The sequence below is a fragment of the Haemorhous mexicanus genome, chromosome 27 (genome assembly GCF_027477595.1).
Source record: "Haemorhous mexicanus isolate bHaeMex1 chromosome 27, bHaeMex1.pri, whole genome shotgun sequence".
Lineage (NCBI taxonomy): Eukaryota > Metazoa > Chordata > Aves > Passeriformes > Fringillidae > Haemorhous > Haemorhous mexicanus.
Window position 1 is genome coordinate 2,403,454 of NC_082367.1, and position 69,205 is coordinate 2,472,658.

General features: G+C 44.4%; 4 protein-coding genes across 11 annotated transcripts; 2 read left to right on the forward strand and 2 right to left on the reverse strand.

The window, feature by feature from the left end:
* Window positions 1–289: 289 nt before the first annotated feature.
* On the reverse strand, window positions 290–11,456 carry PTAFR (platelet activating factor receptor). 4 transcript variants are annotated; one of them, XM_059868446.1, is made up of 3 exons: window positions 11,071–11,448; window positions 6,657–6,844; window positions 290–3,732 (listed from the first exon to the last, which is right to left on the reverse strand). In XM_059868446.1, the coding sequence occupies exon 3, from the start codon at window positions 3,676–3,678 to the stop codon at window positions 2,611–2,613; it is 1,068 nt and encodes a 355-aa protein (XP_059724429.1). In that variant the 5' UTR covers window positions 3,679–3,732; window positions 6,657–6,844; window positions 11,071–11,448; the 3' UTR covers window positions 290–2,610. The 4 variants fall into 4 exon arrangements, with proteins under 4 accessions (XP_059724429.1, XP_059724430.1, XP_059724431.1 ...); XM_059868447.1 differs by lacking the exon at window positions 6,657–6,844 and having other exon boundaries at window positions 11,071–11,456; XM_059868448.1 differs by lacking the exons at window positions 6,657–6,844; window positions 11,071–11,448 and adding an exon at window positions 4,735–4,859.
* Window positions 11,457–12,463: 1,007 nt separating this feature from the next.
* On the reverse strand, window positions 12,464–22,902 carry DNAJC8 (DnaJ heat shock protein family (Hsp40) member C8). Its single transcript, XM_059868449.1, has 9 exons — window positions 22,775–22,902; window positions 21,800–21,901; window positions 19,931–19,987; window positions 18,303–18,369; window positions 17,585–17,679; window positions 16,663–16,734; window positions 15,423–15,514; window positions 14,402–14,477; window positions 12,464–13,233 (listed from the first exon to the last, which is right to left on the reverse strand). Exons 1-9 carry the CDS (start codon window positions 22,835–22,837, stop codon window positions 13,111–13,113), a joined length of 747 nt encoding a protein of 248 aa, XP_059724432.1. The 5' UTR covers window positions 22,838–22,902; the 3' UTR covers window positions 12,464–13,110.
* Window positions 22,903–23,007: 105 nt separating this feature from the next.
* ATP5IF1 (ATP synthase inhibitory factor subunit 1) lies at window positions 23,008–23,830 on the forward strand. Its single transcript, XM_059868450.1, has 3 exons — window positions 23,008–23,164; window positions 23,327–23,439; window positions 23,554–23,830. Exons 1-3 carry the CDS (start codon window positions 23,069–23,071, stop codon window positions 23,690–23,692), a joined length of 348 nt encoding a protein of 115 aa, XP_059724433.1. The 5' UTR covers window positions 23,008–23,068; the 3' UTR covers window positions 23,693–23,830.
* Window positions 23,831–28,443: 4,613 nt separating this feature from the next.
* HNRNPR (heterogeneous nuclear ribonucleoprotein R) lies at window positions 28,444–48,327 on the forward strand. 5 transcript variants are annotated; one of them, XM_059868441.1, is made up of 11 exons: window positions 28,542–28,558; window positions 35,421–35,589; window positions 37,872–37,990; window positions 38,413–38,520; window positions 39,073–39,186; window positions 41,279–41,455; window positions 42,408–42,543; window positions 43,597–43,802; window positions 44,501–44,650; window positions 46,721–46,842; window positions 47,039–48,327. In XM_059868441.1, the coding sequence occupies exons 2-11, from the start codon at window positions 35,433–35,435 to the stop codon at window positions 47,649–47,651; spliced, it is 1,902 nt and encodes a 633-aa protein (XP_059724424.1). In that variant the 5' UTR covers window positions 28,542–28,558; window positions 35,421–35,432; the 3' UTR covers window positions 47,652–48,327. The 5 variants fall into 5 exon arrangements, with proteins under 5 accessions (XP_059724425.1, XP_059724424.1, XP_059724426.1 ...); XM_059868440.1 differs by lacking the exon at window positions 28,542–28,558 and adding an exon at window positions 29,164–29,307 and having other exon boundaries at window positions 35,424–35,589; XM_059868439.1 differs by lacking the exon at window positions 28,542–28,558 and adding an exon at window positions 29,171–29,307.
* The last annotated feature ends 20,878 nt before the right edge of the window (window positions 48,328–69,205 follow it).

Here is a 69,205-nt window from a genome sequence, read left to right on the forward strand (position 1 = left end):
CCACACAATCGGTCTGTCTAAATTTCCCATATGCAGGCCAGAGAGTTCAGGGGCTTTTGTCTGTTTGGTTTTTGGAGAGCTAAAGCAGATTTTTCAGAAGTTGCTTCCTATCTGAAATTATTTCTTTCCCTTTCCTTTTAACAGATATAAGTTTGCTGAGCCTTTAATTTCAGCCCTCCCAGGAGTTCATGTGATGGCTTAAAAAAAAAGGAGACATTGAAGCTGTTTCAGTGTGGTACCAAGACTTTCCATCAAGTATAAACACAGAAAGATGAGAAGGTGGGAAAAGTTAAAGGGCAAAACACTTGGAGAACACACTTTATTTAAAAGAACTTTTGAGGATCCATTTCATTGCAAGGTAAAGCAGAGTAATGCAACATTGCAGTAAGAACAACAAAGTATTTCCAGGAACAGAAGCAGCAGCTTAGCCTGTATTTTAGAAATGCATTTTTACTGACTAATTAGCATAACATCTCCTGAAGTGGCCTTGGGGCTTTTCTCTCTGTTTATCCTTTTCCTCAGATGCAAGTTTATGTTTGTTCCCTGTTCCCACAGTGCTTGCTGTGGAATAAAGCCTGTTACGTACCCGTGGTAAAGAGCTGAACTGTAAACTATTGCAAGCTTTCCAAGAATCAGTGGAAGATCATGCCAGCTTTCCATGTAAAAATCTTTTCAATTTCCTCCAAAAGTTGCCAAACTCCATCTCTCAGGGCTTTAGGGTATGTGAAATGAGAGCTCCACTATTGCTGGGAGCCAAGGGGGGAAAGCAGGTCCCTCCCTCTGCCAGCTGAGAGCTCCTCATCCAGAACGTGCTCACAGAACAGTGCAGAAACAGAGGCAGATTCTGGGTTTTGAATTACAGAAATTGCTCCCTTCCTGTGTGCTGTGGCTCTGCAGATTCAGGGTGCATCTTTGAAGGTGTCTGAGGAGCATGAGGCGCTGGCAAGTGTTTGTTTTGGGTGGCTATTACTAGAGCAGAGCCCAGGACTAGGAGGAAGATGCACTCTTATTGTGATCAGACTCTTTCCTCTGGCACTGGGCCTGGAGTGCAGGGCTGGCCCTGAAATGGCCTTAGAAAAATAAACATCCTAGTTCTTTTTCTTACTGGAACAAATAAGTACAAAATCTGCCTGAGGAGTTCCAGAGGATACATCTGAAGGACCTGTATCTCCACTGGCAAAGCAGTACAAATATTGGTCCTGTCTTTAAAAAGGCTTGAGCTTCTCTCTCCTGTTCTTGGGCAGGTGTGGGAGGGCTGCTGTCCTGCACATGAGTAATTGGTGTCACAGGTCAGATACACTGTTCCTGTCATCAACAGACTAGAACATTTAGGGAACCAACAACTCTTGTGAAAACTAGTAAGTTCCCTGCCCAATTTCCTGTGCTAGATTGAGCAATTTGGGTCAGAAAAGGAACCCCAAGTGTCTCATGACTGGTAACAGAACTCAGCACCCATGGAAAACCACTCGGCCCTGGGCCCCAGTGGACTGCAGCCAGCCCTGGGCAAGGAGTGTGTGAATTATTTCTCTGTCAAGTGTCCTGACCTAACACTTCACTTGCTATGGATCAAGAACTGGTCAGCTTCAACAGGATGGAGGAAAAAATAATGTAATGGCTATAATCCTAAATTAAATAAATAAGTACAAATATACAGAAGCATTTTAGGTTTATTTTCCTTATCATAATGCCCATGCTGACAGTAGCCCTCTGTTATCTGGAGCCTCCTGAGCAAGACTGGGTGTCTGCAGTCAGTCAGAAATTACTAAACTGAGTGCATGAGGCCACTGGCTGGCCGGTTCTGCTTTCATACAGGAAGCCAGGGCAGACCATAGTGCCTTTTGGCAATAATGCTGATCTAGTGGAGGGAGGGGGGAGGTGGAGATGTGCTGAGGGACTGCCAATTTCTCTTCCCTTCCTTCCCTACTTTGCTGACCCAAGATCTGGAAGCAAAGATTCATAATACCTGCTCCCAGACATCTGTCAAGTTTGGATCCCAGCAGACCGTGTGAGCTGCTAAGAAGGGATGAAGGGATCAGAGGTGCAGATCTCTGACAGGACTTGAGGAATTCCATGGACTGTGTCTCTTATGGCCTCTCAAGAGCTTTGTTAGCTCAGACTCTCTTCACCAGACCGTGTAAGCTGCTTAGAAGAGCCACCTGATGATACTCAGAGCTCCATCTGTTCTTCTCGGTCTTTTAGAAGTCCTTTACAGCTCTGATACTGGATCCATTGAGAGCTGGGCAGGCAGAGGAGCAAGGATGGTGCTATCTGGACTCACACAATGGGTAATTTTGGTACACTCAGCTTCTAGCTGCTCACTGCAGAGGCTCAGTGACACACTTCTTTCATGTTAAAGCAGTCATCTGAGCGGTTCTCAGTGCCCATGAGAACACCAGCCTGGACAGAATGAGCTTTGCTGCCAGACTGCTGCAGGTTCCAGTTCTGCCCTTTGCAAGTGACAGAAGAAAAGAGCATCCATTCTTCTGTCTAATGGCAAAAAGAAAATGTAAAATCCTGGTCCTCTGTTGTGTCCCTCAGTGCCTCTTCTTGAGAAAAGATGAGTGAATAATTCCCACCTCTCCATGTGCAATCAGAAAACACCAAGTGGCCCTAACAGATCCCAACAGCATCCTCTTGGTGAACGGTGCCCTCAATCATTGTATCAGTTGTTTGCCTGGAGCATTTGCGACTCCCTTTCATGCTTTTCAGTTTTTCTGAAACGTGCTTCTGAAACTTCTTGGTGAGGAAGCAGTAGATGATCGGGTCCAACACACAGTTCATGCTCAAGAGGCACAAAGTCACCTGGTGAGCATCGTTGAGCTGTTGGCGCAGCTGACAGTTCTCCTTCTTCCACTGCTCCAGAACAGTCAGAGTCCAGGGCAGGTGCACGATGTGGTGGGGCACAAAGCTGATGATGAACACAGCCAGAACTGTGCACACCATCCACAGGGCCCTTTGCTTGACGTGAGCGCTCTTCCGTGGGTGCTCAGACTTGGAGAACAGGGTCCTGATAATGACAATGTTCCAACCCAGTATTAGAAGGAAAATGACATAGAAGAGGATGCAGATGAGGACGTGAATGGCGAGAACAGCTGAAACACTGTCCGTGGTGTCGTAGCCCTCAAAGCACCGCGTGAAATTCCTGGAGTCCACCTCCTCCTGATTGGTATTATTGTCAAAAAGGTAATACAAAGAGCTGCCCACTATTATGATCCAGATAGCTGCTGATAGGTAGATACCTCTTCTCTGGGTGGTCAGCTGAGCAGCTTTAATAGGATTAGTCACAGCTTGGTAACGGTTGTATGTGATGACCGTCAGAAAGGCAACAGAAGTGTAGGTATTAACAAAAAAAAAACAGCCAGCCACGTTACAGAGGAACTTAGGCATGATCCAGTCTCCATGGTGGTGGTAGTAAACAATCCACATTGGCATCGTAATTAAGAAGAGCAAGTCAGCTACTGTCAGGTTCACCATGAATATCTTGATTTCATTGAGTTTCTTGGTGGGGTAAATACGGCTGAAAATCCAGAGAACATAGCAGTTGGCCACAAAGCCTAGAATGAAAATAATGCTGTAGAAAACAGTGAAGAGGCTGTAGCGAAACTCAGAGTCTATGTGGCATGAAATGTAGAAATCAGCACTGCCTTCTGCACCTCCTTTGCCTTTTCCAGACATCATGGTGTTGAGTGGCCACGTCTGAAGCTCAGTTTCCTGACACAGTTTTCTTCTTACCTAAAAATAGACAGCAGAAATCAAGCTCATTGGTTTGGCACCACTGCTAAACCAAACCCCACCTTTCTTTATCAGTTGTCTATGACCATAGGAGTTCTGCTGATGCCTTGGTTCCAGCCAGACACTTGCCCTGTCTCCTAGGTCTTCTCTTTGATCCCATTTCCACAGCATACAAACCTCTGTGTCTTCATCCAGCATTGCTTGCTGCAGTGAGGTCTCAGATTACTCATCTCTAATCTTAAAATACTTTCCTGCATGAAAGTTCTCTGATAAAAGTAATCTGTTACACTTCCCTGTCTCAAGCTTCTTAATCTTTTACTAGAATCAGACGTGTTTTCTATGACTAATCCTCTCCCTGCATGTGGTTCTTCTTTCTTCCCCTGCCACCTCCCCCATGCCCCTATCACCCACCATAGTTCTTGATACTTTTTAACTTCTTTACAGTTATTTTAAAGAATTCCAGATGTGAGACAATATGTGGTAATAATCTCTCCCAGAACCCCAGAAGAGTTGGGGTTGGAAAAGACCTCAGGAGATCACCTGGCCCAGCCCCTGCTGAGGCAGATTATCCTGAGCAGGTTGTGCAGGAGGGCATCCAGGCAGGGTTTGAATAACTCCAGGGAAGGAGAATCCAGAGCTCCTGTGGGCAGCCTGTTCCAGGGCTCTGTCACCTTCACAGATAAGAAGTTTTTCTCATATTCAGTTGGGACTTCCTGTGTTTCAGTTTATGCCTGGTGCCCACGTCCTGCTGCTGGGCACCACTGAAAAGAGTCTGGCCCTGTCCCCCTGACCCCTCCCTGCAGACACAGGGATGAGGTCCCCTCTCAGATGTCTCTTCTCAAGGCTGAACAGCCCCAGCACCCTCAGCCTTTCCTCACCAGAGAGATGCTGCAGTCCCTTCATCATCTTTGCAGCCTCTACTGGACCCACTCCAGGAGCTCCATGTCTAATTATAGACTGAGGAGCCCAGAAGTGGCCACTGCACTCCAGATGTGGCCTCACCTGGGCTGAGTAGAGGGGCAGGATCACTTTCCTCACTTGCTGCTCCTGAGCAGGTGCCCTCCTGCCTCAAAACGTTCTGGATCCTCCCCAGCAGCAGGCAGTGCCAGGAACCCCCATCCCATCCTCTGTGGGCTGGGTCCCCCCCGGGGTGCCCTTGGGCTGTTCCTCATTTACACATTCACACGTTTGCAATTTTCCTCTGCAAATGGGGAAGTCAGCTGGAGCTGGAGCTTGCTCTCCCTTTTTCTGCAGAATTGCAACCCTCCGTGCTGCTCTCCAGCCGTTAGGAGAGGAAGGCAGCACTCATCCTCAACTTCCTGAGGGTGCTGTCCTTCCTCACCCCTCCCAGATCCCCTAAGGACACAACAATGACAAGATTTTGGACCTTCCCAGGCAGCTGCATGCTGGGCACTGCTGAGTTCCAAGGGTCCTCCAGCTCAGTCTGCCAGGCAGAGTCTGAGCAGAACGGACACGCAGCCTGGCAGAGCTGGGAGCTGGCCCCAGGTGACACGTGTATTTCTCCTCATTCACCTTGATCTCTGCCACCCTCCTGAGAGCCCCCTGACCTCCAAAGAGCAGTAGATTATTCAGGTGGGCTTCGTCACAGGGAGTGTAATGTTTGGTACACTAGTCTGACATTGGAATAAGGAATAAAAACCCAAGAAGTCCTAATTACCTAAGATCATTAGAGAACTCCTTTTTTTTTTTTCTTATTTTTCAAATATGTGCCATAAATTCACACTGCTGTGACTATCTGCAACACAGCAAATAGTTCTGGTGCTTAGGGCTGGGATCTTTGCAATGAAAGGTGATCTATTCCTGTAGCACCAGACCTGAGTGTACCAAGAGTTGGGGGGATAAAAAACAGGTAATGCATCTCTCTAGCAGGATTCATGAGGAGAAGTTCTTACATCAATACATGGGCACAGCTCTTGTTCACAAAATCCCTTCAGACAGTTCCCCAGGGCACTGTCCACCCACACCTCCATTTCTGGTTCTGCACAATGGCAGGGTGGCCACCAAACCTTGCCCAGGAACTCTGGTGAACTTTACTGACTGCAGACTGCACAGCAGATTTAGCAGATGGGGTGGAAGGGAGAGTGACCATGCATGTCCCACAGAAGCTTGAGGCACAAGGCTGTGCTCTGAAATGGAGAGTGAGTGTGAGAACATGCTCTGTGACTGCTCCCAGTCTGCTGAAATCTCTGGCAAAGGTGGTCTGTGGGAGATGGCAGTGCCTTCTCCTGGCCCCAGCACCACCTGGTAGAGCTCAGCTATCTCTGCATTAGAGGCTGTGCTGTGCCAGCCTGGAATCTCAGGAGAGGTGTCCTTTCCTCCTCATGAGCCAGGTGAGATGTTCTACAGAGCACAGTAAAGGGACCACAGCACCATTCCCCACAGAATTTATACAAAGCCCAATTCCCTCCTAGTCTGAGGAGCCCAGGCTGATGTCTCTGTACATTTGTGACTGCCCTGAGCTCTGGAGTGCTCTGTGGGGGCTCTCCTCAGCCTGTCCTGCTGAGGCAGTTCCCCTTTCTCTGAAGCCTGTTTGTGCTGCCTGTGCCAGCAGAGGCGAGCAGGGCAGGGTCCGGGGGCTGTGGGTGCTGTTCTCTGCTGCAGCAGCAGCCTGTGCTGCCTGGCCAAACCCCCTGAGACCCCAGCCCAAGGCAGTGCCTTGTCCACAGTCCCCCAGCCAGTAATTCCAGGTGGTTTGTACCATCAGCTGCACTGGATGCAGGGCTGAAGGTGGAATTAAGCAGCAGGGTCAGGGCACCTGCCAGTCCTGCTCCTGATCTGTAGATCCTGCCATGGGCTGTGCCCTCCCAGTCAGGATTTGCTGGCTTACAGATGCAAGCAAGCTTTGCCATCAGCAAAAATAGATTCCAAGAGGAATAGTACTAATAAGTATATTTTCTGCTTACCAGAGTTGAAAAAAATTCAGCACAATACGTCCATCTTCAGCCTTAGCAGCAGTGAGGGTTTCACTGAGGATGCTTGGTTGTCTCCCAGATGTTATTTTCCCTGCCCTGGGGCTGGACAGTCTCTGCACTGGCAGCTCTTTAGAACAGGGCACCAGAATGGGAGAAACTGTAACATGACTGCAGAGTCACTAGAGGAGAGGAAATGTGTGACATCAGCTAAAGGAAATGAGAAATAAAATAAGCTGTAGAGGAAAGGCAATTAGCCACAGCAGAAGTCTGGAAAGTCCTTAAGGCTTTCTCCTTAGAGTATCTCTGCTTCTGATGATCCTGAAAGAGGGCAAAAGTGGGATTTTCCTCTAAAGGCAGAATAGGAATCCACTCTGTGTCCCCAGTTAGATTTGGAATAAACAAGGTTTTGAGCATCTTTCTCCCAAACAGATGAGTGGCAGAAGAGCTTCCACTTAATAATTTCCAAGAAAGGGACAGGAAACTCAAATATGGACAGGTTCATTTCCTAACTCTTTCCTTCACACTTGTGTTGGAACTAATTCAGGAATTCCACCATCCCAAGCCCCCCTTTATCTCAGGGATATTCACCAGAGACACCAGAGCAGGGCAGATTGTTACCTGCCCCATACACCATCACATGATGGCCACTGTTACCTGTGGCAGCCTGAAGCTCTCTCAGCATGGTAATGGTGATGGTGGGGTGCTCAGAGACACCAGTGATGAGCAAAGCTGCCCACAGGTCCCAGCCAAGCTGTAAATCCCAGGCTGTAGCTCCCATGGTGGTGATTAACCTGCCCTCCATGCCTGCCTCTGCTCTTACACCTGCATGCAGCACAGATGTGAGCTTAGAGGAAAAACCTCTCACCTGACACCTACAGGAACCAGAGCCCTGAGTCTGGTGCTTGGGGTCACTGTGAAAAACACTGGAACAGAGCCACAGAGTCCCTCACCAGGACAAAGGGGTGTCTGAGCCTGCCACAAGGCTGCTGAGCAGTGGCAGGGCCCAGGCAGCAGCAGAAGAGGCCAGTCTGCACTGGAGATCCTCTGGGAAAAGCTCTCCTGGCTCTTCTGAGGAAATGTCCCCTGTGGCAAACATTCCATAGAAGGTCCTGGCTGTGCCCATGCTGTGGGGGCACCTCAGACCCCCATGGTGTGGCTTCATGTCCTGGGAGCCACAGGGACAGGCTGAGGGCTGTGTGCCCTGGGCCCCACCACTGAGGACACCAGCCAAACTTCTGGCACAGACTCTGGGACACTTTCAAGTCACACTTTTGTTGTTGGGCTGGTGAGCCCTGGCTCTGAGCTGGGCTATGGCCATCTCCCCATCAGTGAGGGAGATGGGGTACTGACAGAGGGGCCAAGGGGGACAGCAGCACTGCTGCTCTGTGCTGGCTTTTGGCTCACCTGGCCTCAGGAGTCACAAGGTTTTGGGCAGCCATCACCATTCCAGAACCCACTCACTGTCTGTGCCAATGCCTGGATGTCTCCAGACAGGAGCAGGCAAAGCCTGGACTGCCTGGCTCTTCTCCAGAGGGTGCAGGTGGCCTTTGCCAGGGCCACTACACAGGGAAACACCTGGCATGCACTTCAGCACAGCTCTGAAGGTGTGCACCCAGGTGCCAGGCAGGGCCCAGGATCCCCAGGGGAGCTCCAGCCAGGCTGGAGATGTGCAAGGGCTCTGCACACTGCAGGACAATCCATGTCCTGCTCTCTGAACCCCTCTCACGGGGAGCTCCAAGACAACCAGAAGTCCATGGACACCACAGCTGGTACCACAGCTCAGGGTGGCCAAGGTGTTTGGAAGCTCCCTGGGCAGAGTGGAACCCCTGCAATGTGAGGGAGCCCCGGATCTCCTGCAGCACATGGGATGGGAGCCTTGGCAGGGTGGGCTGCACAGGGGGCTGGCATGTGGAGCAAGGGACAGCCAAGCTCTGTCTGTCAGGCCACATGAGGATGAGCTGAGGCTCCTGCAGTGATGCCCCAAGGCTGTGCTGGGATGGAAGCTGCAGCCATCTCCTTCCCTCTGCCACCAGACATCCTCCCTCCTTTCCCCTTCCCATCAGCTGTTGTAAGGATGAAGGAACCTGACCTCCATGGATGAGACAGAGCCCCAGCTCTGCCCTTTAGGCTGCTCCTGGGGGTTTAAACTTAAAACCAAAGATCCTGCCACAGAGGTTGGCTGACAGCCAGCCCAAGTCTCCGGGAAGAGCAGCCAGCAATGTCAGGGGCAAGGGTAGTGCTCCCAGGGGATGTAGCAACACTTGACAAATCTTGGTTCACTGTCCTGCCACAACCCAGCTCTTAGAGGAAATGAAAGCCCTGGGGGTTTTGGGCTGGGGAGGAACCTTCAAAAGTCTCCATCCTTCCTCTGCTCAGCCCTGCAGCATGGCCATTCTGCATCAGCAGGTCCCTTTGCCCCCACACAGTGCCCACAGCCAGCTCCTCCCTTTTACTCCCTTCCCACCTGGGGACCCTCTTTCCCTGCTCTCCTGGCCCTGCTGCCAATTGCTGAGCACTCCAGTATTAAGATGCATTTTGCCAGTGGAGGCTGGGCTCGTTCAGCACTCCTGGCAGTCTGGCTGCCCTGTGCTTGACAATATTTCCTGTTCTTCCTGCCCAGGGAATGCACACACCAGCTGACAGCTCTGACAGCTATGCAAGGCTGAGTTGAGAAAAAAAAACAATCTTGAAAATGCCTTTACTTTCATCAAGCCAACTTGCAACCCAATAAAAAATAAATAAACTTCTCTTACTCTGATTCCCATAGATGCTGCTAAGGAGCACTGGTAGTCCTTCAGATTGTTGTATGTGCTGGATCCCAGAGCAGCTGTCCCAAATTCCACTCTCTGGGGAAAACCCCACACAGGCTGACTGGTGAGCAGTGGCTGTTCCCCAGGGGTCTGGCACCCAGCAGCATTCATGCTGCCATGGCAGTGCCCAGAGCCTCCTGTAATCCCCACCTGCCTCTGGCACATGCCCTTGAGGTCATTTCCTTCTTAGATGTAGCCTGGTAGCAACATACTCCCTTTGGATAACCACATGTAAATTTCAGAGGGATCAGAAACCCTTGGTTTTATAAGCAAATATCCAGAGATTTCTTCCCAAGAGCAAGCTACACTGCGTAGGCAGAGAAGAGCTCTCCAAGGAGTGCAAATGGAGGAGCAGCATTTCAGCTGATGGGTCTGTGACTGCCTGTCAGTAACAAGCAGCAAACAAGGACAAGATGAAACTCCAACATGCAGCTTGTGACAGCACCAGCCACTGGCACACAGGTGAGCTTGATCCCTGCTGGTTCCAGTCCCCAGGACACATTCTTGAGTACCAGGATGGGTCTTTGAAAAAGCAAAAAATTCTTTTGGAGCTGCAGCACACGCTCAGCTGGTGCTGAGTGTTACTTTCTGCAAGTTCCCACTACTCACTGAACATTGCAGAATTCTCTTTTGCTTGTTGCAGGCTGAGCACAGCCTGTCCCCACCTCCTTACCAACCCTGCAGGAATGTGCCCTGGAGCTGGGCTTGCTCAGCAGGAAAACACACCAACCCACGGGCCAAAGACACTCCTGGGGCAGTGGCAGGGGCACTCCCTGGGTCCCCTCTGACAGCTAAGGCAGGGCATGGCTTCTGCAGCTGGCTGTGCCACAGGGATTGCCCAGACTGGCAGAGAAATGTCCCTGCTGGTAGCTGGGCAGCCTCCCCAGCAGTGGGTGAGGCAGGGAGCAGGGCAGCCTCCAGCTGTTTGTGGTTCCTGAGCCCAGCCCTGCTGCACGGGGCAGAGGGGTGAGCTCATGGGCCACCGTGTCAGCATCTGTGTGCTACAGCCCAGGGTGGCACAGCTCTGCTCAAGGCAAAAGCCACATCTTGCCTGAGCTGCCACAGCTGGGTCAGTGATCCTGCCACAGCTGCTGCCCTCTGCCCCATCTGCCTGCCCAGCCTGGGCAGGGACTGTGCACACGTGGGATGAGGGGCCTGCCCTCCTTGAGAGGCTCCAAGCACTGCCTCCTCTTCCTCACAGGAGTAAGGTCCAGGCAGGGCTCCTCACCTTGCTTCACAGCATCCAAGCAAAGCCAGGGTAGTTGTCACTCGGGGGTGGAATGGGACCTGGGTGAGAGCAGCCCCCTCCCACAGCCCCAAGGCAGCAGCAGCAGTTCCCTGACTCACGCTGTCACAGTGCACCTCATCACCCCAGCCCTGCTTGCTGGGCACACAGAACAAGGAGTGTCTCTGTCTCCCCACACCCTGCCGGGAGGATGAAGATGTCTCGGAAGCCCTTGGCACTGTCTGAGGTGCCATGGCTCAGAGATCCACAGGGGATGCTGAGCCAGCCCATGTCCTGAGCTACCCAGGCACAGAAGGAGCTCGTGGAGGGAGGCCTGGGAGAGCAAGCAAAAGGGAAAGGAGCATCTTACCTTGGGGTCACAGAGCACCTGCTCCAGCTCAGTCACAGACCCCAGCCCACCAGGTCTGTGCTGCAAGGGGAGAGACCAGCAGGGCTGAACCGTGTGTGTGCTCCTGCCTGGGAAGAGGCTCTGACAGGAAAGAGGGCGTGGTGCTGGCTCCCAGGTGAGTGACTCACTTCCCTCTTGGCACTTGTGACCTGCTTAGCCGTGCCCTGGCTGCACCCTGGAGCTTGACACCAGTTCCTGTGATCCTTCCTTGGGCAGGCAGTAGATGTGACACAGCTGAGGCTCCACTGCTGGTGAGGGGCTTGTGACACTCCTGTGGCACCTGGTGCCTCACAGGCCAGAGATGGAGTAGCCCAGCCCTGAGCAGCTCCAGGTCAGGGGCACTCCCTGCTTGGGCCAGGGGTGCAGAGGTGGTCCCAGAACCCTCAGCAGATCCGTCCTCTGGGCTCCTCATTTCCTTCCAGGTCCTGGGGTCAGGAGGCAGCACAGTGAGTACTTGTTCCAGGGCTTCCATGGTGGGTGGAGATTCATCAGGCAAAGTACCAGGAAGGGCACTGCTCTGCTCTGGGAATCTCCAAATCAGAAAACATCAGCCAGAAAACACTTCAGGCAGGGGCAGCTCATTCCTGTACCCCTTTTGCAGTACTATAAGCTCCCCTTGGTCCTTGTGCTCCTTCAACCCGAGAAGGGTGGTCAGGGACAGGGGGGACCCACTCCTTCCTGCAGCCACTGGCACTGCTGTGCCCAGATTTCACATGGGGGTTCCCCCAACACATTCTGTGGCACTGCCATTGCTCAGGTCATGGGCACAACATCCACCTGAGTCACTTACAACAAGAAATCACATGTTTTTCTGTCTGCTCCCTTTACACCCCATGGATTATTTAACAAAGAAATGCTGTTGGGGTTTCCTTGCTGGTAAGAATTGGCTCTTATTTTGGCAGGAAAGGAACCGTGAGGCTTTTAAGAGTCACAACCCATTGGTGCTCAAAGCACTGCTGCCAGAAGGAACTGGCTGGCTGCATGCCCTGGAGCTCCCCAGGCACCCAACTGCAGAGCTGCAGCAAACATCCCAACTTCCCAGCCCAACAGCCAAGCTGAACTACAGCCTTTCCCATCCAGGTTGGGGATTAAGGGAGTCAGGATCTGGAAGAAGCACAGCCAGAGAATGAGGACAGTTAATGTCCCCTCTGCCTCCAGGCTGGTGACACTGCACTTGGAACAGCTTGGGCAGCTTGAAAGGGATGTGGAGAACTGGAAAGGCAGAGAGCTGGCACCACAGTCTGAGCCTGGAGAACAGGTTCATGCTGAAGAGCAGCAGCATCTCAGCACCAACAGCACTCCACTCACACTCTTGCTATTGCATTTTTTAATAATTCCAAGAAAAAAACGGTAATTTGGGTAAAAATTTATTTTACATACAGACCATTGCAGCTTAGCTATTAATCAAGAGAAGTTATTTTCCTTTATAGGAAGTGACCAGCTGGTCTGAGATTAACAGAAGTCTAAGCCTGAGAGCTGGGATTTTAGTCTGGAAATCAGATTTTGTGAGCAGGTTCCTTCCAATGCAGTGAGGAGCTGCAGGACTTAACTGCAGGCCAGCTGCACTGCACAGTGCTGGAAGCATATTCCCAGAGTCAGTCCAGATCTTTCCCCAGCTGAACTTGCTGAGAAAGATGGTGCCTGGAAAGGGTTTGGATGCATCTCCAATATTTTGTTCAGCTCTCAAACTAGAAACAGAAGTGGTGAAACAGCACAGTCTGTGTGAAGTACAAAACACTGAGTTACAGGGCAGCAGACACACGGGACAGCAGGAATGGCAGGGACTCTCCTAAGCCAAGAGTTCTACGTGGAGCGGGGCCCTGGCCGGGGTCATTCTCTGGCCCTATTTCAAACAGACAGAGTACAAAAAATACTTCGACTGATAATTAATTGTACTGGAAACAAACAGTCTACTAAAAAGCAAATCTTACTCTAGGTGCCAATGAGTCCTTAAAAGCAGAGAAGGGACTGAGGAGCTGCACTTGGGCAGTGCTGCCAGGATCATTCACGCTGCTCCATTTTTACTTTGGGAGGTCTCAGGAAGGTCCTGTTTTTCTTTTCTTTCTTCCCTTTTGTATTTGCCTGGAAATTTCTCCAGCTGTCCACACGACCATCCCGACTTTCCTGGGAATAACAGGGAGGAAGTGGTGAGTTAACAAGGGCAATAGCCAAAGCACAGGTACTACACAGCAGTTTCAGATCAGTGGCACTTTCCCCTTATCCAGCATGCAGCCCCTGGCAGCCAGGACACAAAGACACTGGAAGAGCCAGAGCAGCACAGTGCACTGGAACTACAAGTGAGCTTACACACACCAGTAGAAGCACTGTGCTGGACTCTGGTTTCAGAAGCCACCAGATTGGGCTGGGCAGTCCTTACTCTCTAGAGAATCCTCAAAGGAAACAAGAAACCTCTCAAATGGATGTTCCTAATCTGTCAGCCCAGAATGTGCCATGTCCTTTCTGTGCCTCAACTCCTCCCTCTCCTGGTGCTGCAGGAAGAACAGAGGAAGGAAGTGTACAGCTGCCTTCTCTCATGCTTCTTGCTCAAAGTCTCATCACATTGACACAATGAGACAAAAAGGCCTCTGGTGCACTTCTCTCCTCTCCCTGCCCTACCTGCTGAGCAGCAGAAACCTCTCCTGAGGAGAAAAAAACCAAAACAGAAACCAAATCAAAAAAACAAAACCCACAAAAAAAGTACCCTAAACCCCCAAATCTCCCCACAAAGCCAACCTATGATCTCTACAGGCTGAAGGTATCACAGCAGGACAGAACAGTCCAGGAATGATCCACTTCACAGCATGTGATCCATCCACCCCAGGCCCATCTCTGCAATACCAGGGCTGCAGATGAGCAGCTGTCTGCTTCCCTGCCTCCTTTCCCCTGGCAGGATGGGAGAGGGCCCAGCACTAGCAGGGATCTGGATGCTGGGGTAACCAGACTGGAAAGTAACACAACAGTCCACACAAACACTTTCCAGATTAGGGTTTCATGGTCACCAGTGACCTGGGCAAAGCAGCAATTCTATTTTACAACTAAAGATAAGAATGAACTGTGACAGAGATGAAAAATTAGTATACCTCAATTTACCAGACCTGTTTCTGCATAGGTGATACCAAAGCCCTGCTGATGGGCTCTTCTCCACACCCAGGAACAAACCCCAGGCTGGTGCAGATCTATTAAATTATCTTACAGACTTGCATACAAAAGGTCTCTCATTTCTCTAGAGGCATTCCCTGCAACATGGACAAGAATTGCTGAGGCCTACTCTGTAAGTTCAAGTGCTGAATACCTCAAAGTTCTTCTGCCATTCTCGTTCTCGTTTGGCTTTCTCTTGTGCTTCAATTTCCTCTTCCCTCTGCCGCTTCCTAGAAGGGAAGCCACAAAAGTTATGAACCCACAACCCACAAGCATCCACTTTAGAAAGCAAGGTAATACTTTCAAATCATCTTGGAAAGCTCTTCTAATTTTCTGGCAGATTACAGAAGAGATAAATATGCACACCTAAGACAGCACAGCAAATACAGCTTGGTTTCAAATTTGGAAGAGCAGTGAGCACAGAAGATGGTTTGGCCCCACTGATAGCAAGCTGACAATTGACAATTAAGGGGTTGGCTTCTCTTGTTCAGCAAAACAAGCTGGACTTCTTCATCCAAGAAGCTGGACACCACTCTAGTGCTAAGTCTCTAAAACTGTTGAGGGTACACATTCTGAGAAGTTAATAAGCACTTCAGCACGCAAAATACAAATTAAATTTTTAACCCCCTACTTTCCACCTGTCATCAAAAGCAATGTCCTGCAGCCATCTCCTCACTGACCAGCACAGAACCCTGCTGCAGGAAGTGTACTCCCAGTGAGCACGTGAGCAAATCACCTAAAACAGTTCAGGATCACACATACCACAGGGTATTTCTGGCATTTAAATAAAATTAAAAATCAATCCTCTGCAAGCTAATTGCATGGAGAATTGTGTCACCATTTCACTGTTGTGGCTGACCTCCATGTGTACACGTAAGGTAATACATTCATATAAAATATATTGACATCTTCAGCACAGGAGGGCAAATTTCCTGTGTGCTTTTCTCAAGCATAGGGCTCTACAAATCCACAGGCTACCAGAGATGTGGCAGAATCCAGGACCCTTGCTAATCTAATCCCAGACCCTGCTTTTAGCAGGAGGTCAGACCAGATGATCTCTAGAGGTTCATTCCAATTTAGACTATTCTAAGACTCTCTGATGCCATATCTTATGCTCTGAGGAAGCATGAGGTGGAAGAAGAGCCTGAACTGCACAAGTGGAATGTCATTTATACCTTTCATGCATTTCTTTTGCTTCTCTTTCTTTCCTTTTAATTTCCAGTTCAGCAAAGAGCTTCATTGTCTGTTTGTATACAGCTTGTTTGAACTGTAAAACACAAATCCAGTCTTAAAATAATGCCTGTGAACACAGTTAAAGTCTGTTTTACATACAAATGTATGAAGCTAAAAAGAAAGCAAACCACAGGTGTGCCCACATAACCCCTATCCTGCCCTGACAATAGCAGCAGCACACAGAAAGGTACAAACCACTGCTGATTAAATTCTGGCCCTGCCACCAGGAAGCAGCTGCATATTAACCTCATATTAGTCTCATTTTAATTTGTATTCATGAAGCTGTGCCTAAACAGAACTGTTCACTTCAAACGCTCTTATTCTTGGGTTAAGTCTTGCATTGTTACATTTGACAAAAGAAGGCAAAATGGTCACTGTTTTAGAGAGTAATTTTCCAGCAGATCTTCTTGATGTGTTGTAAAAATCTAGCATTGGCTTCCCAGTAGGAAATCAGTATGCTTAAACCAATCTTCATTACTAAAGAGCAACAGACTTCTGAAAAATGAAAAGTAGGATGGTTATGGGGCTACTGTGGTGATATCAACAGGAAGAAATCCCTTGCCAGGAAAAAACAGGGTGATGAGACCAAAGAAGTCAATGTTTGGTGATCACCTATCCTTGTTACAGCCTCTCATGGCTGGACTTGTCCAGACTAGAACCCAGGTAAGAAGAACTAAGTTATGCCATGCCCTTTTTAATCCAGTGGTTTGCTGCAGAACAGCACATCTGTCCCTCAGTACTACATGAATGAAAGAGACAAAACTGCTCTGATTAAAAGGTCACAAGCTCATTTTAGTCACTCTGCAGTGAGTGCTACACGTGCCTCTGCCAGCAGCAGGAATGCCATGGTTCCAGCAGTCAGAAGACAACAAGAAATTCAAAAAAGACTGCATGATGCACAAGCAATGAAAACTTGTTTTGAGAAAAGAACAGGGTGTTTTGATCTATATAATCTCACAAAATATTTACTCTTTACACTACAGTGAAGGTATTTTCCACAATACACAGGTATCACCTGACACATGATACTCTACAGTGCCTAAGCAGAATTTGTTTTTTTCTGTAAATGTGAGGGTTTACAGCATTAGCAAGTCTAATAAACACTTCTGTACTTGCTTTCATTCTTAATTCCTCAAAACACATTTTATACTCTCCAGTTTCTCTGAATATAGTATGACTTACAACTTCAGGATCATCCTCCTCTACAGTGGGAGGTTTTCCATCCTTCTTCAGCTGCTTCTTTTTTTCTTTCACCTAATGATTAAGAACAAAAAATAAGAGCCTTAAAAATTTTATAGGGCTTACATATTTTATCCAAGTGGTTCTGCATTTCTATTCCAATGTATAGATAGTACTCTGTTCTTGACTGATGTTTTGTTTTACCAAACCCTCCTAGGCCCAAACACACACAAGATTACTATCACATGAACTGCAGTAATTAAAAATACTGTGTTGGATACTATTCCTCCAACACAATCCCTTTTAGTTTCTTGATATATATATATATATATATATATAGAATATATTCTTATTCAACATAAACTTCCTGCTGGTTTGGATGGTGTATTTTGCTTCATGATATTCAAGTGACTAACAACAAACAGAACATCAAGTGTTCCTTGTGTTAAGAGTATTGAGCTCTCCCATATCATCTGCTTCCTCAAGCTTTCTGTGTTTCAATCTACCCACATCACTCTAACTTCTTGGCCAAAGCAATCCAAGCTCCTTTTCTTATCTTATAGGTCAATATCCCCCAAACTTCCCAGTCTCCTGCTGTCACCACCTATTCTCTTCCACCTACACATATCTGAACTGCATCATTCATTCACAGACTTGGAAAAAAATATTTAGGTCAGATCACGTGGTCTGACCTGATTATTTCAAGTACTGAATTTCACTGAATTATCTTGCACTGAGCTCAAGAGCAGTCCTGGACACAGCAGGTGTGTTCTGCAGTGAAGAGCTTGGAGCCCACCTGCACAGTGCCATTACAAGGTTTGCTCAGCTTAGTGACCTAAGCACGAAGCAAGTGTAGCAAAAAGCTAAAGATGAATGATTGATTACCACTCACCCCCAACTCTGGATGTTCCCATAGAATACTCACAGTGTGTTCCACATATTCTTTTCCTGCCTGTATCACATCCAAGGCTCTCTTCTTTTGCTCCTGATCTAGCAGCAGCTTGTAAGCTTTATCTACAGCTAAACAAAAAGCACCAATATTAATAGCACCAGTAGTCATGTTCACAAGGCATCACAAGATGCCTTGCTACTTGTTGGCATTACTAATTTGCTTCTAGAATTTGTGGAGGTCATTTGTTTGGCAGTCTGTTTTGGGATTTTTAATTTTTTTAAATTAAATACATCTGGGAAAGTGATACCATGATTAGTTGAATGAGTTTTGGGGTACAGTAATGGCAGGAACTGTCTGATACCTTCTGGAGGGAGCAGGTGAAAGCATCATTGCCCCCAGCTGTAGTTATGGGCATGAACACCTTACTGTGATTACCTGCCTGCACAGCACACACCTAAAACCATCACTCTACTTCTGGCCTATGGTCTTTGAGTAAAACCTAATGCACAGATTAAACAGTTTTTCTTGAACAACCCCACACCCCCATGAAGATGTCTGTCCCTGTGGTGACATGACAATGCCATTGTTGCCACCTAGTGCCACCTGCTGAAATGCCACCACCTCACACAGCTGCTGCTGCCACAGCTAAAGCACCTCTGCAGCAACCCTTCTGTCCCCTCCACCCTAATGAATTTTCAGCACCAGAAAAGCTGACACTACTAACCCAGAGCAGGCAGAGAAAGAGTGTTACCTTCAAATGCTTTCTGGGCTCTATCTGCATCATCCTGGTTTTTGTCTGGGTGCACCAATATTGAGAGCTGCAAGAAAAGGGATATTGCTATCAAGAGCATGGTAAAAGATGAAGAGTATTTCATAGATTTTTTTGAGAGAAGGGAAACAGAAAGAATCCAAAGAGATCACATTCATTTGTACATGGACAAACCAGCTGACACCATGCAGAAGTGTGTGCCAGTACCAGCTGACAGAACAAACAATCCTTGTAACAAACAGGCTGTCCAAGAAAAACTGCAGCTTGTGATGAGAGGAACAATTTAACACCCCTCAGCTGATATAAACCCCTTGGTCATCAAAGATTTGTATCCTTGGTCTTGACAAGAAACAAACATAAAAAGATCATCCTCAACCAAAGTCTCTCAAGAAGTTCTCCAGCATGCCCAAGGCTGTCCAAATACCAAACTGTTTAAGAGGGGTCATTTTTCCTTAGGCTGCTTTACAGAAAGTTAAGAAAAGTCCTGCCTGTGCTCTACCTGGCAGACAGGAGATAGATCACACCATCCTGAGGGGAACTTTAACTGGGCTGGAAACCACATCCTCCACATTCCTCTTTCAGAAAGCTATTTAAAACTTTCCATACGGCTTCTTTTTTTTTTTTTTTTTATATAGACCCTTTTTTTTTTTGCCATTGCTGTACAAAGCAGCAACTGAAACTGCTTTAGTGTTGAAGAATACAAAATAACTACTTTTGGAACTGTACAGCTGCCAGTTTGTAGCTCCCAGGAAAAGGTTTGCCTTCAGATCTGAACAGATTTACTTCAGCCAGTGCCTTGTTTCCCCTTTGTTGACTGTTCCACATTCTGCACTTGGGTGTTTGATTTCTTCAATACACAATTCCATGCACATTTTTCATTTCATTACCCTGAACTCAAAACATGTCCCTGTACTGTTTTGCCAGCCCAAAGCTGAGAATGTCATACTTTAGTGCAGAAGTGAGAAGCCAACAACAGACCAAAAAGTCACCACTGTCACTTCCCACACACAGGAGGAGCCCACAGCCTGTTCCTCTGCCCCCCAGCATCTCCCTATCTAAAGACACTCACACCATCAATGCAGGTGGAGGCTGCAGCCCTCCCAACACTGTTTCTTTGCTGTAGGCACTGATTAAACTGAAAACTTTCCTGCAGCTCTGTCAGCAGAGGCAGGCTGGGGTGATGTTTCCTGTGTTGCAGACCTCCAGTAAGCAGGGCTGCCTCTTTCCCAGGTAACCAAGCCACTAAAAATGACCATGGAAATTCTTAAAGAAACCTTAGAGAAAATCTGGATCCAAGTCCATATATTTGATAAAAATACCTTTTGATCTTCCTTTTGACCTCAAGCTCAAGAGGCTGATCATACATGGCTACATTAGCTGGCAATCACACATGGCACAGGCAAAGCAGCCTACCATGCTTGGACCAGGGACACTGCTGCAGCTCTCCTCGTGTTGATACAAGCACTGCTTTATGCATTTCTGCCAAAAATAGACACCCCTCTACCCAGATACAGCTTTACTACCATTTTTCTTGTGCCCATACCCAGCTGCACAATCTCTACAGCACTTCTACTTCCCCTCCATGAACTCTGAGTGCAAAAGCTGAGTACCTGTCGGAATCTTTTCTTTATCTCTTCATCTGTGGCTTCAGGATCCATCTGCAGCACCTAAAAGAGATCATGAAAGCAGAGCAAGTTTGATGCTGCTCTCCATGTTCCAGGTTCCTGTCAGCAAGCTCTAACACTCTGATGAGGAGTGGCTGAAGTCACTTGGTTTGTTCAGCCTGAGGAAAGAACTCATTACACCCAAACATCCTTCCAAAGGGCAGCTCTTCACTCTCATGGCCAGGGACAGGACATGAGGAAACTGCATGAAACTGAGTCAGGGGAGGTTGAAGTTGGAGATCAGGGCAAGGTTCTTCCCCCAGAGGGTGCTGGCACTGCCCAGGCTCCCCAGGGAATGGGCACTGCCCCGAGGCTGCCAGAGCTCCAGGAGTGTTTGAACACCACTCCCAGGGATGCCCAGGGTGGGGTTGTTGGGGGGTCTGGGCAGGGACAGGGGTTGGACTGGATGATCCTGTGGGTCCTTCCAGCCCCGGGTGGGGTTGTTGGGGTGTCTGGGCAGGGACAGGGGTTGAACCCAATGATCCTGATGGGTGTCTTTCAACCCAGCACATTCTATGGTTCTGTACCACTTGGTTAACTGGCACTCACACACACACACCAGAAAGCTCAGCCCACAACGACATGAATATTCACCCAGTAAAAGATAAATATTTCACAATCTTTTTGACATTTGTGACACTGCTTTTAGCAGTGCTAGATTCCTCTGGCTATGCCAAGGTCTTGTGTAGACAGCTATGATCTATAAACTGGTATGAGCCTTCAACCAGTCCTGCAGCAATGCTCAGTCTGACAGAAACAAAAGCATGTGGTGGCTTGGGGACAATGCCAGGCCACTCAGAATGTTGGACAGGAAACACATTTATTTATAAAAAATTATTAATTTTATCATTTTGAAAAAGACAATAGAGTTTTACTGTTTGGTTTCTATGAGTGACACCACTTGTTTACTGATCTTTACAGGTGTGGCAGAGTTGAGAAACTTTTGTGAGCATTTTACTGAACATAAGATTTAAGCAATTTACTGAATTCAATTTACTGAACATAAGATTTAAGCAACAAGTGAGCAGATGCTGTTCTGATTCTAAGAATCTGTAAATAAAAACCACTCTCCCTCAGGAAAGCTACAGTCTGCTCTGAAACAGCTTTCTTACTTTACTCTTTAAGTACTAAGACCTATACACAACTGAACATTGTCAAAGTGAATCTGCTGACTCATCTGGCTGGCTAGCCCTGAACTGGGACCACAAAAGCACCTGAGGCTTGAAAAAGGCAGTGAAGATGACACCAGGAAGGAACACACCCAGGGAAAGCCAACTCCAGATGAATACAATATTGTTTATTTACTGCCTTCCTCAGGTTTCCTACTTATTAAGACTTAATAACTGACTGCAACTAGAATTAAACCCTATAAAGTGCAAGGGGATTATCCATTACCCCATGGTTCCTCAGAGACTACTCACTGGTGTGACCACTGAGGGACCTTTTCTTACTCTATCCAAGTTCAGTGGGATGAACACCCAAAATAAAACACACAACTACAAATGCTGAATTCAGAGAGCTATGACCAGAACCTGCCAAGCTGCCACCTCCAGCTACTACCTTCCTGTTCAGAAAGTACCCAGCCAAATCTTCCAGTGCTTTGTATGAGGGAAATGTGACAACATGCAGTTTGTCCTGCCATCAATCACTGAGAAAGACAATAAGCACATAAACACCATCCTGTTGTCCTCTGCAAACCTTCTGCACACTAATCTGTACCCAGAGAAATTTCTTCTTTCCTTATGTTGTCTTTTACTGGAATAAATACTCAGGAATCAGAAAGCTTATACATCAATTCAAAATGTTCAAACTAACCTCAAAAGGGTTCAAGTTGAAATATGAAGATCCAGGTCGGGTCAGCCGGTCAATTTGGTTTTTTGATGTTAAAACAGAATCTCGTTTTTCAATTTGTTTTACCTGAAGAACAGAGAGACCTGTATCAACCGACCATCACAACACCCTTACCTGTTTATTCATGCTGTTAGTATACAGTCATCCTTGTCCTGTACTACAATTCACAATGCCCCTTGCTTACCCCAAGCCTCTAGTTATTTTCTCAGGCACTAGCAGCACATATTTTTTAGCATTTCCTACAGCCCAACAGTATTTTCAACATCACATTTTATCTATAAAACGTTCTGCACAACAGTTCTGTTTGTTCCTTCTATGGCCTTCTCCACAGCTTCCCTCCTCCCCATGCACCTCCAGCAGTTCTGTGATTCCTTGGAAACCAGGGCGTTATTACATTTAACCCGTTGTTGGCAGTGCAGCCCTTTAAACACGTTAAGTGACACTGATGCAAACACACACGCCCGCTTTGAATAACCACAGGTTATTTAGTTCAGTTTTTACCCTTCACAGCACGATACCGAACCAAACCACACATTTATATTTAACGTTCACCTTTATTTACACAACCATGCACGCAGCGAACCGGCCGGGCCCCAGGGAGCACGTTCAGGCCGTGCCCGGAGCACCGGGCGGGCGGAGGGAGGGGGCCCAGGCCCTGCCCGGTGACACTTCGCCCACAGCGAGGCCGAGCGGGGCCCTGCGCGCAGGGACGGCGAGCGCGCGGCTCCCGCGGGGCTCAGCCCGGCGCACCGAGGGCCGAACGCGGCTCCCGGCCCCGGCCGGCACCGGGGCTGTGGGAGGGCCGGACCGAGCACCAGCCCACCGGCACCCGCCGCTCGCCCGCCCCCACAGCGGCTCGGCCCGTCCCGCCCGCCGGCGGCCCCCGACCCCGGCACGGCCCGGCTCCGCACGGCGCGCAGGTCCCGGGGCGGGCGGTACCTCATTGTAGAAGGTCAGGAACGCGTCCTCGGCCGCGCCCGCGCCGGGCCCCGCCGCCGCCATCGCCACCGACACGTGACCGCGCCTTCACCACACGTGACCGCGGCGCGCGCCGCAGCGACCGGCCCCGCCCCCGCACGGCGCGCGCGGGCTTGGGCCCCGCCTTGTGACGTCATAGAGGCCGCCCCGCCCCCGGCGGGCTGTGGGGCGGGAGGAGGGCGGGGCCGCGGCTGCGCAGGCGCGGCTGGGCGGGCCCGCCCGGCGGCCCGTCCGGCGCTCCAAGGGCAGGCGGCTATGGCGGCCGTGGCGGCGGTGGCGGCGCGGGGCGGCCTGCGCGGGGCTCTGCTGGCGCAGCAGCAGCGCTGGAGCTCGGGATCGGGCGCCGACCAGGTGGGTGTTCCGACAGAGCCCCTTCTCCCCTCCGGCTGCCCGTCCCTCTGTCCCTTTGCCCCTCCGTCCGTCTGCCCGTCGGTCTGTCCCTTTGTCCCTCCGTCATTCTGTCGCTGTGCCTGTCCGTCTGTCCTCCCGCGCTCACCGCCGTCTCTCCCGCAGCTGGGCGAGCTGGGGAAAGGCGCTGGGAAGGGCGGCGGCGGCGGCGGTTCCATCCGCGAGGCCGGCGGCGCCTTCGGGAAGAAGCAGGCGGCGGAGGAGGAGCGGTACTTCAGGTGAGCGGGCCCGGGCCTGCGGAGCCGCTCCCCGCGGGCCCGGGGCAGGGCCCGGCCCGCCCCTCCCGCGCCGCTCGGCTGCCGGGCTGCACGTCCTGCCGTCCTCTCTTGCAGGGAAAAGGAGCGGGAGCAGCTCTCTGCCTTACGGAAGCACCACGAGGAAGAGATCCACCACCACCAGAAAGAGATTGAGCGTCTGCAGAAAGAAATCGAGCGCCATAAGCATAAGATCAAGCAGCTTAAAGATGACTAAGCTGGTGCTGTTGTTGAATGTGCATGGCCAATACTGATCATGGTGTAAACCAGCGTGAAGACTGTATTTTTTGGTCAACATAATCCAAATCCATACAATTATGGTCTGCAACAACATCAAATAAACTACTCAGTCTCACTTTCTTGCTCAGTAACTGTTCAATGAAAACAAAACCAACCAACCTCACTATGTGGTTTTAAGCTTCATTTTCTTCCAAAGTAAAGCTGCACTCTTGAGTAGGCAGCCCTGTACAGATCTGAGCTTTTTTTTTTAATATTTGTATGAAAGAAATGACCATTTGTGCCTAGTGGGATAACTTTAAAGTTAAAGATGCAAGAAGAGTTGGGAGGAAATGGTACCTGTGTAGCAATCCATTCTCAGAGAAGTAACTTTGTTTCAAGTAAACTGTCTTTGTGTCCTAGTGGGGGTGTTGTCTCCACTGAGGTAGCAGATGACAAAAAAAAACCACAAAGTTCACTTGTTGCACTTAGTGTTTAGCACCATAAACTGAGAGAGGAAAATAGTATTCATAAACTGAGAGAGAAAAATAGTTTTCAAAGTTATCCTGGTGTCACTTGTGGTGGTTCTAGTTCCTGGAGCAAGACTGCAGAGATCCTGACTTCATGTGAATGTTCTTTTCCACAACTGCCCAGTAAATTAGGGTTTTTTTTTTTTACTGTCTCAACTTCTCTGTTCCTTATCTAAGTCTCTTTCCAAAGAAGGATGAATTAAAACTAATTTTATGCAGTTTCAATCAATTTTGACATTTTAATGTAGGAAGCTCATCATCAAATACACAGTAAGTGACCTGAAACAGTGTGGCCTTACTGCAGTAAGCACTGACAAGAAGGGGACATTCTGTATCAACAGGCAGGTAAGAAAAGAGTTGTTCTGTCATACCTGTCATGTCTGAATCTGCCCAAACAGGCTTCCCGTGCAGCACTGGTGAAAGCTGCCTGTCTTACAGCCAGTGAAGGGTGGCAGTGACATTGAACTGGGTGGGTCCCCGCCTGGAACTGCCCTGTCTGAAAGTGCAGGAGACAAATGATGCCTTTGATGTTGAAATCAGTTTCCAAGGGTGTGACTGGCTGGCTGAAGGTGTCCCAGTTTCTGCTGTGTTCCCTGCAACATCCCCAGCCAGCTCCTCCCTTTGGGCTGCCCTCACTTGGTGAATATTGCAGGTAGTGGCACATCTTGTCTGCAGAGTAAGTGACACTCCTGTCATTCTGTGCCCTTCAATGAAGATGTCACCCATGTGATCAGCCCTGGAGTGTCCTTGCCTGGCTGTGCTCAGATGTGAGAGATGGTGGTGTGGTGAGTTCTGCCAAGGCTGTGCACAGAGCTTCCCTGTGGGCTTTGTTCCTTTTAGTTGGGTTAATTAACAAATTATGGGCACCTTCCCCACCTCTCTGAACCTGGTGAGATGAACTGAGTCATGAAAAGCAACATATGATTGGGTTTGGGTTATAACTATTTAAAAATCCATTCTTTTACCTTTTTCAGAATGTTTTTCCTATTGTATCTGTCAGCTGGAGTTGGCTTCCCCAAAAGCTGCAGAGTCACTAGTGAGAAGCTTCAGTGGACTGTGGAGAGCTGACATAAATATTAGAACAACTCTCTTTTCAGAAGGGAACAGATGAGGGTTTAAATTCACATCTCTGGGTTTAATTCTGCATTTTGGTGCATTAACTGTGCCATGTAAGCTCAGCCACAGAGCCTCTGCCCAAGCACCTGTAAGGGAGAGGATTTGCTGTGAGAAGGGAAGGCAGTGATTTGGACCTTTGTGATCTACTGTGCCCCAGAGAGAAGTGTTACAAACTCTCTGAAGGCCCTCAGGGCTGCAGTGTGCAAGTCATTGCTTTGCTCCACCACAGAGCTTTCTTGGCCACCAGCAAATGACACGAACATTGCAATGACTTGCAGCAAGCAGTTTGGGTTCACTCACCACTTCCAGGGCCTGTGGGTGGAGAGATGCCAGCTACAGACTGTTTGCTGCAGGATTCCAGAGCAGGAATGCTGGGGAGTAAAACAAGATTGTACCTCGGACCTGGGTGATAGCTGGGGAGTAAAAAGGCACAAGATGTCTAGACACCCTTCCAGGATCCCCCCTCAGTGCATACAACCTGGAAGACAGGGCTTAGTTGTCTTTTAGAAAGCTGCAAACTTCTGCCATCTGCTTCCAGGCGATTCTGCTTGAGAGCAATCAAAGCCAAAGCTGATGTTTGAAACTGGTAAGGCTGCAAGGATAGTGCTGAACTCAGCTCACAGGTCATAAAGGGACTAATTGTTCTGGGTTTCCTCAATCACTGGGATGGCTGATGGCATGACTTGTCCCCTGCTTTGTCCCACAGGCACAGGGGTACACAAAGGAAGGGATTCTTCTCTTCTCTGCCAGGACTAGTGCATCTTGGTTATTTGCTAGTTCTACAGGGTTGGACTGATCCTGTTCACAACACCCTGACTTCCCATAGCCACCTACAGCACACAAGTTTCACTTGTTGGAGCAGCCTTTATGTCTCAATGAGATGCTTTTATCCTTCCTTAACACCAGATCCTCTGTACTGTGCTCCTAAAGATCACAGCCCAACACTGCTTGGCCACTGCAGGAGCAAGAAAAGTGCAATTTGTTTTCAGCTAAACTGAGCTGGTGATTTTTGCTGATTTCCCAAGTTGCTTGGTTTGTGCTGCATCCTACACAAATGTGTTGGAAATTGCTAAGAATCCTTAGCTCAGGGGTGGGGAAAAAAATGAAAAGAAAGGAAAGTGAGATCCAGGATCTTTAGCAAGCTGGTTTTAGTGCAAGGCACCCAGATAGCCCAGTCTGGTCTCTTTGGGTCCTTTTGTCACACTTAACCTCCCCACTCCAGAGCAGATAAAGGGAAAGAGGCAAGACAAAGACAAAGCACATGTGTGTGTTTTCCTAAAAATCAAATACACTGGCTGTGTGTGAAGCAAAATAAACACGTGCACAGGGTAATAACAGTAGCATGGCCTCTGCAGGCAGACATTTTCCTGAGGATTTCCCTGCTGTAGAGGTGGTGGAACGCACTGGCGGTGCTCACAAAGTTCCTTGCTGATAAATAAAGCTTGAAGATTTTTAAGACAGGCCTCTCTCTGAAAGCCTGGGATTTAGCAGACAAGCTAGAGCTGCACACAGGGCTCCACAGAACAAGATATTTACTGGAGGTGGGCACATCTGTAACATATTATCCATAATATGCTGCACTAATGATTGGTCAGGATAAGAAGTCTAGAGCATCAGGAAATGTCATATTCCATAGGTAAGTTAACAGCTCACCTACAAATTACAGCAGATTCAACTCTGTCATCTTGCTGCTGATGTGGAACACACAGGAATTTCAGTCCAGTGTGGAAGAGAAGTGACAGACTGATGGGAACACCCTGAGCCTCAGCAACCTCTGGCCACTGAACACAGGAAAACGTCAACAGGTTGAGGAGTAAATATGCAGAGCTATTTAAAAGCTGTGGAAAACCTGGATCCCTTCACTTCCTTTGCTCTGTTCCCTCACAGGTGCTAAAGGAGCAGAGCAGAGCAGCCTCTTTGCCAGAGGCAGGGGGACTGTCCTGCCCTCCCAGCTCTCAGCCGCTGAGATTAATCTCCTTGGTTCCAAGATGATTTTTGTTTTGTCTTGGCCCAGGACTAAAGCAGATCTCACATGTACCTGTTCAGCTCTAATCACAGAGAGCTCTAACTAGTCTCATTCTGGGATTTTCTGGCAAAAATTAAAATAGAGAAATCCAGCAAAAATTTAAATTTCATCATCTCAGAGCATCTAGGGCCTCCTCTCAGGCACTGCTTGCTGTCTGGCACTAACCCAAATACCTGCAGGCTATATAGCTTGTTCCTGGCTAGAAGCGTCAGATCATTTTGGGCTGAGGCTGTAGGGTGTAACAAGAGACCAAAAAACCAAAGCACTGCAAAGCACACAGAATCTAGGGTGGGAGTTGCTAGAGATATTCTGGAAATTGTTCTCAATATGCATTTTGCTTATTAGCCTCATCATGTTCAGTTGCCAGCTGACAGGACATATGTCATTATACTTCATAATTCATTCCGAGATACTATATTATAAAAAATTTAAGAGCTTTACAGGACATTTATTAAGTACCACTAAAGATGCTCAGCTCCCTCAATTCATCTCAATATTGCAAGAACTCCTTTAACCTATCATTCTTAACTCACAGAAAAACCACTGCAGTGAACTGGGATGAACAAGGCAATGAATGATTACCCCTCCTTCCATCTCTACACCACAGTAGACCCAAGAGCCAGCACTGAAGAGCTGGCTCTAATGCCAAATCTCAAGAGGGAAGTCACTGAGGCAGTGCCAATTCTACAAGAGAAGCAGCATGTCTATCACCAGACTGGTTCAGCAAGACAGACTGAACACCTCCAGTATCTGCACAACCTTGCCTCCAGCTTCTGGCTTGGAAACATCGGGCATCACATACCACTTTTCCCACATTACCTCTGGTGGGGTATCACACGGTTCACCACACAGACACATGCCATCTTCACGAGAGTAATTCTGGGGTGAAGGTACTGGAAGAACCTTCTCTGAGATACGTGAGCTGCTGCTTTTGTACACCAGACTCCAGATGCACAGTTGGCATGACCATAGGAACACACACAGGTTCTCTGGGTTTAGTTTGACACAGCGCTCTGGGACTCAGCCTGAGCCAACGCAGCACACATTGACTTCCACGTTATGCAACAGCATGACAAGCACGTGAAGCCAGCACACCATCGCTGCCAAGAGGCCGATTTCTTCCTGACTTATCCATTTATTGTGTCCAGCTTGCGCTCATCGAGAGCCTCATCAAGAAAATCTGGTGAGCAGACAAGTAAGTCTTAATCACCGATTAATTACAGATTAGCAGCTGCAGAGCCCCGCACGCCAGTGTCCCGAGATGAGCTTGACCCGCAGCTCCCGCAGCCGCATGGCTTCTCCTCCTTGCCTCGGGCCTGGAGGGCAACGCGGCCAGCCCTGGGCCGGGGGCTCACACGAGCCACGGCTCGGAGAGCGCGGGAGGCCCCACGGGCAGGACGGGCCGTGCCGGGATCCTGGGAGCACCGCGGGGAGCAGGCCCGGGGGCAGCTCCAGCCCGGGGTTTCGGGCGCACCGCGGGGAGCAGGGCCGGGAGCAGCTCCGGCCCGGGGGTCCCGGGGGCAGCTCCGACCCCAGCGTCGCCCCCTCAGCACAGGCCCCGCCCCGGCGCGTGGGGCGGAGCCGAGCGCAGCGGCCCCGCGCGCTCCCTTTGTTCGGGCCGCGGGAGGCGCTGCCCCTTTAAATGCCCCCAGTCCGGCCCTACCGGCGCGCCGGGTGGAAGGCGCCCCGCGATTGGTTACGGCGCCTCCCTCTCATTGGCCCCCGGGAGGAATGGCGCGTCCCGCCCCTCGCATCTCATTGGCTCCGCCGGCTGCCCGTCCGGAGCGCGGGTTTCTGAGTGGGCGAAGCAGCGGTCCCTGGAAACAGTTCCGGGAAACCCCGCGTGCTGCCGGGGTCGCGCCGCCGTCCATGAGGAGAAGGAGGAGCGCGCGCCATTTGCCGTCGCTGCTTGGGCCCGAGCTGCGCCGCGCCGGCCCCGCTCCGGTGAGTGCCGGGGCCGCCCCGCGGGGCAGGGGCGCTCCGCGGCCGCGCCGAGCCCTCCTGCGTGGGCCCCGCGAGGGGACGGGCAGCGCGGGCTGCGGGCAGGCCCGGCGCGGGCGGGGACGGGCCCGGGGCGCTGGCGCGGCGGAGCGGAGGGGGGCGGGGGCCATCGCGGGGCTGCTCCGCGGGCAAAGCGGGCGGGCGCGGGCGCGGGAGCGGCGCCGGGGAGGGGCCGGGGGCGGGCCCGGCGGGTGGGGGTGGGGGGGCGGCCGGCCCGCTCCGCCCAGCCGTGCGGATCAGGGTTGCATGTTGACGGGCGGTCGGGACGCGCCTCTCCCGGGGCTGTGGGTCGGGTCGGGTCCCTGCTCGGTCCCTCCGGGCTCTTAAAGCCGCACCAGCCCCGGCTGTTGCGGTTGTGCCCGGTCCGCTCTGCCCGCGGGCACAGAAGAACGCTCTCAGCGGCAAATGCGTCGCTGTCGCAGCGCGCCCTCAGATCTTAGGGAGCGCATGATGTGGTGGAGCCGGGAGGGACAGCTGCACCCACCCGCGGCGCTCGGGTCTGCGCTTCCTGCTTCCATCGAGGGAATAACGCTTGACGAGTACTTAAAGGGAAAACTAGCCAAAGTTTTGTTGTTAAGACATTGTTTTTCTCAAATTAACTTTTGTAAAATCTTGAAAAGTTTTGCTTAAATGCATCATTGTTGCAAATACTTTAAAAGTAAGACTTGATTTACTCGGTCTGAGCAGCCTTGTTACCTGTCAGTATTTGAACATGCTACTTAAGTACCTTATCTGTGCTGGACTACTCTTTTTGAAACAGTGTGTTGGCTTCCTTTTCCCATGTTTATGGCTCTAAAGGATCCCGCCGATACTTTGTGCTGCAAAGGACATTATTGCTCATGAAGCTGGTGCTTTGGTTTTTTGATTAGTTGTTGGTTTTTTTTTGTTTTTTTTTCCTTTGAGACTACATCTAGCAGAGGTTTTTTGGTTTTGTTTTTTATTTGTAAAAGTAATCTAACGAATTTTGCATCTCGCAGTGTAAGGTTTTTGTAACCTATGCAAAGTGTAGTATTTGCAAACGAGCAGTGTCTGCTTGAAAATTTTGCATCCTTGAAATTGTATTTCCCACAAGCATTACATGTCCTTATCTGTCAGTTTTTCTGTCTAGGTGAACACTGTTAAAATAATACTCGAGTCTCCTGCTGACACTCAACTTCCTAGTTCAGTCAAAAATCCCAATACTCCCTGCTTTGTTAGATAGACATCTGTAAAATCCTTTGCAGATAAATTCTTTAGAATAAAGCTCATTTCTGTTGAAGTGTTGCTTGGAACTGGAGTACCAGGAGTGTTGTTTAGTACAATCCAGACAACCAGATGAGCTGTGAATAGCCAACTCCAGTGAGAAATGAGCATGGGCAGACTTTATGGTTTAGGTTAGCAAAACATAGGAGTTATTGGTGCAGTGTTTTTTCATGGCACTGATGGGCACCTTGCTAACCTGCTGTGCTGAAGTCATCTCCCAGTCATAGCTGTGTGGGTACTGATGCAGAGTTTGTTTCTCTCTGGGCTGTGCTGGTCTCTTGCTTAGCATCATACTGGAGGTTCTCAGATTTTTCCAAGGGGCTGTGGAGTGAGCATGGCTGAGCTGGAGAAGTGAGGGTGCTGGCTGCATTTTGGCTTACAGGTAGTGAGAAGTCCTGGCTACTGTGTAAAGGTCTTCAGGCTGTGATTACTTCAAAATAAGGTTTCATGTAATTCATGCCAAGAAACACCTAGCATATCATAATTAAGCTATTAAAATGTATTGTCTGTGATTCAATAAGCTCAGGTATAAAAGAAATTGCTGTAATGCCTTCATGTACAGAATGAAGGGCCTGCCCTTTTGTACAGAAATATTTCTGAACAAGTGAGGTTTTAATAAAACCCCAGTTCAGACTTTATATGTGAATTCTTATTTTCCCCCCACTTGTATGTTTATCTTCCTTCCTTGACAAGAACCTTCTTGAAGTGTGAGGCATAACTATAGGGACTGCATTTGTTTTCTTGTGGTCAGTTAAAACAACAAAACCAAACAAATGTCCCCCAGACTTCCTTCAGTGTTATTTTTAACATGATTTAACTTAACTGCTTGACCCAGACAATATATTGGTTAGGAGTAGCAACATAAGCAAGTTGAATGGCTTGGGTGCAGAGTTTTTATGTATGCATTAGTTGGCTTCCTGTGCACCTGAGCTAAACAAGTTCCATTCCTGCATGAAACTAAAGTTCTCAGCAGCAGAACCAGTATTGGTGTGTAATCACTGTGAAGTTCATTATGGTTGTTTTAGATATTGCCCTTTTGCCAGAAACTTTCTGTTCCTTCTCAATTAAGCTGTTCCTAAGCATGTTTTGAGTTAACTAGACTGAATTTATAATTAATTGGATGGAGTTATACTTAGATAGTCTGTAGGTGGCAACCTCTGTTAGAGGCATGGCATAAGATAAAGGGAATAGTAACATCATGGCTGTTTATCCAGTGATTGTCAGATGAAGGCTGTGATCTGGTATCTCTGCTCAAGATGCCATACACTGACAGGACTACACCTCTGTTATTTTTTTTTTATTTTCCAGAAAAAGAACTATTTGAGCCATTTAAATTATGAAACACTGGTAGTTTTAACTTTCTACTTGTCATACCAGAGCTTAAAAAAAGGGCTAATGACTTTGTAAATTACTCCTGAGATGCAGGAATTTTGGGTGAAAGATGGTAAACAGCTAAAACCATGCTTTTTATCATGAAGTATTTAGTCTTCAGCAGGGCATTGTTTGTAACAACAGTGTGAAACACGAAACAAGACCCCTCTGGTATGCAGTTAGGAGGTGTGAGGGTAGGCAACACCTTGGGCACCAGTGAGAATTCTCCTTGCCTATGTAAAATTGTCCCCGATGTCTATTTATTACTTCTGCTCATTTGGTAAGCATGGTTTTGTGTACACTGTTCTAAATTCATCCATTTCTGCATGTTTTAAAAACAAACACATATCCCACATGTACTTATATACATAATTCTTTACTTCTAATCCGCCCTTGAAGTCTTTCCAATTCAAGCAGTCTCCCTCTTTTCCAGATATTTTAATATTTAATGCAGCTGAGAACCTGAGTGTGTGCGGGTGCTGGTCTGTCATAGGCTGAGTCACATGGACACACTGCGCATGCAAACAGAGAGAGCACTCCTCTTTACCATGCTTTTAATATCTTTTAGAGCAGAATAAAAATGGTAAAGTAATCATTGTGTGTTTTACTTACCAGATAAAATTCAGTTTAAAATATTTTTCTTGTTCACAGCAACTAACTGGTGTTATATAGAGGGAGAGCTAAACAGTCTTTTTCAGCCATGGCTTTCACCCACGTATCTCTGAACTCAGAGGGAAGATTCAGTGTTATAAGAGATGCAATTTTGCTTGTTGGTGATTGTTGTGGGAGAAAAATCAATTTAATCTCAGATTTCAGGCCAAGCTTGCCAAGCCATTAGGGGATCTATTGCTATATCTGGGAAAGGAAATACATGTCTTCTGGATGCTCTTGGTACTTGAATATTCTGGTAGCTGTGTCACTTCAGAATTTTCTACAGTCTGTTTCTTTAGGAAAACCTTTTAAATAAAGTTTGTGTAACGGGAAATAGCTAAAATCTGAACCCAAACTGAACATGCACAGAATTTGACTTTAGTTCTTTATGAACTAAATCTGAAGAAAAATAAATAATGCAGTTAGTAAATTACAAAGCTGGGTATTAATTTACATTGCCTAAAAACCAATTTTAAACAGCCTTTGAGCTGTTGTGCTGTGCAGTAATCTGATTCTTAGGGGTTAGATATTGCTCCACTGGTACATGCTTGTGCTAAAGGCTGATATCTGTTTGTGCTGCAGATCTTGCCTGTTAGAAGTTTGAATCACTACTCCAGAGGAGGTGTTTCTGCCTGGGCACAGCATAGCTTGTCAACCTTTTGTTCACTTATAGGCAACACTGAAAAAAGCGTTAAACTTTTGGGTATGTGACACTTGGAAGCTACTCTTTTTTTTTTTTTTATCAAAAAATTGTCATTGAGTGTCACCATAAGCCCTTGTAGTTCAGAAGGTCATAGAAATTGATTCCAGTAAATTTTCTGTGTTTATGTGTTGCTGTAGCCTCTCAGTTCATTGAAGTTTGGTTTGGGTTTTCCTTTTCTGTGTATAGAGAAGACAGTATATGTGTGATTAAATGATTTATAAGGTAGAAGGAAGGTGAACACAAAAATGCCCTCCTCTTTATATCTTCATTGTGTGTCTCAGCTTGTGAGTTTTTGAGGAGTTGAGAATAGTGCTGTACCCAAAGCATTTTCAGTGTAATTAAACCCCCTCTGCCCTGCACTGTTTCAAATTTGAGATCTTCCTAAGGCTGTCTAGCAAGCAGACACGTAGCTGAGTTTTGCCTTCTGTGATGTTCGTAACCTACAGAAAATTGATATTCATTAGTGTTTCAATAGTTAATACCTGTAAGGGTAGATAAGCTTTGTTGTAGCTTTAGGTAGCATTTTTTTTTTCTTCTTTAATTAGGCTGTAGTTGCTTTTAAGTAAACTGAATTGATTAGAAAGTAATTTCTCTTTGTCAAGTAACAGAATGTGTGTGTGTGTGTATATATATATGCCATGTAGCTATGGAAAACTTCCTTTCTTTTCCACACTAATGGCTTAAAGAAATGGCATCTGACAGAAACGGTGTGAGGCTGCTTTGTGTGTCTCTAAAATTGCCCTTCAAGATAAGACAGCTTTAGTAAAATCATTACTGTCTGAAGAAAAATGATTTGGTTTTTTTCTTCCCTTGCTCTAGCTTGCAAATCTTCATAGGATATCTTCCAACCAGTTCATGAGCTGTAGTCTGGAAGGGTTGGGTGTTCAAGGGACTGTTAGAGGTGTGCTTATGCTTGGAGACTTGTTTTGCAGCTTAGTAAATAGCTCGAGGCCTCAGCATTTTTTAAAAAAACTGTTCTTGAATCATCTTCATACCTGTATTCCAGTACTTAATTGCATTGCTCCAGCCATGCTGCATTGTCTACCTGGTTATCATTTCGCTGCTGCTCATCAACTTCTGCCCTATCATTTAAAGCCTGAGGCTTGTTTCATTTCTGAACCTAACAGCTGATCATCCTTATGTTCTCCGCCGGGTAGTTGAATTGTCTCTCGTCAGCCTTTTTATTTGAAAGCACTGAATATCAGCTGGCTGGCTAATTGGGAAATTGAAACAGTCTTTAATGAATTGGGCAAAGCCCACTGGAATTGTCTGAGAAGATAGTTGTGAATTTTTCAGTGCACGTATTTGGAATCAGTTTGTTAATTCTGAAAGCAAGTGCTTTTATTAATATAAAGAAATGAAGATGCTGCAGTCATGCCTTCCTTTTAAACCAATAAGGGATATATTATTGAAATAGTAGCTGTGATTTGTACAGCTCCTATTTGAGGGAAACTGAAAGCATGGAAACTGTTGCGTTGCAGCTTCAAATAACAATGTCCATCAAAGTGCAATTTTTCTCTTTCTGTCCTTGAGATCTGACAGCGTCGTGAGAGCGTGTGGCTAGTCTTGTGCAGCATGTTGGGTTTGAAGGAAGACATGGCGACAAGCCAAGCAAGTGGAAAAAAGTATTAACAAGAAACAAGTATTAACATTTTTATACCTTAAGCTACCCTGCAGGGTTCCGTGTTCACTACATTTTAAAGGATTGTTTCAAAAGTAGCGGAATGGGAAATGGAAATAGCACTAGATCTTCTGAGTCTTTGCCGAAGGATGTTACTGCTGTGTCCCCATACATTCTAGCTGCTATGGTAACCAGTTAATGACAATCAGTAGATGGAGTTTAGACATTGTTATGTACATGAAGTACATTTTTAAAAAGTTATGTCAATTCTTCCATGTACATTTTCCACAGTATTAAGGGTTGTACTTTCTTTTGAAACTTAGACCAGCTGCATCCAAAAAGTATTAAATAAAACTTGATACAGGTGATTTTGCAGCATGTATACAAATTAGTTTAGATAAATCATGCATTGTCCTACAAACTAGTTATTTCTGGCTTATTGTAATATAGCTCCTGAATTTTTTCCAGCAGCATAATAAAATGGCTAATCAGGTGAATGGTAATGCGGTACAGTTAAAAGAAGAGGAAGAACCAATGGATACTTCCAGTGTAACTCACACAGAACACTACAAGACACTGATAGAGGCAGGCCTCCCACAGAAGGTGGCAGAGAGACTTGATGAAATATTTCAGACAGGTATAATATGCATTTCTTGTTTCTGATTGGTTATGAAAGTGAGGGCATACCATTTTCAAATTTTTATAGATTAAGATTTAAAAATTCATTGTTTTTGATCTGTGTAGCTCTGAATGTTTTGCTACTTTGATTTCCCTAAAGGCAAATTGGGTTTGACATTGACTAATTACTTGACACATCCTTGGAGTTGTATGTGATATCTTAGTTGCTTTAGGGCACAGAGCACTAGTTTCTTAGACCACAAATGAAGATGTGTGTTTCCGCTTACTAAACTGTACATTTTTTTTTTCTTCAGTCCAAATCATCATTTTGCTTTTATGTTTCTACTGTCACTGTCACAGTGATTCTAAAACACTCAAAGGCTGGATAGGTGACTTAGTGAGGGAAGCAACTAGCTTGTCTTGCCTGGGACTACATTTGAATTGAGTCTGCCTGTGGATTTTTTGTTCTCTCTAGTTCTGAGTGGACAGTTTAATCCATGTTGGTTATTACACTGAAATGTTCAGCCTGACACTAACAAAGTTGAGGACTAAGCTATCTAGCAACTTGAGTAATATCTTGCTGGTAGCAAGTGGTCTCTGCAACTTCTAAAGAGGTTTCTTCATATACAGAGGTTTTCCTATTTTGTTTTTATAACCACCCTATTTTATCTTATAGACAGAGGCTTTCTTTTCCTTTTTAGAGTGTGTTCTGTGAACAGATTTACAAGAAGCAGTAGAACTGCTCTATGTGCTTATCTTGAATGCCTGGGTGGCAAAATGACAGTTTTTGTTGAAAAGAGTTAAAATTACCCTGATCAAGTGAAGGCAGTTCAAAACCAATACCTTATCAATCCTCAGTGTGAAACTGGCTCATGTGGGTGATGTCTTTTGGAAGTCATTCACAGTGAGCTTTCTTGAAGCCTTTACCAGCTTTTATTGGCTATAGAGATGCACTTTCCAGCTGTGGGTCATGATGACATGCACTTGATGGTCTGAGAGAAGGTGTAAATAAATACCTGGGCAGAGGAACTCGTGGGGTTCTAACATGTGTTGCAGTTAGGCTGTGTTGTGAGGAGTTCTAAAGGAGTTTAAAAGCTTTTTAGCCCAGATCATGACTACCAAGTATAATTCCACTGCATGAGTAACCTGAAAACATTTATTTACACTTCATTAATGCCACTGAAGATGTTTGAATTGTGGAGGGGCTTGCCAGTGAAGCAAACTACTTTAGACACTTGAGCCAAATTTGGGGTTGAATTTAGCGATTTTTTTGTCTGCTGAAGTCTTCTATGAAAGATACAGGTGCCTTCCAATATGCAGGATCACTTCTGAAATGTAGTCCTTGGGCTTGGCACTACTGTGCATTTTCCAAATCAAGCAGCAGTGAAATAATCTGTGTATTTTGGAGACCAAGCTGTTGCAAAGTGTGTGGAGTTTAGTATTTATCCTAAATTTGGATATATGGTTTTAAAAGTGTAAATCTCAGTCTATATGTCTGACTCCACAACTGATGCAAGTGCATTACAAAAGGGGAAAAAAATCCCTGTAAAGATCCTTAAAAAGAAATGCTTCAGAACTGGTCCAGTGTTTCTTGGGGGAGTCTGTACCTGTAAAATTAACATTAGCTTTTCTGGGTACATAGCAGGGCTCAAAACAATACCTTTTTGAATTCTGTCTCTTGGAACTGCATAGAGCAACAAAATAAGTTTTAAAAGCCCCAAACACTGCTTAAGATTCACATGAAGTCCACTGACTCCTGCATTTTTGAAGCTGGAGGAAAGAGTGAACAAATCATTTTTGCTTCCTAATGTTTTGTGGGGTAGAGCTTCCTAGGTATTTGATCATCAGTTGGGTAGTTCCTTTTTCCCATACAATAGGGTACTTGTAATGTTCACCTGTCAGTTTACTCTAAAACAGCTCAACTCAAGAGAATGAAGTGTGAAACTTAAAATGAGGGATAAACAAACAAAATTCAAATCATTAAAAGTGAGCCAGAGTTCATTGTTTCAGACCCTGGAGTGTAGTACTGCTTTTATGCAGCAGATTGCATTCCTGAATGCTAGAAAACTGTTACACATGGGATATAATCTTGCACGTCAGCTAGTGCTTAGGTATATACATTTTAATTTAACTTTTTCATTGTACTCATATTCTTTCATATACTTGTGTAGGAATATATAATTAAATGTATAACTGTGTTGCTATGGAATGTAACTTTTTGGCTTTAAAAGCAAATTGCATAGTTCTTAGTTTGTATGAAATTCAATAGAAATCTGTAACTTCTTTATCTTTAACTTTTAGGCTTGGTAGCTTATGTCGATCTTGATGAAAGAGCAATTGATGCTCTTAGGGAATTTAATGAAGAAGGAGCCCTCTCTGTATTACAGCAATTTAAAGAAAGTGACCTGTCGCATGTACAGGTAAGGTGAGAGCCTCAGGAGTGTGAGCACATAAGTATAAATAGTGTTCTGGCACCACTGGCAGGAGAGCTGTAACTTAGAAATTCACTGATGTTAGTGTTTTATGTTTCAAAGCCAAATAACAAGTCTGTTAAAAATTGCCTTAAATGTGTGAGTATTTGAGCAAAAAGCAAAACCTCCCAGATAATAAAAATATGCGTGCAATTGAGAAACTAGGTTAAAATGCTGTTTGGAATCTGATGACTTTTTCAATCTGACAAGTTTGTTAACTTAATTATTGTATTCTCCTGAAGGATTCTTTTGACATTTGATTTATTCCGTTGACTTGAAGTAGTGACTTCATGGTATGGAGTGTAAGATTCAGTGGATTCCCAGGGCTTGTCATACACACAATTGAATCATTTTGTAAATTGTATCTACAGAACAAAAGTGCATTTTTATGTGGAGTTATGAAGACCTACAGGCAAAGAGAGAAACAAGGCAGCAAAGTACAGGAATCAACGAAGGGACCAGATGAAGCAAAGATTAAGGTAACCCTTAGAGATACTGGTTATGCTGTACTAGCTGATATGTTACTTGTACACAGACTGAGTATGAACTCAAAAAGCATCAATAGCACCTGGATAAGGATATTCACACTAGGCTTTAAAGAACTGCTTGCATGATAGAGATTCTATAGAGAAGGTTTGTTGGAAATGCAGCTCTTTCTGATCACACAGTTGCCAAAATTTAAGCTCTATAGAAACAGAGACATTTGAGAATTGTCTCAACTGTCAACTGAGAGCTGTTCTGTGCAGTTGTTCTGCACTTCTTGGGGTGCTACATATAAAATGGAAAATAAGGGAAAAGGCAAACAAGTTCTTTGCAGTGACTTTGTAATATAAAACAAATGCTGCTGTTTATGATAGCTTTTTTAAGCCACAGAAAAACAGAGGTTTTTGTAGCTTCTATCTCTTCATTTATACCTTATCAAGTGTGGCAAGGAGCAGATAAAGAATTGCTTATTTTGGAATGTTTTTTTGTTCTGTATGTTTTAACCCACTGCCCTCTCTCCTGTAAGTAGTTGACTTTTTTTTTTCCAGGCTTTGCTAGAGCGGACTGGTTACACTTTGGATGTAACTACAGGACAGAGGAAGTATGGGGGTCCTCCTCCAGATACTGTGTATTCTGGTGTTCAGCCTGGCATTGGAACAGAGGTTGGTATATACAGACTAATCTGGTAATTCCTTTGTATACTTATGCAAACTCATAAAGAGGAAATACTTGAAAATAAACCATATTGCAAGTTTAATGTGTTGTAGAGGAAAATAATCTTCCATGTGTGTTTTAATCAATCTTTCTTACTCCTCAGTATTCTGCAAAAGACAAGACAGGTTAAAGTGGAGAAAAAAAGAGATGGAATATACAAAAAAAACTTATTTTAAAGTTAAAAGATAGTTGGAAGAGTTTCAAAGACTTTAATTTATTTTTTTTCCTTCCAAAGGACGAAGTCTAGTCTGTAAGCAATTATTTGGAAATTTAAGGTTGTGGCTGAACCTGTGCATCTTCCTAGCAAGCTGTGAGCAAACTTAGGTTTGGTTATGAAAATGCTTGAACTGTGTATTCCTTCACTTAGCTTTTCTACAAGGTTTTAGTCCCTAGCAGGTTGTTTTGTAATACGTGCTCAACACTTCAAATACTCTGTCACACTGCTGTGTGTCTGATACAGGAGTTCTTTCAGAGATTTTTCTATAAACTACCAGAGTAGATTTGAGAAAACAATCAGTCTCCTTGATGCCTTTCAATTTATAGATAAGTTTTCCATTCTTTGAGATGCTGAAGCTCTTGTGTTTGTTGTCAAGAAGATGTCAAGAGGTATCACAGTAAGGATTGTTTCTGAAGGGAACGTTCATATTCCATGAAGGAAAATTAATTTGGTGGTGGTGGTAAATAATTAGAATGAGTTCTTGCACTGACAGATTATAACTGATGTGTATAACTTCTCAAGCTCTGCCTAGGTTTGTGTGCTCTATGCTAATTGAGGTTTTGTCTTTGAAGGCTGCAAATGAGTTACAATTAAGTGTTCTAGAAGTAATGACAATGTAAATATCTATCTTGAGGAATACCTTAAGCTTTCTAGGGAGATGGTGGGGAAAACCTTTTGGCTCTGCCATTAAGCTTTCACTTAGTATGATGAATCAGTTCCTTTCTTTTTTCCCCAATAAATAATGTTCTGTCAACATTCACACTGAACTGAGAGAGGATAAGCTTTTAAGAAATGTTCTGGAAACTGAATTTCAGGAATATCTGTATAACATGAAGCATCTAGAAGTTCTACCTTCTTCCATGTTTTTCAAGTTAGTCTATTCTCCTCACGAGTTTGTTATATTGGTGCTTATTATGGGCGTGCTGAGTGTCTTTAATTGTGAAATTCTGCTATGCCTTCAGTGTGAGGTACAATTATAACAAGGCCTTACTGAGAAGGAAAATGTTGACTCATAGCTTTTTTTTTTTTCCTACAAAAAATATTTGAAGTTAAAATAAATTTATTTTTATTTTAATGGGTGTTTGGAACGTTTTGTTTGTATTAACAAGGAAGAGGTTTTGAGACTTTGGAGGAGACCTGCAGTGATTAAACAGCTGGGGGCATCTTTCTAGGGAGACCTCAGCCAAATATATTAACCTTAACAGAACTTAACCCAAGTTAATTGTATGGACCAAAACCACAAGAACTCACAGGTTTGCTTAAGTAAATATTAAACATTCGGTTGGTGGAAGCTGAAACAAATGCAGATGAGAAACAAGACTACAGTGTATATTGAAAGTGGAAAACATATTACACAATTAAAAGGAAATTATTATTACTAAATTATTTTTCCATCTCTGTAGCTTTCCAAGGAAGAGTAATTTACAGAGTGATTTGAAAATACTGCAAGAGCAAGGAAGTGCTTGGCCTGCTTTAACATATGATACCCACCTAGATAGTCTGTAAGGTCTTAGTTTTTAACTGCCAAAATTTAAACCAGGTAAGGACCATTTATCTCTTCAGCAGGGGAAATACACAGCCTCTTCAATGTAAATAACAAACCCAGGTTTTCTGTGTGTAAAACCTCATACAAATGGCAGGAGGATTAGAACACTTGGGACATGCAATAACATCAGCTGCTCTGAAGGCTGCACTGGTGACTGCAGTGTTTCTGCTCTGCTGTTTTATCTGCATTGTTCTTCCTTTCCCAGGAATTTCCAAGTGTTAAAAAGAACCTTGTATTTCTGAAAAAGCTTTGTTTCAAGTGTCCTCTTCCTTTTTAGGTTTTTGTTGGTAAAATTCCCCGAGACCTTTATGAAGATGAATTGGTACCACTCTTTGAGAAAGCTGGTCCAATTTGGGATCTGCGTCTCATGATGGATCCTCTTTCTGGTCAAAACAGAGGTTATGCTTTCATTACCTTTTGTAGTAAAGATGCAGCACAAGAAGCAGTCAAGCTGGTGAGTTAACTTTTTTCCAGACAGCAAAGTAAACAGCAAATATATAGGTAATTTCTTAAGTAATGAAGTCTTCAAAGCATCCATTGACATACTCAAATTTACTTTCTTAAAAATTGCCTCCTGATTTCATTGGTAAATACAGATACTTCTAACACTGTCATCTGCTGTACCTTACTGTGGCTGATCAGAGTACTTAGGTGATTGATAGGAGCCTGCTTGATTCCAGCTGTAACCCTCATTAAAACAAAGACCGTATCTGTCTTGAATTTTTGTACCTTTAAAGGCCTATTGGAGTCTTTGTTTTCAGAGCAATCCAGCTGTGGGTACAGGCATGAAGGAGTGGACTAGATTTTTTATTAATGGAATTTTTAAGTCTTGATGGTAAAATTTTTTAATCCTATCATATTCAAAGTCCAAAAAATGCCTGCTATTTGGGGTGGGGTAGAAGCCAGGTCACAGACTGATTTAGACTGTTGATTGTCTTGGCAAACCCTCTCAGTGTTCAAAGCTATCCAAGGAAGGAGGAAAAACTCCCAGTATCTTTAATGCCATGTATTTGCTTACGGATAACAGCAGCAGCAGTTGACTGACAGCAGAGGAAGCAGTAACCAGTTGCTAGAAAGATCTTTCAAGTCTGAGATAAACAGTAGGTGAATAAATTTATGCAATGCAATTTGTATATGGTCCCATGTTGTTCCTGTTACTGCAGGGTTTTTTGTAGCTTTCCATTCAACAAGACTTCTGAAGTCTGTGGAAATCCTAAGCTTGGCTCTGTTCTCCAAGTGAATGCTGACACCAAACCAGCTGTTCTAAGAATTCTCCTGCAATGCCAATTCAATATGCTATGTATAAAAATAGTAGATGATGAAGAAAATACCTGAGTTTATGGTTTGGGAATATTTTTTATGCATAGTATTGTGGATAATACAAATCAATGGCTTTGTTTTTACAGTGTGACAACTATGAAATCCGTCCTGGAAAGCACCTTGGAGTATGCATCTCCGTGGCAAACAACAGGTTATTTGTTGGGTCAATTCCAAAGAACAAAACTAAGGAAAATATACTGGAAGAGTTTGGTAAAGTCACAGGTAAGACTTAATGAGTCCCAGAATAACATTTAGTCTCTGCTTTGTTGGTCTAGTTGTTTGACAAATGTGTTCAGGTATCATTTGAACAATTTTCTAGTTGGATTCCAAGTTTGACTTTGTTAGAATTTTTATATCTTAAGGTGGAGTGTGAAGGACTCTTGTGTTTGTGATTGTTAAATGAATGATGATGTAACTTTACAATTAGAGACGAAACAGCTCAAATGAACTCAAAAACCAGCACACATGAACTGTGAAGAAAATGAAGGTTCCAATTCTGTTACCTGTTTAAACTTTCTGTTGAAGGCTCTGTATTTGTGACTGGATCTACAGGAGGTTCTGCTGTCAACATGGAGAAGTTTTTGGGGAGCCTGAAGCAAATGTATTCCTGAGTAGTGAAGGGGAGGAGGGAGTACTAAATTGATTTAGAGGGAATATTACTAGAGAAATAGTTAAAAACAGACTAATTTTTTTGTCCCAGTTTTTTCAGCATTCTCCAGTATGTGCAGCAAGTAGGAAGAAGAGAAGTCAGCTCATCAGTGAAAGGGTGCTTCTGATAAGAGATTGAGTCACTTGTTCTTGTTCCTGTAGGAGAGCTTTAACCTCCTGCTTCTTTTTTAGGATTGCTATTTATAAGTACTTAGGGAAGTGGTGAAAACAGAAGGTGAATATTCATTTAGTTCTCTCTCCTCTTTTTGGAGAGATGTGGAAGATGTTCCTTCTAGGTTCTTCAGGAGGCAGGGGAGAGGTCATGTGTTAGTGCTGGCTGCCTTTCAAAGATGTAAAAGTGATTAAAAAAGTATAGAGAACTTAGACTGTGTGAGTTGCTGAGGTTGATGTTTTGCAGAGCCTATTCTGAGGAATTTTAATTGCTAGGTGGCATGTTTCTGGGTAAATTGGATGAATATCTGCTATTTGTTTTGCTTTTCTTGTGCTCCCACTCCCTTTCAGGTGTAAAATTCAAATTCACTGCAAAACATGAGTGAAGGCATTTTAGGGTAGACTCTAGATTTTTACTTTCCTTTTGAAGCTCAGTACTAAAGATGTGTTTTTCAGAGGGTTTGGTGGATGTAATTTTGTATCATCAACCTGATGATAAAAAGAAGAATCGAGGATTCTGCTTCTTGGAGTATGAGGATCACAAGTCAGCAGCACAAGCTCGCCGACGCCTGATGAGTGGGAAAGTAAAAGTCTGGGGAAATGTTGTTACAGTGGAATGGGCTGATCCAGTAGAGGAACCTGATCCAGAAGTCATGGCAAAGGTCAGTGAAGTCTTCACTAGATGCTCTTGTGCTTTGGAAGGAATTTCTTGATGCCATAGTGACAAAGATTTATTGCAGCTGAGAGGGGCTAATTTTGAGGCACAAAAAGCAATTAGAGAGCATTTTCACAGTAAGCTGTGCAGATGGTGTGGTCTGAGCACTGTGGATGAGTTGCCATTGGAAGATGTTGGAAATGTGCTGTTACTAACTGCTGTTAACATCTGAGCTAGTCCTGTGCAGGGTTATCCTGCTGGATTGACACATCAGGCTGTGCATTTTCTGCTTTAGCTGTAATCAGTACCAGGTAGGTATTGTGTAAAGGTGTTTTCCAGAGTGAGATAAAGGTCAAGTTCAGTGTGGGGAATGATTATGTGCATTTTATCCCAGTGTTGTGGGGTAACTCCTTGCTGTCCTTGAGGTCTGTTACTAAAATTTTGCTGGGATTTGTGCCATCCCAGAAGCAGAAAATCAAAGTTGGATATTCTTCTGGTTATGGAAGGGAACTGTGAAAGGAGAGAAGTTGTAGAAACTTCATACAGGTAACTACAAGGCACTTTTTTTTTTTTTTAAACAGATTCAGATTTAGTAAAGTTACCCAAATTTCTTAATGCAACAAAAAAGGAAATAATTACTAGTTGGTTGTTTCATTTGAGGTTGGACTTTTAAAGATTACAGCTTTGTTTCATTTTTTTCACCAGGTTAAAGTTTTATTTGTAAGAAACTTGGCCACTACTGTGACAGAAGAAATTCTTGAGAAATCCTTTTCTGAATTTGGAAAGCTGGAAAGAGTAAAGAAGTTGAAGGATTATGCATTTGTTCATTTTGAGGACAGAGGTGCAGCAGTGAAGGTAGGTTAATTATTCTTTCTTGGTTAAGTTGGTGAGAGCACTTTATTTTTCACGCATGGTTTTAAGAAATTTCTTTACAGTAAGTACCTCGGTAAGACAAACCTTAGAGCCCATTTAGTAAGGTTCCAAATGTGAGAATTTCAAGGCTAATAATTTTGTTCCTATGATTTCAGTAGCTAGGAGGATGTGGAAAGGACAAAACTGTAGCAAGTTAACAAGTAGACTGGAAAAGAGGTGTAGAGCAATGCAGGAGAGTCTAGAGAAGAGGAAAAAAAAAAGATCAACCTAGACAATTTTTCTGAGGAAACACTGGCAGAAGGTATCAGTTGTCTCTCAAAGACCCCTATTTAAAAGGGCTGTGTGTGGTTTTGGAGTGACAAAAGTATCAAATAGAAATTGGGAGGTAATTAAAAAGTGTTTTGTGAAGGACAGGAGAGTGGTGTTGGCGACTCTTTAAGCATTACCTGTTTTAACTCTGTGTGTGCCCCAGGTTTCTTCTCAATGACTTGTTAAATATTGAAGATTATTAATGTAAGCTTCAGAGTTCTCTTCCTTTGTCTCCTTGAGCTGTTGAGAAGGTCATTAATATCTGCTGACTGTGATTCAGTGTATTGAATTCTGTAGAAATTATTCCATCTGTCTTTTAAATCCATGGTTCATGGGGGAAGAAGGAGAGTAGGAAGTGTTTTTTTGCATTTGGGAGTCTTGAAGCAGATATATTGCATGTGGTGTATGTGGCTACATGGACAGTTCAAAGGCTCTGTACTTGATCTTCTTATTAATGATTTTATAGCCATTTAATTGCTTAGGATTTTACTACACAAGAGGTTAGGTTTTAGAATACTCTTGATTATGGCTTTAAGATGAATATCACTCGTACTTAACGAGGTTGAGGTTGGTTTGGATAGGTTTAGACCATGTCTGAGGGAGGACAAGAAGTTGTGGAAACAAGGGGTAAGTCAGCAACACCTCTGGATGTGGTTTTCTGTAGTAAGTCTGTAAACACTCTCCAGCCCTTTCCAGGTACTGTTACCTGATAAATGCTCTGTTAGATTTCAGCAACTGGAAACTTGTAGCAGCTGAGAAAAAGACAGATCAAATGCATCACTAACGTTCATCTCAAGCTGGAAACTACCACATCTGGCCCATGTGACTGCTTCATGGCCATTAAATTGGCTGATGAACTTTGTGAGATATTTCTGTGTGTGGATGTGTTTTGGCTTTCAATGAAGTTATGGTATTTATGTGTGGAATGTGTGGAACTGGCTCATTGATTCTAGCATTTACTGATTTTTATCAGTAATAATGTGGAAATAAATTGCCACAATTTTTAATGCTTTTGAGGCATGTAGGTGTACAGACACAAAGTCTTCACTAATGCAAATATTAATACCCAAAAAAGTTTAATGCAAAGCAGATGACTCCAGGTGAGGAACTGGGGGGGGTCTAGTCCTAATTGTACTTTGCGTATTTAGTTCTCTTTGTGGGTGCATTTGATAGTAAAACATTGCACATTAATTTTCTGGAGGATTCAGGGCTTGCTTGATGAGCTCACCAAGTTTCAGTAATCTTCTTTTCTCCTCAAGTATGTGCCCTCAGAACTACTTGATTTTCTCAGTCACTTGACTCACATTCACCTACCTGGGAACCCCAAGCGTAACAATTCATTCTCTTGTGTGCACATGTTCTGCCAGGCTTATAAGTGCAGTGAGTGTTTATGTCAGTGTGAGTAGTGAGAACTTGTTTATTTCTGAAAGGTTTCTAGGAGATACAGGTACATAAAAACTGATGGTGCTATGTCTGACTTCATAAATAATTCTTAATATGTTTTAATCCTCTTTTTTATCTTACGATATAAAGAGTATATTAAAAAAAAGATACTGCTTCCCTGTAACTGATGAATAAAGTGGGACTTGGAAAAGTGTAACATTCTGTTTATGTAGCACAAAAGCAAAGCACATGGCACAGCTCAGCCTGGAGCAGCCCAGCTGTCTGGTTTCTTGCAGTAAGTTTTGGTTCCCTTTGAATGGAAAAAAATTTTTAGTTATTTTTCTTTTAATTTTTGTACAGGCAATGAATGAAATGAATGGGAAAGAGATAGAAGGGGAAGAAATTGAAATAGTATTAGCAAAGCCACCGGATAAGAAAAGGAAAGAACGTCAGGCTGCCAGACAGGCCTCCCGGAGCACTGCGTGAGTGTCCCCCTCGCACCGTGGTAAAGCTGCACAGTGGGGCTGTGCTGTGAAACAGGGGCTGGTCTAGAAGAACTGAGTGACTTGACTTGACTTTTCTCCAGATTGCATATTGTTAATCAACAAGGGCTAATGTATACTGTAGTTTGGGTTGTTTTTGGAGATAAATAATTCTGTGCTTCTTTTTCTTTACTAGGTATGAAGATTATTATTACTACCCTCCGCCTCGCATGCCACCTCCTATTAGAGGCCGAGGCCGTGGAGGAAGAGGTGGATATGGCTATCCCCCAGATTACTATGGCTATGAAGATTATTATGATGATTACTATGGCTATGACTATCATGACTACCGTGGTGGCTATGAAGATCCCTATTACGGCTATGATGATGGCTATGCTATAAGAGGAAGAGGAGGAGGAGGAAGGGGTGGGAGAGGTGCCCCTCCACCACCTAGGGGGCGGGGAGCACCACCACCAAGAGGTAGAGCTGGCTACTCACAGAGGGGGGCACCCATGGGACCGCCGAGAGGAGCCAGGGGGGGGAGAGGGGGCCCCGCGCAGCAGCAGAGAGGACGCGGTGCTCGTGGAGCCAGGGGCAACCGTGGGGGCAACGTAGGAGGCAAGAGAAAGGCAGATGGGTACAACCAGCCTGATTCCAAGCGCCGTCAGACCAACAACCAGCAGAATTGGGGCTCCCAACCCATCGCTCAGCAGCCGCTCCAGCAAGGTGGTGACTATGCCGGTAACTATGGTTACAATAATGACAACCAGGAATTTTATCAGGATACTTATGGGCAACAGTGGAAGTAGACAAGTGAGGAGGGATTGAGAATATTGGAAACATAGAATTGGCTATAGCTCTACATCTTTCAAAAAAAAAAAAATTGGCTTAATGTTTCATCCTTCAGTAGCGATTGGCTGCCATTTGTATTGGGCTGAAGAATCACTCTATTGTGTATATACTCGAGTCTCTTAGTTTTCTTTTTTCATAAACGCACTTGGACATTACTGGGCTTGCAGAATTCCTGAACTCCTTATGGGGTCTCAGTGCTTTTATCATTTTAGGCTTCACTTTAGCAGTTTAAAAGCAGGAATGGCACACTGTTCAATCATGATTTTGCAGAACCTCTGGTTTTGGACAGTTTCTTCTTCTTTTTTTTTTTTTTTTTGGATTTGGGATAGACTACATAGGAGTATGCTGTACATAAAAGTAAAAGCTAGTGCTTTGTCTTAGTAGTTTTAAGAAATTACAACAAATTAAGTTTTCTTGTATTGAAAATAACATGATTGTATGTTTTGCATTCCTAGAAGTAGGATAACTGTGTTTTTAAATTGTTATAACTTCACACCTTTTTGAAAATCTGCCCTACAAAATTTGTTTGGCTTAAAACGTCAAAGCCGTGGCAATTTGTTCCTTGATGTGATTGTATTTCCAATTTCTTGTTCATGTAAGATTTCAATAAAACTCAAAAATCTATTCAAAACATTACCTATTTCAAATTCAATTGTGTCCTAAAACATTATTTCATTGGTAATTCTTGTGAAAAATATTGTTTTCAAAGTATAACTGCCTATGTGAGTGATCAAATTCGTGCAAAATTTCCTGTGCTTTCCAACATGTAGCACTGTGGACATCAGACTGAAAACTAGGAGAAATTACAGACAGCCCAAAAGGCACTCACTGTTTAATTGCTGTTCAATAATTTATCGGCATCTAATTCTGAAACTTTTTATTCCTATTTAAAAGTGTTGAATTGTATCCAAGCATTCACAGAGATCTAATTTAAATCTAGTCTTCTAATGTAATGTGGAGAAGGAAGCAGATCCTACAATGGTGTTAATTTTGTTCCTTTGGTGATGCCCTGTGGAGTCCCTGTGGAGGCTGTTCTGGTAGGATCCAGCCTTATTGTATAATTGAGTGTACAGACACACAGGGAAATTATTTTGATCTCAAGCATCTTAATCTAATCTCAAATAATATTTGACTAGGAATGAGAATTACAGCTTGGGTGCTATGGCACACTAAATTAATTTCTTGCTATTGATAACACGAACATACTCTCCAGATTCTGCTTATTTCTATCTTGACATTTTAATTTGATGTTCTGCCATGATGAACAATTTGCCTTAGAATTCTCCTGCCTTAAAATAAAGGCTGTTAAAAAGTTTAAGACTTTATCTTTTGAGGGCATTGCTAGCTACATTATATTATGTGTTGCTTTGACCCTTGTCTTGGACATTCCCAGATGTCAATTTTAACTGGCAAATCATGACATTACTCTTGTGTTGCATCTAAGCCATTCTGTACCACAGTGAAGAACATTTGCTTCTCAAGAAAAGAGAGAAACAAACGGATTTATACTTTCTCTAAAGAAAACTATTGCCGGACCTCTAAATATCCAAATCCAATACATTGCTCATACTTGATTTACAGCATTCCAAACACAGACTATTGAGGAAGTTAAACTTCAGTGGTCATACTCCTCCCTTTGTCTTCTATTCCTGTCTGGTGTCTCAAGTGTGTTATGTCAGAATATACCCAGTAAGATGAGCCTCCCCACACTGTGGATCTGGAATGGGATTGCAGGGTTTGAGTTGTGACCTGAATCGAAGATGTCTATCTGCTTCTCAGAAATGGGTTTGCCCATGTCAGGCCCTTCCAATTAATAGAATTGGTCATAAATAGCTTAAAAGTGCTTTTAAAAAAATCAATATCTAGTATGTTGGGGTTTGGGCTTTTTTTTTCCCCCCCCTTGATAAAGTTAATGGAGCCAAATCATGTCCTCTGTTTCTTAGCTGAGCTGTGAACTCAGAGGGCTATGGCCTGAGTATACACTTCAGGCTTTTGCTTGTGATAAGGATGTGGTTTGTAATTCTGTTCTAACACAAAGTATTGCTGCCCTATCCGTATGACTCTGGTAGTTATACAGCTCGTGTAGTGCTGAGCAGAACCCTGTAGTCCCAATCAGTATTGGCTTTTCAGTATTCATTGTAAAGGGGATCTAGTACAAGGAGCTTGATTGGAATCATATTTCAAGTCCTCTCCATCTTGGAAGAAGGTAGTGTTCCCATATTGCACATGTTAGCTAGGAGAGGTGAGGTGCTAGTAAGTGCTGTGGGGGAGTGGGGAGGAAGTTAAACACCTCAGTTATAGTGGTTACAGAAGAGCTGAGAAACAATAATGTTTAAATTGTTTTCCTCAAGAACTGTAAGGTTGCATCTTGTATTTACTTTTCCCCAAATCATCATTTCTACTAGTAATTTTATTAACTATGTGGAGCGAGCTATTAATTTTTATAATTGAAAATCATAACAGTTAAACTCAGTAGAAATTTATGTTTGCAGGATATACCAGGTTCTTTGATTTACATGGTTTATGGCTACTCAAATTCACCTTTTAAATTTGCAGCAGTACTTTTATTTAATCCTTAGATAAGGTGTGCTACAGCTTACTTGAATAGTGGTGTGTGCTGAACTTGAAGAACTTAATGAAATGATGGAAAAAAATTATCAAGCAAAGATACTGTAGTACAGTGGAAAACTACCATGCCTGACTCAAAGGAAGAATTTCTCAGCACAATTTTGACATCTAGTTTAAAAATAAATTTAAATTTATTCTTGTGCATTTCTTTTGATTGTTTCTTCAGTATAACTTAGCAAAAATCCTCTATAATATGTTGAAAATGGGTTTCAACTTGCACACCAATATTCAGCTTTTATGAGTGTCCTGCTGGCATTGGAGGAGGAGCCATGAAATGGAGTTTTAATAATCATTTGATCACTCATTTATAGCAGTTGCTTAAATGTCTGTACTGATAAGGTGTTTGACTTAAGAAGCAAGTTACCAGATTCCTAGCAGTTCCAAAACTTGAGCAAAATACTTTACAGCTACTGTGTTATTATATACTTAATTTCACTTTATTAACAATTTAGTTTACTAAACTCAACTTAAAATTTTAGTATTTCATTCAACATAGTTTGCATTTTTTCAAAGTGTTTTCTAGCAATTGTTTATTTTTAAATCTCACCTTCTGTAGTCTGATCATTAAAGAATGACAACTGCATTGCTTAAACCTTTCCAAAATAAACTCAAAGTAGAAGATCACCGCATGATTTTGGTGACTCTGTATAAAAACCTGACCACTTTTTGTCCCTTCCATGTTTGGACATTAAGCCCATTTCTGTAATTTGAACTACACAGAAAAAAAAAATACAGAGGGCACTCTTATTATAAGGCTAGGAGAGAAATAAATGTGAAGTGCTGAGCAAAAAGTCTTAAACCTCTCAAAAACATTTGGTACCAAGACCCATAGACCCTACTGGATGAATGTATTTTCAGCAAGAATTAATTGTTATCCAAAAGTGCTGGTGGCCCATCCATAGAACAGCAGGGACCTCTCCTAGAAATCTGTCATCAGCAATCTTTGATCATGCATGACTTGAGGTGGAGTATGTGTGTGATGAAGGATTGCTTGTAAGGTGGAGGTTGTCAGTGGAATTCTGTCATTCATGTGACTTATGTGAGTAGCTCAGAGCCTTATAGAAAGAGTGTACCACGTTGTGTTCCTGTTTTTTCTAAACAACAACAAAAAGAAGTTAGAGCTTCTGTTAACTTAGAACTTGAATGAAGCTGTTGTAGTCTATTGGCTTAAAATGTCCTTTGAAACCCAGAGCAGTTCTGTTGAGCATGTATTAGTTGATAAAATGTGTAGAGTAGGGAGAAAAAAAATCACTTGTACTAAAGGGAAACCCTAAGTTTTTGGTCTCATTCAAATAAAATAGTCAAGGTGGATCTGCGATACTTGGTTATTGATCAGGAACTTCTGAAATTTTAGAACAGGAGAATCCCTCTGAAGAAATGTTGTTTTAACAACTTGGAGGTTACCAGAAGCTCTGAAAGACAGTTCAGAATATATTTTCTGATGTCCAGAAATCTGCAAGTGTCAATTTTGTATTTTAACTCCTTCCTTTTACCTGACTATCAGGGAAGCGTGGTTGAGGCTGACCTGACATGTCATGATGTCGACTTGCTAGGTGGGGTTCGCAGGGGACATTAACCTTGGAGTTATAGGTAAGAAAACTTTCTTTCTCATTTCCTTCAGTAAGGTGAAAGGGTTGGTGTGGGAGGAGGGAGGATATGAGCTCCACAGAACTGAGCACTGGAGTAGCTTTCAAAATCTGCCATTACCATGGAGAGATTGCAAGTGTGGAAGGTAAAAGTTGAGGTTAAATTTGTCCATATTCAGGAGAGGCATGGTATAGGTTCTTGAAAATTAATTTGAAAATAAAGATGACTTGCACTTCAGAAGAAAGGTGGATGCTCTTTTAGGAGTGCTGGAAGCATAACACATTTTGAACATTTAAATTTTTCCTCTCTAATTAAATCCAGGTATGGGTTGGATTTCTTTCCCCACCTGTGGAAAAGCAAAGAATTTGCAGCACACTTCTTCAAAGCTTAAGAATGCTGTTAAGAAAAGTGTCCGAGTAGATCTCTGGAAAATAATAAAATTTTGCCTTGGAAATAACAAAACTGGCATATCATGAGTTTGAATCATTTATGTATTGAACATGATAATGCTTAGAAGGCACTAATCAAGAGAGAATGGCTTTTGTACCAAGGGACAGCTGTAGTTGATCCCATTATAAAATCCCACTGGATTTTAATAATCATCTCTTTTTGTGGAGGGCATCTGTTGATTCTAGACAAACAAATAGCAAAAGCTGAAGAACAGGTTTGCAAATCAAATACTTGGACGTGTTGAATTCTTCATGGCACCTGCTCATCTTGCACCTTTCCTCAGCCAGCAGACTTGTCTTTTCCTGCTTGTTCATGCAGTACTTGGAAAGGAGCAGAGAAGTTGGAAAAGCTTACTAGGCTAGAGGAGCATTCCAGGTGCAGTCATTGTTTACCGTGGGACTGAATAGCATGCCAGTTCTGACACCAACTGCAGAAGAAATGTGCCTGGTGAGTACAGGTATTTTGTAAGGAATTTTCAGAAATGAAGTATTTGTTTCATTCCAGATAAACCTTACTTGGCATACCACGACTTGAGAGCAGTTATGATCACACAAAGTCATCAATGTTGTTTCACTTGAAAGATCATAAACAGAAAAAAGAGGATCTCTTAATTCTGGATTTTCCAATCTGCATGTCCCAGAGAGCTGCTGATAGTGAGTGTAGTAGGATGTGTTGCACATGCTCAGGTGGCATGTCTCTGGGAGAGGATGGCAAGGTCCCTACAGGAGAAAAAGCAACTGAATGGATTGGCTTTTGCACATGTGGAATTTGGAGATAGCTGGAAATAATGGCAATGGGACATGCTCCTTTCATAAAACCTCAGTCTCTTACCAGTGAAGTTTGAGTTTCAAACACAATGTCAGTATGTATTTATGTGATTGTAAGCTGCCAAATTGCATTAAAGGGAAAAAAAAAAAAAAAGTAAAGCAGACCAAATTCTGGCCTCCTTGCTTCAGACACGAGCTTCACTTTTTTCCTTCTTTAGCACCAGTGAGCATGAGTCTTGTCATTGGATTCTCCTCTTCCTGCAGAGCTTGTGTAAGTGTAGGATACACAGTTTTTTCTCCCTCTGTTTTTAAATCTTCACAGCACCCTGTGAGAGGTGATTGTATTTACATTTTAATTTCGAGGAATGAGCATCCATTGTATCAGCACCTGGTCACATGACATTATTCTTTCTGACATACCTTCAGACATTTCACATTTGGTGTGCAGAAGGTGCACACCCAGCTGGAATTTCAGACGAGATGTGGTGTAAGCATTAATTTCATGATAGGAGAGGAATCTAATTCTGGAGAGCATTCAGCTATCTTAGCAATGGATGCTTCTTTCTGTTCTGGAATTCCATGCTGTGCTGCTTTAACTGCTGCAGGAAAAGAGAAGTGAAATGCTGCATGGGCTAAAAGTCCTGTGATTAAAAATAGATGCAGTTCTTAAAAAAAGCCAAAATCAACCAAACAACCTTTACAAAAAACCCAAAGTCCCAAACAAGGAAAGACAGCGTGGCTGTGCTCACAGCATCCTGTGGACTGGGCACCTTTTCCTTCCCTCCCTGGGAAGGGCAGAGGAGGTTGCAGTAGTGTCCTTGCAGGTAGGTGGTTGCTGATCAGGTTTGGGATACACCCCACTCATGCAGCAGGTCAGGACCAGCTGGATCATTTTCCAGTAAATGTGAGTTATTGGCAGGCATGGCTCTAGTCTGACATCAGGTCTGGGGCCTCTTACCAAATTTTGCTCTGTGCCACTCCAGGAAGAGGAAGAGAACTGTGAATTCTTTTTGCTTTCTGGTTTTGCTGGTATGGCCACTTTTCAGGTGTTTTATAAATCTGTTCATGCTGCAGTGAGTGTTCTCTTCCTACCTTGGAAGCATCCTTGATGCAGTATCAGGAAGGGCAGAGTTGAAAGGGCTGTGGTGAGGAGTTCATGGAACTGCTGGGAATCCAGAGATCTTGTACAGTGCTAAAAATTAGGCCAGGAGAATATTAGCACCCTAGCATTCTGCAAGTCAAGTTCAACAGGGTCAAAAACTGGAGGAGTGTAGATCATAAAAAGGTCCTTTAATAGCCAGATAGCTGAGCAGTAGCTCATAAATAAGGACAGTCCTGCTTATCCCATTCTGCTTACTCCAGAAATTTGAGCAGCCACCTTTATTCTCCTGTTTCCAAACAGTTCTGGATTCGATTTAAAATGTTTGGTGGACACAGCTTTAAAGATGACTCTTAACCATAACCATTTCTGTCAAATTTGTTTTTCTGGCCCGCCAGTTTTCCTTCATCTGTTATTTAGGGGGTCGCTACATAAACCCTATTAATGAATACCTAGTCAGTCTTTATACTATACATGTTGGTTTTGATTTCTGTAGCTTTGGTTTTCAAACTGCTGTACATTTGCAGGATGCTAATACATTGCATTACATCTGATAATCAGTCTGTAGGCTTTTTGATAGAGCACTGCTGAGCTGAACCCATAGGTCAGAGACAAAATTCGGTTTCAGGTTGAAGAGTGAGTCTGTAGCAGTTCTCCTGGTGAACTTGCCAGCAGGATTTCTCAGCTGCTTCTCATTCAGATCCTAAGTGGTACTTTGACCATCAAGCAGTTCTTGCTGCTCTCATGCTGGACAAACCAATGATTCTGAGTAGAGACATTGAATTTAAGGTTCCTGAGAAATGAGGATGCTTAAACCCTTAATGGTAGCATTGTAGCTTCTCACTTCTATTCTTCCTTTCCTCTCCCATTGTTGGTTGGATGTTCACCTGTATTTGTCTCCTTATGTAGAGAGAAAGAGGAGAAAAGCATTTCCTACAGTGTCTTGGATGTGTTGAGCCAACAAGGTGCTGGTGCAGATGCAAAGCTCTGTTGCAAGGTTTGAGATTTCTTTAAGTGGACCTTGCTGTTTTCCAAATGATTTTTTGATGTGGTATGTAAAGGTAAAAATACTACAGGATTCTTCAAATTTCTTTGATATTATTCCTTACCTACATGAAGTATGAGAACTTGAGTTACTAATTTTGTCAGCATTTTGAGATGATAGATGTTGCAGAGAACTGTAGGCATGCACTTAGGAGCTAATTTGCTCATAAAATCATTTTATGCAAAAAGCATTCACATTCATCATGTTTGTGAAGCATTAGAACATATGTTTTCTTCAATGTTCTGGTAAACATTAAATCTTCTCTATGTTTGTTTTGTGGCAGTTAATAGAAAATAAATGTGCTTTTTTCCCCTCTTCTTTTTTACTTGACTGACTCTTGGTTGTAAAGTTTTTGCATTTTCTCTCACATCAAATAGATGTTTTCTTTTATGTGCCTTAGGAGTGGGTTCAGAAGGGTTTGCAGTGTAGCATGTAAAATCTAAAGGTCACAAATTAAATCTATTTCACTGGGCCAAAGTGGGGTCTGTGCAGTGAAGGCTGCACCTTCCCCACTGTGGGAGGCTGTGTGGCCAGAGAGGTACCTCCACCAATGTAGGTCATCTTTGTGCTTTCATTGGAAGTAGCTTGAAAAATCCTTTTAGCAGCTAGGCTGAGATTTAAAATAGAAGCAGCTAAAGAACATCAAATGTGTGAATGTATCAGTAGAAGTTGCTGAAATAAGATACAGATGTGCAACTATTTGAGTAGCTCTTTGTGATTTTTCTGGGATTTTTATGAGATGTGTGCAGTGTGGGATGGGCAGAGTGTTTGTTTACACATATGGAAGAACACTCATGTGGTTGCTCAGCTCTTAATTGCTGTGATTAGCTCCACCCCTTCTTTGACCAAGGAATAAGTAGTAATGGAAATTTTCATTTCAGGAATCCATGAAAAGCAGTGCTCTTCTGTTCCAGCAAAGTCTAGACTCTAGCATAATGGTTTAGAGTCCAATTTTGTGGGAATAATCATCCTTCTTCTCAGAGGCAACACTTGAAATGTTTTTTCCTTTAACTTCAGTAATTCTCACTTGTTTGAACTTTGTATACAGATTCTGTGTCTCTAATTATACAAAGGCCATATGTTTGAGTTCTTGGGATTCAGGTGTGGTATCCTGACTTTCCATGAAGATTATTTCTGCAGAGTAGAGTTTTTTGGCATTCTGAAGAAAATTGGTCTATTTTTTGGTAGACTTGTCTTGTTTGAACTGTCAAGTGCAACTAAAGCCTGTGTCTGCAGATAGGATCTGAGCAGTTCCTACTGAGATTGGCTATTTTCAGTGTTGCTTTTATGTGAACAAAGGGTGCAAGTGAATTAGCTCAGAAAGTTTTCTACTCACTCTTCCTACAGAATGACTGACCTTTGGAAAAAGAGGGGGCATCAGACATTTAGGAAAGCAGTTGTACATTAGACCAGTAGAGGCAGTCTTTTCACTACTGCATGAAATCCAAATTCAAAGTAGCAACTTTCTTATATCCTGGGTAACCAGGAGAGGAGCAGGAAGTACTAACACTAAATAATACCTGTGCTGTCTTCTGTGGCTGTTTCAGTTTGAGCTTGAAATGCAAAGAAATTGTGTGTTTTGCATCTTTTTAACCATGGTGTATTTCTTACAAAGCCTCTAGTAATAAGTTAATTAATCCAGGACAGACCACAGGGATATTTGGTGTAAGTTTTTTTTTTTAATTAAAAATGCATGTTTTTCAGATACAGAGCTGGATCTGGCCATAGAGACTGTGAACTTTGCTCTTGATGTAACAGAAACAGGGGGTTCATAATTCACATTGACTCTGTATTGTCATGTACTGTGTTGGTAGGTGAAAATTAGATAATGATGCCTGAATTGATTATTGCCTGAATTAGAAAATTAGATAATGATGCCTGAATTGCCCCTCCTGGGCATGGAGGAACTGCAGTATATAAATATGGAAGAAGACTTCCAGGAGGAAGTGTGGGATTGGCACAGCCAGGTGGATCTCAAGCAAAGACAGACTCCTTTTTGATGCACAGAACCTCTGCCTGTGTTAGCAAAAAATTCTTCTCTGTTCCAAACTGAGACCACAAAACCTGTAGTGAGAAAAAACCCCACAATCAGACTTTAATACCAAGAGCCTGAGAATGATTGCAGTTACTTGCAGAGATAGGATTGCTTGATGAAAATTGAGATGTAAGTGTGATTAGATGTTCATTTGCTTGTTACACTCATGGTTCAGTCCTGTCCTTAACACAGTTCAGCCAGTGCAGGTGTCTCAATGCTGCCTGTAAGAAGATGGCTGCTGGCAGAATGACAGGAGAAGAAAAAGCCTATGGCTGTGTAAATGCACACTTTTTTCCCCCCCTCTCTATTAGTTGTCTAAATAAGCTTTTTTAGAAACTATAGTTATTAACATCAATCAGAAATCAGGCTCTGAAGAAGTTAAAACTCATTTTTATGTCTTAGTACACAAGTGCCTGGACTCCTTTATCTACTAATAATCTTTTAGCTTCCATTCTCCTCTCATAATCCCTGAAGAACATTCATGATGCCATATGAATTGAGTTGGTAAGTTACCTCTCCTTGTATGTGTGAAGAAGTTTGATTGCTGGCTTTCCTGAAAGGATTTCAGGACTTCATTTATGCCATCTGCTATTGTAGCCTCTGCACACACACACGGATTCTAAAGCTGTGGCACAGTATGAAATCAGTTGGAGGCTGGATATTCTTTTAAATTTACAAAAATCTGGCAAAATTGCTGTTTCCCTGTAGGTGGCTCTTGCCTGTGGCAGTGCTCTGGGTTGTAGCCTGCAGGGCAATGCTGCTCTTCACTGCCTGACTGCTGCAGCTGCTTTCTGATGTCTGGCAGAGCAGGAAACATGTGGAAAGGGATTACTAGAGCACAAGTATCAGTCACATCCTGGATTCTTGGGCTGGATACCATGCTCTTAAACTTGTTAGAATAATACCTGGAATAATCAAGATATGCTCCACTACTTAAATCAAGTTTATTTTTAGCCCAGTGGTTTTTGAATTGAAACTGCTCAGGCAAAACTGGTTTTTGAAGTATTTATAAATGTTTCTTTCAGTGTTGCATACAAATTTCAGCTGAATGTGGACTGAAGGAATTTGGGCATACAAGTAGATGGCTTCTCAGTGGCCCTTTACAACCTTACACTGAAGGAAAAATAAAAAAAAAGAAGAAATAACTGGCAAGTAGAGAAGTTGGACAGAAGATTATATGACTCCCTAGTTTCTTTTCAATATTTATTTTTACATTTTATGAATATTTTTCCTTTTGTAGGTATTTTCTACATTTCCTGGACTTAGGCTTTTTCCCTTTCAGTCTCTTATGGTTCATCATGCACCAGTAGTCAGCATGGTCAGAAGGCTTGGCTCATATTTACCTCACAGTTTAGAACTCCTTGCAAACATTTAAGAAGGAAAAAAAAAAATGCACATATTTCACATCTTCCTGTTTTTCTGTATTTTAAATTGAAGTGATTAGGAAGCTGGGTTTTAATGAGCTTTTAGTAGAGGTGAGATAGAGAAGTGTTTGTTTAACTGCTCATTATATTTGTCTGAAAACATCTTTTTGGGTCTCACCTGACTCAGTGCCTTCTCAGCTGCCTGCTGCTTTGCAAGGCTCAGGTGGAATATTTGTGGGACTGACACAACAAGAGAGGCAGAGGAGGATAAAAATCAATTGTGTTCTCAGAAGTGGAGCTCAGTGCCTGCTTTTTTCACGTGTGATTTGGGTTGGGAGAAGAATTGAACCAAACAGTTCTGGTGTTTTGTCCATTGATGCCTGGTGAAGAGCAGCACAGAGCTGCATGACCTGGCTGAAGGAGGGCAGCCCTTGGGAGCTGGAGACAGGTAAGGCTTTGGTGCAGCTCTCCCTTGCTCAGCCCTTGCTGTCTTTGTGCTTTACCTATGCCTGCAGCCTCTCTTTGGTCACAAAGGTGTCAGGCCCCATACACCTGCATCCTTTCCAGTTCCTCTTAGGGAAGTTCCTGGTCTTGCCAAAATCCAAACAAAAAGTGCAGCTTTGCCTGCAGCTTTGCAGCTTTTATATGTTTTGCTGTGGAGGTCTGGGCTTGTCTGTGTTTCCACTTCATGTGTGACCTTTTCTCTTTGGGCTTGGACCTTTTCCCCTTTTCATGATGGCTCTTCAAGGCTTGGTCTTCCAGCCTCCTACCTGGCTTAAATTTACAATAAGTAAAATATTTTCAGTCCTATTGTTCATTTTGGTAGGTTTTGTCCATGAATAGGACCTCCTGACATCTCTCAGAGTGCAGGGTAATGTCTGAGGTGTGGCAGTAGTAGGTGATGTTTGTTGATGGTGTTCTTTGATAGAGGTGATTCTGCTCCATTGACTCTGAAAACCTTCCCATTCCATTGAGGTGTTCCCATCTCTGTTGTGCTGCCTTCCTGGCACTGCTGAGTTGGAAGAGTTTCCATCTACCAGAGGTAACAGGAGGGATGAGATCAAGCCCTTTTTGGCTTTGTGGTTTTGCTTTGTTTTCTGAGCCCTTTCTGATACAAATTGCATATCTTGTGACCCAAGAGTTTTAGGTGCAGAAGTCAGCTTGGTTTGAGTGAGCTTTAGAGCTTTATATCCACACACTGATGGCAGGACCCCATCAACCTTCACAGCTTCTTGGAACAGTTATTTGTTGGTTGCATTCACTTGAGGGGAGTGATTTTCCTCTGGGTTCTTTGATCTCTGCTCTCTGGCCTGGGCTGGATCATCAGCCTGGCTTTGCTTATGCCTCTTGATCTCTTCAGGCTTCATTCATTTTTTAGAGAAATAGAATGTTGTGATCACTGTTCTTGAATCTTAAAATCTCTAGTTTCTCTGGAATTGGTTGTTTTGTATTCATGGCTTTTGGCTGTTAGGCTGAGGAAATGCTCTTGGGGAGTGTGGTAGTGCACTGCCTCCTGCAGTAGCACCTTGTTGGTGACACCGTGACAGGTATCATCTCTTCCACTTGCATAAGCAACACAAAATCTTGCAGCCTGCTTATTCATCATTCACTGAGCACATCAGAGTCATTTAGGACTTTAAATCCTTGCCTTTTCTTAAAAAAAGAGTAAGCAAACACCAGTTAATGTCACTGCTGCACAACGTTATGAATTGCCTGAGCAGATGTTAGTGAAATGACTGTTGCATTTTATTTCACCTGCAGGATTTTCAGGTTGATCCATCTCTGAACAGCTTCTCTCTCCTTAATGGCCAGTTTGGAAAAGATGATGGTCTGTTCCACAATAGCTGGGATTTCTTTTTATTCTGCATGATTAAGAGAAGCATCTAAAAAATAGCAGGAGGAACAGAATTAAAAAGAAGAAAGCCTTACCACTAAAGTAAAGAAATGTGGATATTCATTACCATGGACCAAACCTCCAAACTGGTACTCAGAAACTGAAGTGTAAAAACAGCTGAAATCAGCTCTGGCAGTATGTCACATTTCCTTTAGTGAGCTCCAGCAGTAGCTCAGGTGAACATCACCTGCATTCTTTTTTCCAGATTCAGTCCTAACTTTTAGCTTACAGATAATTGATGTAAAGGGTTGTAGCTTATTTTGAAAAAAAAAAAACCCAGTAAGGATCTTTCCAAGTCTGCCTCAGTAACGTGGGATATTTGGTGGCATGTGAAATAGGTGACTTTGCTTCACTTACCTTTGGCTTTATAGAGAGGCAGGAGGATGGTGTAACACCTGCTCATGCTCACTGCAGTTCTGTAAACAGTGTGTGTGAGAGTTGATTAACTATTTGCATATTACTACCTAGCACTCTCAAGTTATTCACCAGGAAGAGCCTTTCCTGAGATTCTGAATTCTGTTTTGTTCATGTTTGCTGCTTTTGTATCTGCTGAATGCCAGCTCCCTCTTTTCCATGGGGTAGGATTGCAGGATCTGTGCTCTTTGTTTTAATAACTTTCTCCTCTTTGAAATGCCATTATTTCTGGTCTGTTTTTAGATGATGAAGGATAGACACTGTGATGGGCACTAAAGCATGGACTTGGAGTGTGCACTCTGGTGGCAGGTACTCCTATCTGATCCCCGTGGTCTGATGTGTCTGAGGAGGGCTTAGGTGCTGTGTGTCTTAGCTGTGGTTTTCTCCATTTATTCATTTCAGTGTTGATTGAAATGTTTGTCTTTATTTATAGCATATCCAACAGCTGTGTTGCAACAGAGAAGGTAAGTTTAGAGCTGGGGGCAAAGGGGTTGACAAGCTCTGGCTAGTTAAACTGTTTTGGTTTTTTTTCTGATACAATCCTTAAAGTTTATAGGCAGATGGTGGATTTATGGACATTAGCTGCTAAAACCATTACAAAATGGCAAGAAACAGGGCATTTATTATATATTATATGGGGAGGACTAATCTGAGAATTAGATTTTTAACCATTCTTGCAGTATTTATTTGTCCTTTAAGATACAGATGCAAATTCACCAATCTGTTCAGTGAGATATTTTTCCTGTTCATTTTCCTGATTGAGAATTAGTGTTAATGTCACACTTGTTGCTAGAAGCTATTGAGCTGGTCATGCTCATTTCTCTCTGCTGAGCTCAGTGAATTTTGCTCTCCACTCTGTGATGGAGGATTGCTGGTTGCTGTTAGCTGTGCTTTAAAGACAAGAATTCCTGGGTTTGGTCAAGTTTAGGACATGTTTGTTCTAAAGCCTAACAAAAGCATTACCTAATATATATCTCAGTTCCCTGATGTGGGCTATAAGGGGCTTGCCTGTCAATACATCTGAATTACCTTGTTTTGACAGGTAATTAAATCTGGATCTCTTCCTTAGCTAACAAAGCAAACAGTCTCAGATATGCTTTGCTAGGCAGAATCATGTGTAGACAGCAAGGTTTTATTATCTGTGAGGAAAAATGCATTTATAAGAACATGAAATCTAGATGACCTTGAATGAAAACAAAGAAATAAAATTTTATGAGATACAGTATATTAATGCCCCAACTTGGATGTAGGATTTCCTGAGCAGTAATTTTGTTTTAACTGCCATTAAAGCTCTGTGTACAATCTGTACTTCTGCAGGAAATGTGAATTATCCCAGGGATTGGCTGGCTGCCTGAAGGACCCCAGTACCTGCCTTTCATGACAAGTGACCTGAGCATTGGTGTGCCCATGGTAGCAGTTCAGGTGGGTGTGTTACCTGTATTTGCAGACCTTTCTTGTTCTCTGCACTGTACCAGAAACTGCACGTGCCTTGTACAGTCTGTTTGGCCCTCTTGTAAAGTCTGGTTTTCCTAATAAACATCTTTTGAAGTCTTTGCTTTGTGGCTGATTTCCAAGGGTCCAAGTTCCCATGTGTTAGGTACATCCTTCTGATGTATTCTTTGGATCGTGCAGGGAGGAGAAGAGAAACTCATAACTGCTTCTTTTGAATAAAAACCTTATTTGAAGCTGCTGTGTCCACACAAGACCTTCACTAGTAGTTTCTCTGTTTTCAGTATTTTCTTGGAGTGTCCTGATGCTTAAGATCAGACAGAAAACCATTGTAAGCAAAATCAAAGCAATATCCCATGAAGAAGAATTAATTCTGAATGTTGGTTTGGGAGGTGATGGTGAAACAAATGGGAAGTTGTGATCTTGGGCTTTTGTTCCTGTGAAGTGCCAAGTCCTGTGGGGAATCTTCAGCCCCATGAAGGTGAACTACCTTGTGCTTACATGAATTCCAAGAGTTTGGCTTCATCCTGGCTTGCTAGTTTTTATTTCAAAGGAGGACTGAGAGGAGAGTAGGATGCACCCAATGGTGTGTTTTCAATATTCCTCCATTTGGATCTTTCCAGGGAGGATGGAAGATAGCCTGTGTGCCCATGCAGATCTGGTTTCAAGAGGTGAAAATTTGTGTGCATGTGTATATTGACTTCAAAATCCCTTCTTTTCTGTAGCAGTGTTCTGGCGTGTCATGGAGATCAGTTTGGTTTTGTTTTTCAGTTCAGCTGGGCAGACATTACCAGAATCCCTCAGAAACACACTGGATTTTCCTATGCTTAATCCTTTTTACATGCAGCATTGTACTAATCTTGCTGAATAGCAGGAATGTAGTTTCCTAACAACAGCTACTACAGAAGTGTAAATTAAGAAGCTGGCGTGAGGTTATTTTGGAGACTTGGCCATGAAAACAGAATTAGAGTTAATCCTATAACAAATATGTTTGGCAACTTAAAAAAACATCCAAAGCCAAACATGTTTGGCAACTTAAAATCCAGAAGTTTTGATGTTAGATTCAGCTCTAACCCTCCTCATACAAACAAAATCTTCTCAAATGTCTCATTTTGGCACATTGTGGTGTCAGTGCTGTGTGTGCAGTCCCTGAGCACAGGCCCTGGTGTGGCCTGCTGGCAGGCAGCTTGCTCCCTGGGAACAGGGTGGTGTGGTGTTGCATTCAATCAAAATTCAGTGAATGTCTCCTATTATGGAAAAAGTTTATCCTGTGAATAACCAAGCAAATCACTTTCATGGGGACAGAAGAGCCACTTTTCACCTAGGACTGGCCTGAAGGAATCATTGGCTACAGATGAGGAGCCGTCCCCAGCCCTGCGAGTCCACCAGAGCAGGAATAAACTCCTTCATGTTTGTGTTTCTTTGTGTGAATTCCTGCTTTTTCCAAAGGCACCTGTGACTTGGAAATGAACCTTGTGTGTAAGTTGGATTTGTGAGACCCCACCTGCAGTGCTGCATCCCCCTCTGTGAGGTCCCCAGCACAAGGAGGACAAGGAGCTGCTGGACAAAGATGCTCTGAGGGCTGGAGGCCCTCTGTTCTGGAGCCAGGCTGGGAGAGCTGGGGATGTTCACCTGGAGAAGGTTTGGGAGACCTCAGAGCACCTTCCAGTGCCTAAAGGGGCTCCAGGAGACCTAAACCAGAGTTCCATCTTCAGTTTTACTTTTTATTTTGCCCCCGACAATTTAACTTGATCAGTCATAGACAAAATTCTTCATGATGTGCAGTTCTTGCATTTTAAAAATTAACAAGCAGCTCTTTACAGGTGATTTTATTGCCACCTGCTGGAGTTCAAATAAAAAGTCATATTTTCTTCTTTTTTTTTAATATTTTGGCTACCTGAAATGCCCTTGGATGAGGACAGGTGCATTAGAGATGTACTTAAAGAAATGCAGGCTAACCTGTCCCTTACCAAAGCACTCATTGGCTCATCATTTTGTTTGTAAAGATCAACTGAGAAAACAACCGAAGGCCAATATTTGAATTTTATCTTTATAAGGAAATCAGAAAATTTTGGCAGTAGACAGAATTGGAAAATAGTTTGCAAATGTTGATGCTGTCAGCTGAGGTGGCAGATGTAGCCTGGGCTGCAGCATTGGGAATGGGGACATCACAGAGACAGGACAGTGCTGGGAAACTGGGACCTCCACCTCCAGAAATAAATGTTTCCAGACAACTGAGCAGCCTTGGTGATAATTTGGGGGATTTTTGCATTCCTGGGCCTGCCCTTCATCCAAGATGGGCTTTGGAATGGAATTGGACAACTCTGCAGTATCAATTTGTTACTAATCCTTTCTCCTGAGCTCTGCTGCTCTGAACTCCACTGCTCAAACTCTGCAGGAGCCAACACTGCTGGCAGCCTGGGTCACTGGGAGTTGGTTGTGTCAGTGCTGATGATTTTTGGTGACTGTGGAAGATGTGCCTGGAAAGCACACTCTAGCCAGGGTCACTACAAATTAGCTTCTTGTCCTATTGTGACCTGGGGGTGTACCAGGAAAATGAGTGCGAAGTTTCCTTTGGCATGGGGGGTTTGGAGGAACCTGACCCACCTGCAACTGATGTAAATATTAAATTAAACTAAAGAACAGCAGGTGACAATGATTATTTTTGTGTTGATAATGTCATGAACTGTCAATTGTAATCTAATTTAAATATGTGCTCTATGATCACTCCCAGTGCTCCAAAAATTTATGCTTGGTTTCTGCCTTAGACTTCACTGGTTCTGCTTCTGACTTCTGATGGTTTTTCCTGTATTTTCTCTCTATGCAGCTTCTTTTTACTTTATGATGAACTGGATTTCCTACAGAGTGTTGCAAAACATGAAAAGTAATAAAATCTCTTTGGTCATGACCTCCCCAGAGCTTTACACAGCTCAGGTTTTAGCCATAGTTAGTAGAGCCCCCTCTACCCATCCCTCAGGGACTGTGTGTCTCCAGAGATGGGCTGGGTTGGGTGAGGAGGGAACACAGAGGAGGCCACAGAGATGCTCTGAGGGCTGGAGCACCTGTGCTGTGGAGAAGGGCTGGAAGCAGCTGGGGCTGTTCAGCCTGGAGAAAGCTCCAGGGAGACCTTATAGCCCCTTCCAAGGCCTAAAGGGGCTCCAGGAGAGCTGAGAGGGACTTTGGACAAGGATCTGGAGGGACAAGGGGGAATGGCTTCTCACTGCTGGAGGGTTAGATAGGATGTTGGAGAGAAAGTGTTCTCTGTGAGGGTGGGCAGGCCCTGGCACAGGGTGCCCAGAGCAGCTGTGGCTGACCCTGGATCCCTGGAAGTGCCCAAGGCCAGGCTGGACAGGGCTTGGAGCAGCCTGGGACAGTGGAAGGTGTCCCTGCCCATGGAAAAGGGTGGAATGAGATGATCTTTAAGGTCCTTTCCAACCCAAACCATTCTGTGATTGTGGGTGGTACAGGAGCTCTGGGGCTCTCTGGGATGAGGAAGGCTTTTGGAGATTTGGAGTGTCAAGGCCACGGCATCCTAGGGGAGCTGGGACCACATCTGCTTCCCATGGCTTGCCCTGCCTTGGCACAGCCTGCACCCTTCCTCCATGGCCTCCCCTTGGAGGGAGCTGGGTGTCACTGGCCCTGCTCAGGTGTGTCCTGACCTCCCATCATCCCCTCTGTGGAAGCACCCACATCCATGGGAGAGCTCTTCCACCTGAGCATTGTCTGCTCTGAGGATCTGCCTCGTTATCTGGCTGCCACGCTGCTGTCATTGCCTCCCACACCCCACTTCTGTCACTGAGCTCCCTCCTACATCAAACCTTTCAGAGCCTTCAAGGGAGGGCTTCACTCTAAAGTTCTGTGAAATCTGTGTCCTGGCTGCCTTGGCTGGGAACCTACAGCTCTGCCTGCCTCTTGCTTTGGGAACTTCCAGTCTGGGGATTTCCTGGCTCCTTGAGCCCCTGGAGCCACCTTCTGGGGGGCAGCAAGTGTCTGATCACATTTGAGATCCTGAGGCCCCTTGAGTGCATTTAAATGCTTGGGGATTCATGATTGAAGTGTGGAGTTGCCCTCACCTTCCTTGTGCAGTGTGGGAATGGTTTCATGCCCCTGTGTACCTGTGCCTGGGCAGGGGAGCTGCTTCCCAGCCCCTCATCCCTTGAGAGCAGCCCTGGAGAGACCCACTCCAGCCCCAGAGGAAATTCCTGCTGGGGCTACTGCTCTGCTTTTTCTCTTTATTAATTGCTTATTAGCAAAAATAAGTGTTTTCCCAGTGGGTGGAAAGCATGGCCTCTGGCTGCAGCAGGCAGAATCTGCTGTGGGATCTGCCCAGACAGAGATTAATATATTCATTTGTAGATGTGATTGCCAAAGGCAGGGAGGTCCCTGTTCCAGGCAAAGCCCAGCTGGAGGCTGTGCCTGGGAGAGAGAGCCAGGCCCTGCAGGCAGGGACCTCCTCTCCCAGTGTGCTCCCTTTCAGCTGGGCTGTAGTTTTCTGTGCCTCACTGGGCTGGATGCTCTCATGTCCTTTTATTTGTAGAAGCATGGGACATACTGTGTTCCTACAGGATGAACACAGGAGCCAGCTATCACCTCCTAAGCAGGGATATCCCCCCAGGTGCTGGTCCAAATGCAGCCAGTGATGACCCTGGACCCTGGCAGAGCAGCTTTCCTCAGAGGCTGGGCTGGGGACAGTTGTTCCCACCTGCAGGCTTCTGGAGGACTCTTTCCCTCTCCTGGTGGATGTGTATCCCCTTGCACATGGCTGTGGGAGGGCTTGCCACTGCAGGAATGGCTCTGGACTGCTGGTTCCTCCTGAGCAGCAGGGTCCTGGCAGGAGGGAATCACTGGTGGGATAATGTGAGCAGTAACAATGCTCTTTCTGGGGAGATTTGTGCAATGGAGATGCTGTGACCTGAACACACAACTGCAGTGCATGGCTGGAACAGGACATGGCTGTGTGCTCTCCAGCCAGGCTGAGAGCTGCTGAAGAGAACCAAGTGGGAAAGCTTTTCCCCTGGGATTTGATTGCTTGCCACATTCAGAAACCTCTGAATAGGACAAGAGGTGTCACAGACATATTTCATGAAAAATCCTTTCGTTAAGATCTTTTCTCCTGAGAAGCTGAGAGGCCTCAGAAACAAAATGTAAACAATGATTATCTGCTGCTGTGGAATGCAACAGGTGCATCTTTGATTGGTCTCATGTGGTTGTTTTAATTAATGACCAAAGTCCAGCTGTCTCAGACTCTCTGGTCAATCACAAGATTTTATTATCATTCCTTCCTTTCCTGGCTAACCTTCTGATGAAATCCTTTCTTCTATTCTTTTAGTATAGTTTTAATATACCATTTTCTTTTAATATAATATGTATCATAAAATAATAAATCAGCCTTCTGAAACGTGGAGTCAAGATTCTCATCTCTTCCCTCATCCTGGGACTCCTGTGAACACCACCACAAAGAGGTATAGGCATATAGGCAGGACCTGTGTGTCCCCTCAGAGATGTTTCATTGAAGCATGGCCTTGCCTTCCCTCTGGTATAAGGGCACAGGACCCTGCTCCTGCTCTCCTGGCTCCCCAGGGCAGAGGAGCTCCAGCCCTGTGCTGCCCTGGCCCTTTTGGTCACAGGCTTGGAGGAAGTCACACTCCTGCTTTGGGAGGTTTGTGGGAGACAGAGACATGTCCTGGAGATCCCATTCCTGAGGACTGCCTCAGTCAGCAGCACCTGGGGTTGTTGCTGCTTTCCCAGGCACTCCCACTAAACACTTCTGTGGGGAGGAGAGGGATGGAGCAGGCTGGACTCAACAGCCTGAGTCCCATGTTTGTTATCCCTGTAAGAACTGTGCAGGACTCTTGCAGCCATCACATGTCACGGGTGTTGTCCAGCTGTGACAAATTCCATTTACCCAAGACAGTGGGGCTAGGGAAATCCACCAATCTTGGCTGCTTAGAAATCTTCACTGATTGCTCCTGGTGAGGGAGATGACTTTACAACCTCCCTAGGACACACACACAGAAAACCTCTGCAGCTGCTGGCACTGTGCAGGGTGGCTGCTGTGAGGAGCCACCAGGAAGCCACCTCATATCACCTTGCACCAGCTAGACCAGTGACTAGAGGCTCTGTCCTGGGGAGAGCATCAGCCCTGTCCTGTTGCTGCCCTGGAGGCAGGGGACAGGGCACCACTGGCCATCTGTGTCCTTGGTGGCTGTCAGGATCTGCAGCCCTTCCTGCAAGAGTTCCTGAGTGCTCACAGCTTGTGGCAATCACCAACCCAGCTGCTCAAGTGCTCAGAGGTTGTGGAATTCAGCACAACCAGCCATGGCTTGGCTGCAGCTTTTTGCTCTCACTTACTGGTTTTTGAAGTCTCGTGGTAAATAAATATCAGGGGTGAGACAGAGCTCAGGCTGGCTGTAGCCAGCGCCAGCTGGTCAGTGCTCATTGCAGGATAACAGCCTGAAGTTTTGGGGTTTGGGATAATTTCTTCTTACTTGAAAAAAAAAATTGTACAGAGAAGCTGTAAAATAAAACAAGTGTTGTTCATGTTCATGTTTTGTCTCTTGTTTTGACTGTCCAGGTGATTTGGGGTGAAGTGAAATCAGAACAGACGTGAGTTTGGGGGAGTTCCTGACGCAGGGTAGGATCTTAAAATATTTTCTGTGTAGTCCTGACATATTCTGCTGAAATGCTGTGCTGTAGCATCCTGGGAAGGGTGGTACTGCATATCAGAGAGGAGGAATTTGATGATTTTTAGGTCTACAGGAATAGAAGTAGGACAAATG

Excerpts from the sequence above, each read along its gene's own strand:
- PTAFR (XM_059868444.1), bottom strand. The coding sequence starts at position 3,930 with ATGCTGGATGAAGACACAGAG. Across the intron at positions 3,733-3,909 it reads TGCTGGATGAAGACACAGAG|GTAAGAAGAAAACTGTGTCA; the intron begins GTTTGTATGCTG and ends GTCTATTTTTAG.
- DNAJC8 (XM_059868449.1), bottom strand. The coding sequence starts at position 22,837 with ATGGCGGCGGCGGGGCCCGGCGCGGGCGCGGCCGAGGACGCGTTCCTG. Across the intron at positions 21,902-22,774 it reads TCCTGACCTTCTACAATGAG|GTAAAACAAATTGAAAAACG; the intron begins GTACCGCCCGCC and ends TCTGTTCTTCAG. Across the intron at positions 15,515-16,662 it reads AGGAGGATGATCCTGAAGTT|TTCAAACAAGCTGTATACAA; the intron begins GTAAGTCATACT and ends TGTGTTTTACAG.
- ATP5IF1 (XM_059868450.1), top strand. The coding sequence starts at position 23,069 with ATGGCGGCCGTGGCGGCGGTGGCGGCGCGGGGCGGCCTGCGCGGGGCT. Across the intron at positions 23,165-23,326 it reads CGGGATCGGGCGCCGACCAG|CTGGGCGAGCTGGGGAAAGG; the intron begins GTGGGTGTTCCG and ends TCTCTCCCGCAG. Across the intron at positions 23,440-23,553 it reads GAGGAGGAGCGGTACTTCAG|GGAAAAGGAGCGGGAGCAGC; the intron begins GTGAGCGGGCCC and ends CCTCTCTTGCAG.
- HNRNPR (XM_059868439.1), top strand. The coding sequence starts at position 29,233 with ATGAGGAGAAGGAGGAGCGCGCGCCATTTGCCGTCGCTGCTTGGGCCC. Across the intron at positions 37,991-38,412 it reads GTGACCTGTCGCATGTACAG|AACAAAAGTGCATTTTTATG; the intron begins GTAAGGTGAGAG and ends TTGTATCTACAG. Across the intron at positions 39,187-41,278 it reads AGCCTGGCATTGGAACAGAG|GTTTTTGTTGGTAAAATTCC; the intron begins GTTGGTATATAC and ends CTTCCTTTTTAG.